This window comes from Lynx rufus, unplaced genomic scaffold, assembly GCF_022079265.1.
Source record: "Lynx rufus isolate CCGP_SWC_20201006 ecotype Redwood Valley unplaced genomic scaffold, mLynRuf1.p SCAF_9, whole genome shotgun sequence".
Classification (NCBI taxonomy): domain Eukaryota; kingdom Metazoa; phylum Chordata; class Mammalia; order Carnivora; family Felidae; genus Lynx; species Lynx rufus.
Window position 1 is genome coordinate 63,430,025 of NW_025814897.1, and position 69,876 is coordinate 63,499,900.

A 69,876-nucleotide genomic window follows, 5' to 3' on the forward strand; every position below is an offset into this window, starting at 1 on the left:
CTAAACCTAGCTGAAGGGTGGCCAGGACAGAAGATTCGTAGAAAGTCTCACTGTGGCCTCAGGCCCTAGCATCCCTCTCCAGTACAGTACCAGGTTAAAGCAGATAGTGTACCTCAATCCTCGTCTGCCCCTGGGCATTTGCCCTCTGTTCAGAATCCAGTGAAAAGCCCATGTGATTCACTGGTTCCCTGGAACTATCCAGAAGTTAGCTCTCTGCCAGTTGATATGAAAAGATACTTTGCTAAGCAGAAGAAACAATGTACTGTTGTCTCCTTTGTGTATTTTGCATTACAAGCCTATAAACACAGACGCAATGGATTTACTGAATGAACTGAATTCAGTGGAGCACAAACATGCCTCAGCTTTCCTTCTGAACACAGCCTTCACACACGCCCCACTGAATGCCCTTTTCACAAGCCCCCTCCCATGATGTCTCAAACTAATCCCATAGATTTACAGTCACTTTCAGATAGAAAAATAGTTTCAAGTTGATAATTAACATTAAGCCTACTTCTGTGTATTGAAATGATTCCAACTCAAAATTTCCCCCACCAGCCTTGCACTTCCATCTCAGGCCAGTCTTGTGGTTTGGGAACTGGTAATAATAAAAGAGGTGTGGACAGTGCTTTCATTTTCCATCCACCTCCTTCACCTTCTGCAACTGGCTCCTCCAGAGTCCACATGGGGTGTGTGGGTGTGAGCTTATACTGTGGCATTGGCCTGCTGTAACTGAGCTCTGCATAACCCTCTGTATAGAGGTGTCTGAATATGGCTCTCTCTTGGGGACATGTATGGATTTCAGAGGCCCTGTTAGGGATATGGACAGTGTCCAGTTCTCTGACCTGGGGGATGGGGAAGAAGTGAGGAGGAAGGGGTATGCACCCTCCAGTGAATGTCCTGAGTCCCCATGTCCTCAGTTCCTCTCTAGTGAAGCATACTCTGTAGTCTCCTCTTGCAGTACCAAGTGCCCCCTTGCACAAGGTTCCTTCCCATTCAGCTCTTTTCTTTGGTATTCATGTGACTTAGACACATACTGTTAGCACGCACACTACCCCATCACTGCCTTCTCTCCTCACCTTAATGCTGAGGGCTACTCCAGCCAGCCTCCCCGCCTGAAACATACAGGTGGGAGAAGAGGCAGGAGAGTCTATGTCACATGTGAAGCTCTTCCAAGAACTCTCTCACCATACTTGGCTGTGGTAGCTGTATTGGGATTGCCTCTGCAACTCCCCAAGCCTTTCTCCCCAAGAAAGATACTAGATTACCAATCACTCTTAGTGGTTTCCTTAGCAGCCTCCTCCTGCCATCCACACATGTACACAAACATACACATACTTAGAAGAATCACAGCACTTGCCCCTGTGCTTAACTGCCATAGAATTTTTAGACTTCTTTTATGTAGACCAAAGGTGGATGTTAGGATGAGGGTGAAAGGATCTGTTCAGCCAACTTTTAAGTAATCCTTTGGGTATGTATATTGTCTAACCTTAGAGCTTTGGTCAAAATATTGAGGCATCACTGGTGCGCCTGAATGGCTCAGTCAGTTAAGCATCCAACTTCAGCTCAGGTCATGATCTCACAGTTTGTGAGTTCGACCCCCACATCGGGCTCTGTGCTGACAGCTCGGAGCCTGAAGCCTGCTTGGGATTCTGCATCTCCCTCTCTCTGTTCCTCCCCCACTCGCACTCTGTCTCTCTCTCTCTCTCTCTCTCAAAAATAAAGATTAAAAAAAAAAATTTTTTTTTAATTGAGGCATCAGAAGTCCATTCAACATTCTATTACACACACACACACACACACACACACACACACACACTCTATAGTAGAAACATTCTAAAAACATTCTAAAAACACACACAAAAAAGGAACCATGTTTCTCTCCAAAAGAAAGGCTCAGTGAGTTGGGGTAGGAAGAAGCATTCTCTAGTTAAAGTAAACCGTTTAAGTACCTGAAAAAAAATTTTTTTAACATGTGAATATATTGCATTTCTGGTTTTAAGAAAACTGGTTTTCAAAATGAAACACATAGGGTGTGGTCCTCACACTGATGTAACAAAAAAGTGTGGGTGTTATTACTCACATAAAGCAAAGCAAGGGCTTTGTTAAAGCAACTTACACAAGTTGATTTCAAGCAAAGGTTACAGTTTTATTTCAAACTTCCCCTCAAGGAAGCTAAACTTCCAAGAAACACAGTTGAAAAAATTTCTTTGGGGGGAATGAGGTTTTACTGAGGGAAAGGGGAGTATGTATATAAAATTATTAGATTAGATACTAGAAAACCTCTCCTTTCTCTTTGAACAAATAAACAGTAAGCCTTTACTATACCCGAGGCACCATGCCAGGGAGCGGGGATAAAATGGGAGACACTGAAGGTCTTGCTCCCCTACCCCCCATCACTTGTGATCTCCTGGGGAAACCACTGAGTAATTGTGTAGTGCTGGGTGCTAGATGAGTGTGATGCGGGTGAAGCATAGGGAGGGTGCCCTGTGTGTGCTAGAGTGACTAAGGTAAAACTTGATGGACAAGGAACTAGGCAGATGGGGGAGGAAGCAGGTTATTATGGCTTACGTGACCTCAATTCCTAAAAGATCACCTGGACTTTGCAATCCTTCTGTTTTCTGTCCTCCTCCTACACCTACCTTTAACCTCAGAGGAAGCTGCATCCCTTTTCTTGTGCCAGCCCAACTCTTACATGTGTGGTCCATCTGCCTATCAGCTATAACAAAAACCTTGGTGTCTTTAATTCAAGTGCTCCCTGTGTTCATTTGTTTACGTACAGATCTGAGGTGGCCACTTGGAAGGCATCAAGAGCCCTGTTCCCACAGCATCCAGGAGGTTCTGTGGATGCTGCTTTCCAGGTATCTCTTCTATCTATTTCCCTGCCAAACACCCCTCTTAAATCCCACTTCAGAATTCATCATCTTTAACCTCACCTATCACCCTCTTTACCAGCTGATCTCTCTGGCTCTCCTCACTGAAGCTCCATAGCCTTCGGGACAAACTCCAATAAAATCCTTTAATACTCACTTGTCCAAATTTGCAACCAACTCTTCAACACATGGGCTGTGCCTATCTCCCTGCATCTCCTTGCACAACTAGCCTTCATTTAAACTTTTGGAAATTTCCTCTTTTGCATAGTGTTTCATGCTTTTGGCCCTTTGCTTATCCTCTCACTTCCAATTTATTCAAGCAACCAATCTTATGGAGGCACTGGCAGACATTGTGGTGAATACTAGGGATACAATGGGAGCAAGACTAGACATGGTCCCGACTCTCATGAAGCTTACAATGTACTGGAGAAGGCAGGCAGTAATTAAATAAGCACATAAACAAATGCAATGTTATAACTGCAATGAGAACTATGGTGGGGGATTAAGAAGGAGGAGGAGGAGGAGGAAGAGAAGGAGGGGTAGGATAGAAAGAGGACAAGGAGGAGGGGGAAGGGAGAAGGAGGAGGAGAAAAGAGGGAAAGGGGAAAGAGGAAGAAAAAGAAAAAAATAGATCAGGGAAAGCATCCTCAAGGAAGTCACAGTTGAACTAAGGAATGAGTAGCAGGGGTGCCTGGGTGGCTCAGCCATTAAGCGTCTGACTCTTGATTTCAGCTCAGTTCATGATCTCATGATTCATGAGTTCAAGCCTCACATCCGGGTCTGTGCTGGCAGTGTGGAGCCTGCATGAGATTCTCTGTCTCCCTCTCTCTCTGCCTCTCCCCTGCTTGCTCTCTATCTCTCTCTCAAAATAAATAAACATTTTTTAAAAGAATGAGTTGCAGTTAATTAAGTGAAAGGAGAGGGAAGATCTTTAAAAAAAATTTTTTTTTTCAACGTTTATTTATTTTTGGGACAGAGAGAGACAGAGCATGAACGGGGAAGGGGCAGAGAGAGAGGGAGACACAGAGTCGGAAACAGGCTCCAGGCTCTGAGCCATCAGCCCAGAGCCCGACGCGGGGCTCGAACTCACGGACCGCGAGATCGTGACCTGGCTGAAGTCGGACGCTTAACCGACTGCGCCACCCAGGCGCCCCGGGAAGATCTTTTTAGGTAGAAGGAACAGTATAGGTGCAAAGGCCCTGAGAAATCTGGGAGCCTGTTGTTTAGGCTCTGAAAGATGGTTAGTACATCTCAAGCATTGAAAAGGAAGGAGAAACCTCTTCCCAATCTCGTCCTCCAGGCAAATACTAACTCATATTTCAAGACTGGCCTCCTGGAAAAAATGTCCTCATCTCCATGAACCTTTTCTCTGCAGTTAGCGGGAATCAACCACTTCTTCGACTTCTACAGTACCAAGAAAGCTGCCTCCAGAAGCCCTTTCTCGTAGGTCTGTGCTTCATGTCTGTGTCTTCCCACCACCATGAGCTGTCTGTGGGAGGTGCTGGGGCACAGTCATCTTTGTGTTTCAGCGTCCCTGGCCCAATACTTGGCGCAGAATAAACTTCTGCGTATGTGTCACCTGAATAGCTGGCTGGCTGGCTGGATAATTAATTAATTAATTAATTAATAATAAATGCATTCATTCCTTTGGGGATTAAGACTAACCTCTAATGTAATTCTCCTACTCTGGCCAGTGCCAGTCTCCAGCCTCAGCCTCATACACCTTCCAACTCCCTCCCAGGGCTCCTGTGGTCATACTGTCTTCTGCCTCAGTTCCCAAACCTGCCAGCCCTTCCTTGCCACAGGACTGCACTTGCAGTTCCCTCTGCAGGGACATTAGTCTCATTCCATTCTTTGGTCCTAGCATAGACGTAACTCACTTCCTAGGGAACCTGCACTAAGGCCCTCAGATCCAGGTGACATGCCTCCTCTCTGCTCCCACAACTCCCCACATGTCCCCCATGGAAACTCCTATTGGACTGGTTAGAATTGCTCAGTTACTAGTATAACAATATAGGGAAATTTCTAAATTATATTTCTCTTAGATGCAAAATTTCTCTCTCCCCCCTCTGAAGGGAATTGTTGTTACTGAAAGAATCCTTTCATAAGGAATTCGGGTGGGGAGAGAGGTTGCATGAATAACAGTAGATGACTAAAGGGCTTTTCTAGGGAGGCTGAATTCTGTGAGGTTTTTGTTTAGACAAACAGAGTATGAGTGTGTGTGGGGTGTGTGTGTGTGTGTGTGTGTGTGTGTGTGTGTGCGTGTGTTGAGCTAATAAATGTATGACTGCCTGGCAATAAAAGGAGCCAAGTCACCATCTGTTAGGTAAATGCTCCCTACATCTTCCATGGGTAATTAGGTGGAAGTGAGGGCAGTGAGGGAAAGGATTTTTCAAAGTTTCCCACATTCTTTCCTTTAAAACATTTTTTTAATGTTTACTTATTTTTGAGAGACAGAGACAGAGAGAGAGAGAGAGAGAGAGACAGAGAACAAGCAGGGAAGGGGTAGAGAGAGACACACAGAATCTGAAGCAGACTCCAGGCTCCAAGTTGACATCACAGAGCCTGACACGGGGCTCGAACTCCCAAACCACAAGATCATGACCTGAGCTGAAGTCGGATGCTTAACCTACTGAGCCACCTAGATGCCTCTTCCCACATTCTTTCCTTTGGCCTTCACCTCACCACAGTAAGTTCCTCTCCCCTGCAATGGATACTATGAATGGGGCATGGGTAGCCGGGAGCACTGAGCTGGACCTCATTAAAGCAATGATAGTACAGATTGAAGATGTAGCTTAACAGGATGGCATCAGACACTAAACACCTCCTCGACACTACATACTGTTCTAAGTCCGTGGGATCTCACTGAATCTCACAACCACCACGCACCATTATTATCCCCATGTCATCTAGGAAGAAATCAAAGCTCAGAAAGTGATGTGTTTTTTCCAGGTCACACAATGAGTGAGCAACAGAGCCAGGATTCTAACCCAGGAGACTGAATCTAACGCCCATCCCCACAGCCACAGTCCCTACCATGGAGGGTTTGGGACACACTGTTGCAATTGCCTGTCAGAAGATTCCATTTCTTCAGGGTCCATGCCCTCGAATCCATAAATTCCTAGTTCTCTAGTACTCCCTAAAATATCCACAAGAGGGGGACCTCTTCCCATCAGTTCTAGGCTGCTGCCAGGGAGGAGGGGCAATTATGGATTTAATCTGCAGTTCTAAAGGCAGCTGGAGAGTTGGCTGGTTACCTGTACAGAATTTGAACAGGTTTCCTGACACAAAAGAGCACAGGTACCCTAGTGGTACCTGATCCAATTAGTCCAAATTAACTAGGAAGTTCTCTGTCCCAACCAGGCATATTATTCCCATGCCAATCACTCTCCAAGCCTGGCACCCAATTTGCTATGGAAGCAGGGGCTGTGTGAGCCTTAGATCTTTAACACCAGGCTCCTCTCCCCTTCCCTGAGTTTTACCCATTGTCCAGTAGCCTAGGAGCCTCCAAAATAGGTTTCAGAGTTTCTAAAATCCAGAGAAAATAAAGAATAAAGTGGCCCTTACCACTCTCACTCTTAGCCCCACAGAACTCTGCTCATAATGATTCTTAGGCCATAGGATATCCAAGTTGTATTTATGTCCTTTCTTAAGGTGGACCCTGGGAATAGGAGTGTGGTGGACACTGCTATGGGTCACCCAGGTTCCCCTTCAGGAATGAAGGACTTGGCCCCCCCAGATGTTGGGGGTGCTGCTGGAATATGGCCCTCAATGATGAGCCCATACAGGAGCCCTCACCTAGGAAAGCCACCTTGCCCAAGGTCATACCCCCTTTCTGAAGCATCCTATGACCAATTAATTTAGAAGGGAACAAAGGCTCGGTCCCCCTGATTCAGCTTGGAACAATCTGAAAAGTCTTCTCAGCTTCAGAACCCACTGTAGGGTTGGCTGAGGCCTCTGCAGAGACTGACTCAACATTCATCCTCTCCCCCTGCCCAATCCTACTTGCTTCCTTTCCTTCACAGGAGGTGATCCTGAGAGTACTCCCTAAGAAACCTCCAGCAAGTTCATCTCCATCTTAGGGTCTGCTATGGATAACCCAACCTGCAGCAGCTGGTGCCAGGATGCTCTAAGAAAGCAGATGCTAACATGGGATTTTAAAGCAGGATCACTCGCCACCCAGCTGACAGGGACCCAGCATCGGTTAGGTGGAGTTGGAGAGTCCCTGGTGAATTGGGATGGTATCCTGGTGCAAAGAAATGCACTGGCTGGTTCAGTGAATCAGATTTTTGAGAAACATGAGGGAAACTGTAACTATAAGAATAAGGGAATTGAGGGGCACCTGGATGGCTTAGTCAGTTAAGCGTCTGACTTTGGCTCAGGTCACGATCTCACAGTTCATGAGTTTGAGCCCCACATCGGGCTCTGGGATGACAGCCTGGAGCCTGGAGCCTGCTTCCCATTCTGTGTCTCCGTCTCTCTGCCCCTCCCCTGGTCGACTCTGTCTATGTCTCTCTCAAAAATAAATAAACATTTTAAAAATTAAAAAAAAAAGAATAAGGAAGTTGAGTGATTATAGCTAAGCTCATGGATGCTCTAGAAAAGAGTAATGAAAAGTGTAAAATAATTAATCTGCAACTAAAAGCACAGAGAAAGTGACAGCCTGCACCAAGTGAGGCAGAAATGCCGTAACTGACAGGAAGGATAAAAAGGCTCAGAAAGTGGGTGTCAAGAAGGATAGACTTTATAAGGTTGGAAAACTCATGAAATAACTATATTCCACAGGATACATAATTTGCCAAAGTAATAAGGAATGTTTGGTAGGAGGGCTACCAGCATCACCAAGACATTCCATAATGGCTCTACTATATAGGCCAAGGCTGATGGCAGAAAACACTACTGCTGAGTTGGTGGACTCACTGACAGCAATAGAAATGATAGGAGTCTCCTCCCAAAATAGAGGCTAGGCGTCAGCATTAATCATTAGAAACCCATTCCCATACGCCCAATAGGGTGGGCTCCCACTTACCAAACCTGATAAAGGTTTTTGCCAAATGTCAAGTGTCTAACCTGCTAGCAGCAAACTTGCTAGCAGCAAAAACAGAAGCCAAGTCTCCAAGATGGCACCATACCTTGAAGAGACCAACTAGCCCCTTGGTGGCAAGTTGACTACACTGGATTCCTTCTACTCTAAAGGGTGAAGCAGTTTGTTTTGTCAGGAATAAATAACATATTTCAGGCATGGTTTTACCTTTCCTGAGTCAACCATCACCATCATCTAAGAGCTTACAGTGTTTGAACAACAGGCATGGAATCCCATCACATCAGACCAAGGACCCAGTCTTTGGCAAAGGAGGTATAAAGTGAGCCCAGGAGGGGTATAAAGCCCAAGGAGCCCAAAGGAGGTATAAAGTGATTAGGCAACCCACTGGTCACATTACATACCACACAACCCAGAAACTGCCAGTCTGATACAGTGATGGAATGGGCTGGTGAAGGCACAGCTAAAGCATAAACTTGAAAATGATACCTAGAGAAGACAGTGTGCTGTCTTCCAGCATGCAGTGTCCACTTTAAAATAGCAACCTTCATATTATGCAGTGTGCCCAACAGGTAGAACGCATGAGTCCAAAAACAAGGGAGGAAGCAGGAATTGGCTTCTTACCATTACTCCTATGATCTGCCTGGAGAATTTGTGCTCCCTGTCCCTACAATGCTAGGCCCCACAGGTTTAGAGGTCCTGATTCCCAAAGGGAAAATGTGTCCAACAGGGGAGAGAGTATGGCTGCTGCCCAGCAACTTTTGGCTCCTTGTGTGAAGGGCAAGAAGAAGCATCACCATCTTGGCCACAGAGTAGATCCTGATTACAAGAATAGAGGAGGCAGGGCAGCTGCTACACAAAAGAGATGGAGGATAAATAGTCTGGCATCAGCTTGTCCACTCGGGAGCCTCTTGACACTCTCCTCCTCTCTTTTGATGGTAAAATAAAAAAATGCAGAAGCAATGGCTTGAGGAGGGCATGGATACCAGATGCTCACACACCTCAGGAGTAAAAGTCTGGATCACACCATCAGGTAAAGCCACTGAAATCACCAGAGGTGCTAGCTAAGGAGGAAGGAAATCTAGAATGTGCGGTAGAAAAGAAAAATGATGGGTATTCCTTGCTATCCTGATATCAGTTACAGTAACCATAATTCTTCCTACTAGCTTTCCTTTTCTAAGTTTCCACCATGAAGAGAGAGGCTCACCACAATGCTGGGGGAACTGCTCCCAGAACTTATATGAAGAAATGGATCCAAGTGGCACACGAGGTGGATGGACTGTGGTAGACACTGTCATTGCCACCTGGTCTCCCTCCAGGAACGAAGGACTTATTCTCCCATCTGTTAGGCCTGCTCTCAACAGAAAGCCCTCAGCTATCAGCACCCACAGGAACTTCCCCAAATGAAGCAAGCCCCCTCATGCCATTTCAGGACAACTTTGAAGGGTCATCCCAGTTTCAGAACTCCCACTGGGTCTGCTGAGGTCTCTACTGAGGTAGCATCAAAGCTCAACATGTCCCTCTGCCCAATCCCACTATCTTTCCCATCCTTCCACAGCTATAGATTCCAAAAGCACTTCTGAAAAAATCTTTTTTTTATACTTTGTTTAATGTTTATTTATTTTTGAGAGAGAAAAAGAGAGCAAGGAGAGCACACGCATACGCACACATGAGTTGAGGAGGGGCATAGAAAGAGGGAGACACAGAATCCAAAGCAGGCTCCAGGCTCTGAGCTGTCAGCACAGAGCCCAACGTGGGACTCGAACTCACAATCCATGAGATCATGACCTGAGCCAAAATCAGACACTTAACTGACTGAGCCACCCAGGTGTCCCTGAAGAAATCTCTTGCATGTTCATCTTTGTCTCAGAATCTAATTCAATTCCTGAAGAATAATGTCATCCATGTCAGGGGAAGAGGGGCTTTTGATCACCTACTCAGAAGGATAAGGGTGTGTGATATGCATCGATAATGGTGCCACCAAAACCAACTATATGAACTGTAAGAAAGAGAACACTGTAAGAAAGAGAATTGGGCAAATGAGCAAGAAGGGAGTGAGCAAGAAAGAGACTGTTAAGGAAATAAGATGTGAGCAAAGGAAAGGACTTCATGGGATAAGATCTTGGAAAACAGGTAGAATTTGGGCTCTGAGGGTCATCAATGTCCTCTTACATAGCAAGGACAGAGACTGAGAGCAACAATAGTTAACAAATGGGACAAATGGGACAAATGGGGCTACTTGAAACCTTCTTCTTAATAACCATCTAGATATGTCCATCCTGCTGTCCATCAAGATGAACTTTGACTCTCCCCTTTTTGTCTCCCCATTCTCTTGTTAATCTAATGTTTTTATTAACATCAGTAACACCCATGAAGGGAAGCTTAGACACCAAATTTGATAAGGCTTCTTGGACTGATTTTGCAGCAGGAAAGTTACTTGTGGGGGGTGGGGGGTGGGGGATGGGAGTGGTTTTATCCAATCTAGCAGGCTGGTCATTTCCTCAGGAATAACCCTCTGTGTCTCTGTATGGCCATCTGCGATTTTTCCATAGTGAGCTATGGGTCCAGTAACAACCCAAACATGCTCTTCCATGCTGAAGCATGTAAAAACAAAGATACTGCCCCTAAATTAGTCACACTCACAATCCATTTCAGTAAAGGTTCTTCAGGAAGTTGATGATACTAATCTACAAAATAAAACAACTCCCTCACATGATACCTCATGGTTTCAGTAGTTTCTTGGTTTTGTCCTCTCCCTTGTGGCCCATCTTCTTATGACAGAGTTTTAGAGGTACTCTCAATAGTCCCGACATAAGCCAAAACCCAGACTAACCAAAATCTGAGCTTGGTCCAGCATCAAGGTCTCACCCAGCCCTCTACCTTTCTTTCATTTTAGCGATTACAGATAACAACAACCAAGAGATTATATAGTTTGGGGGCACCTGCGTGGCTCAGTCAGTTAAGCATCAAACTTCGGCTCAGGTCATGATCTCGCAGTTGGTGAGTTCAAGCCTTACATTGGGCCCTCTGCTGTCAGTGCCAAGACCACTTTGGTTCCTCTGTTCCCCTCTCTCTCTGCCCCTACTCCGCTTGTGAGTGCTCTCTCTCTCTCTCTCTCAAAAATAAATAAAGAGAGAAAGAGAGATTATATAGTTTGCTTTTTTATTAGTTTCCATTTCCTTAAGCATCCAGTGAATCAATTTCCCAGGAGTTAGATCCATCTCTAAACTCCATTGGTAAATTTTACCTTTAGTAATTGATTATAGCACAATTGCTGTTTGATACTATGGGTGACTATGTGAACATTGCCACCCAGGAATCAAAGGTTCCTTCTCTTCTCCTCCACCCTTTCATTCTCTCTTTTCCCAAAACACATGTTTTCATAAGCTAGGGCCAGGCCAGTAAATCCTACTTCTTTCTTTATTTTATTTTATTTATTATTATTATTATTTTAGCAAATCCTTTTTTAAGTGTTTATTTATGTATTTTTGAGAGAGGGAGAGAGAGAGAGAGCACAAGCAGGGAAGGGGCAAAGAGAGAAAGGGAGACACAGAATCTGAAGTAGCCTCCAGGCTTGGAGCTGTCAGCACAGGGCTCAAACCCATGAACCGTGAGATCATGACCTGAGCCGAAGTCTGATGCTTAACCGACTGAGCCATCGAGGCACCCCAGCATATCCTACTTCTGACACCACTTCTGGTGATACCTAACAACTCTCAAATTCTCCAAAACCAACTGGCTATACAGCAATTCAATTCAATTCTGACACTACCTAGAGGCAGCATCAGATCCCACAAATTAAAGAACTCAGTCCCACAGAATTGCCCAGCTTCTGGGGTTCCAGGACACTCTCCTCAGGTTTGATATTTTGCTGGAACAGCTTACAGAACTCAGAAAACACCTTATTTACATTTACCAGTTTATTATAAAGGGTATAGGCAGAAATAGCCAAATGGAAGAAATCCACAGGATAAGGCACGGGGGGGGGGGGGGGGGGGGGGGGGATGTCATGAAGCTGCCATGTGCTCTCCAGGTGTGCCACCCTACTAGCAACTCCTTAAATTCACCAACAGGAAACTATCAAAGAGATAAAGAGCTCAATCTCCACTCCTCCCTTCCCTGTAGGTTGAGGGTGGAGCTGAAATTTCTCACCCTCTAATCACTTTGTCTTTAAGTCACCAGCCCCATCTTCAGGCTCATTAGCATAAATTTAGGTGTGATTGAAAAGGGGTAGTATAAATAACAAAAGCACTCAATCACCCAGGAAATTCAAAGGGTTTTAGGAGCTCAGTGCCCTGAACAGGAATTCGAGACAAAGACCAAATATACTTATTATACTACAATTACTCTGAGAAGATGCCCTGATGAACTCAGGAAAAGTCACTTGAAATTCTCAAAGGAAAGAACTGACAGGACTTTGGTAGCTCTGTGGATCTTGGAGAAGCACTCGAGGAGGTAAACAGCTCAGGTTTTAACTGCTGTCCTGCCACTTAACTTCCCCATGCTTCATTTTCCCCATCTGCAAAATGGAAGTAATAATAGTATTATACTTACTTCTTAGGGTTGTTCCAATTGAAGATAGTAACTATAAAGTGTCTGGATCCATGCCGGAACATGCATAGAGCTCAGTAAATGTTACTTTCACCATCATAGATGCAAGGGACACCCAAGTTCTAGTTCATGTTCCTGGTCCTCCTCGCTGTATGATCTGTACTCCTTTTTAGTCACTTCACCATCTCTGAGCCACAGTTTCCTCATCTGTAAGGTAAATGTATGGGTGTCCCCACGAGTTCAGAGCCCTTTCCATCAGGAACTCTGCATCAAATGTGACTCAAAGATTCTCAGGGTGACTCAAGGGTCCTGGTGCCTGTGGCAGAACAGGGGAGATGGAGGGGAGGCGCTCTCAGGGCAGAGGCAACACACTCAGTGTGAGAATCCCTGCCCTATTAGGGCGTGCTGTTCCCCAGATTTCCTTTCCTGTGGTGGGCCAGTAGTGTGCCAGGTGGGCCTGGCAATCAGCTATTCCAGGAATTTAGTCCAGGTTTGAAGAGAGCAGGCGCCTAGGAGCCTCCGCGAGCCTTTCACCAGCCACATTTGATTGCCTCCACAGCATGTACAAGGACTACGACAGCGACCTCCCGCGGTTAGGGCGCACACAGCTTCCCTCCGCTCAGCTGCGCGCGCAGTCCGGTCAGAGCCGGGGCGGGGCATGGGCGGGGTCCTGGTACGCTCCGCCCCCTCAGCCTCCCTCGCAGACCCGGATCCCGGCTGCCGGGGAGATCTCCTGCTGGGGAACCCAGGAAGAGGAAGGGGCGGAGCTGCCTTGCGGCTGGACGCGGAGCAGTCAGCCGACTGCCCCGGGGGCTCGTCGGCCGTCCCTGGTTTTGCCCCGCGCTTTGAGAGCTAGCCAGGGCCGAGACCCGGGGGACTCGGAGGTGTGAACCAGCCCTGTCTAGGAAGCCGGGCAATGCCCCGCCATGGAGTATCTCCCGGCCAGGGCCACCGCAGGTCCGGCCCGGAGCAGGAATCGGACCGGACCCGAGGGTCCCCCAGACTGAGGCTTCTGTGGATGGGCCTGCCTCTGATTCTGGCGTTGGTTCTCTGGGCCCCGGCCGGGGCCCACCCTCTTCCCGTCCAAAGCCAACACGTCGGTCGCTTAGTGCCCCAGCTCCGTGACGCCTTTGGGTGGTGGAACCTCACCTGCCCAGTTTGCAAAAGCTTGTTCACCGCTATCGACTTTGGGCTGAAGGTGAGCGCTTAAAGGGCCTGCAGCGGAGCAGCCAAGGGAGCGCTGGCGGGGGCGGGAGCGGGGAGTGGATGGGCTGGGGCTGGGGTCATGAAGAGCATCCCTGATGAAGAGGCTGGAGGATACTAGCCTTTACCGGATTTGCTCTCCTTTAGGGACACCCATGTCTACACGCCACCACTACCTCCATTGTGACCTTGTGAAGTAAGGAAAGAGCTCAAATTATATGCCGGGCACTGTGCTAGCCATTTTATACAGGTCAAGTCAAGTCTGTGAGGTGTTTTCATTACAGTATCTCCATTTGCCAAATGAAGAGCATCTGGGAGAGGTGAAGTAACTTCACCGAGGGCACATAGCTGGCAACAAGGCTGGGACTCCTTTCCTGGTATATCTGACTCTGAATCCCCCTGTGCCTTACATTTGGCATCGCTAATCCGGAGCACCATGCCTGTACTAGCTGCTCAGAAGGGACTTGAATTCAGAAAGATCCAAGGGTGTGGGAGTAGATGGGGCTGCCCTGACCCTGATGGGATGATGAATGCTGGTTGGTAGGTGAGTTTTGCAGGTCTCCCCAGGGAACCTGCCTTTGTATGTGTCCCCAAACTCTGGACAGCTATATTGCCCAGCCCGAATTTCAAGGCACTCTGCAGACAGTGACTGAGGAAGCCAGCCAGGCAAGCAAAAGGCCTGAAATGCCACTGCCTACTGAGCTGAAGAGGAAGTACTGGCCTAGTGCTGCCTGAGTCACAGGGCAATATCTGTGGGAGTCAGGGGGTGCTCTGAGGTCTCTTCACCACAGTGGCATTGAGTCTGGCTTGGCCCCAGTTTGGATATGAAGGCACAGATGGTGGTAGCCAGGGGTTGGCCTGGTCCCTGTGCTGTCTCTGACCTCTCATCACTGGTTCTTCCCACCACAGAAGGAGTCCGGTGTGGAGTGGGTGGGCTCCATAGCCACCAAGCTGTGCAAACTGCTGAAGATAGCACCGCCCACTGTGTGCCAGTCAACTGTCCAGCTCTTTGAAGATGATGTGGTGGAGGTGTGGACACGCTCAGTGCTGAGCCCATCTGAGGCCTGTGGTCTGCTCCTGGGCTCCACTTGTGGGCACTGGGACGTCTTCTCATCTTGGAACATCTCTTTGCCAGCTGTACCAAAGCCGGCCCCACAACCACCCAAGCCCCCGGCCCCAGGCGCCCCTGTCAGCCGCATCCTCTTTCTCACTGACCTGCACTGGGATCATGACTACCTGGAGGGCACAGATCCTGACTGTGAGAACCCACTGTGTTGCCGCCAGGATTCTGGCCTGCCACCTGCCTCCCGCCCAGGTGCTGGATACTGGGGCGAGTACAGCAAGTGTGACCTGCCCCTGCGGACCCTGGAGAGCCTGTTGAGCGGGCTGGGCCCTGCCGGCCCCTTTGATATGGTGTACTGGACAGGAGACATCCCCGCCCACAATATCTGGCACCAATCACGTCAGGACCAGCTTCGGGCCCTGACCACTGTCACAGCCCTTGTGAAGAAGTTCTTGGGGCCAGTGCCTGTGTACCCTGCTGTGGGCAACCATGAGAGCACACCTGTCAATGGCTTCCCTCCCCCCTTCATAGAGGGCAATCACTCTTCCAGCTGGCTCTATGAGGCAATGGCCAAGGCATGGGAGTCCTGGCTCCCTCCTGAAGCCCTTCACACCCTCAGGTAGTTGAGGTCCATGGAAACCCAGGAAGGGAAAAGAAAGTGGATAATAGTGAAGGGAGCAGGGGACCTGGGCATACCTGTGACTCTTCTAGCATGAGTCCTCAGCTCTCTTCACTGGCTCTGACCCCATACTCCACCTCTGCCCTTATGTCTGTCCAGCCACTCTCCCTCAGGATTGACAGCATACTATCTCCATGCTAGTCTGTGTCTGTTCATGTTGGCCCTCTAAAACACCTCCCCTCCCCCTGCAACTTTAACATCCCAACTTTCCAGGTCCAGATCATACTCCTTCTGAATGGCTCTTGCTTCCCATTATAGTTCTCTTTTATCTCTGAGGCCTAGAGCCCTTAGCTTTCTGAGCAATTTGCCCAGTCATATGGACCCTATAATCGGTGCTGTTTGGTTTTCTGCTGGAATGTGAGCCCCTTGGTAGGGATGATGTCCCGTATGCCTCTGCCCTCCACCCAAATGCTTAGTATAGGACTGTGAGCACAGGACCAGGATTATGAATGAGTGCTGTTTGTGTTCACTTTGTTTCAGAATTGGGGGGTTCTATGCCCTTTCCCCACGCCCTGGCCTCCGCCTCATCTCTCTCAATATGAATTTTTGTTCCCGTGAGAACTTCTGGCTCTTGATCAACTCCACAGATCCTGCTGGACAGCTCCAGTGGCTGGTAGGAGAGCTTCAGGCAGCTGAGGATCGAGGAGACAAGGTGAGGGAAAGTGGTGAGAACATGGTGGATAGGTGCTCCATGGGGGTGGCGGGGAGAAGCAGGCCCTTTATGACCATACTCCTATCTGGAGCCAGAGCATCTGTGAGCAGAGAAGCCTGGTTTTCTGGAGTTCCAACAATAGGATTCCCTAGGAGTTCAGCTCCTGGTCCCCCTTAGGAGCTCTCATTCACTCCCGTGTCTGGCCAGCTGTAACAGCTGTTGTAAGAGTGATGAGTACCAACTCTCCTGGCCAGGGCTGCCTGGACTCCTCCTTGTCCTCATAACCTTCCTTCCCCTCCCCTACCCCCCCCCCCCCCAAATTTCAAGTTCTAATTGGCCTTATTGAACAATTGATGAATCAAGCAGCATTCCATCTAGCAAATAGAGGGGCATTCTCCCTGATAACCTCCCTTAACTCTCCCTGCAGGTACATATAATTGGCCACATCCCCCCAGGGCACTGCTTGAAAAGCTGGAGCTGGAATTATTATCGAATTGTAGCCAGGTAGGAGGGAAGTGGGAAGAAGAGGGGTAGATGAAGAGTCTGAAGTTCATTTGAAAACTCCTTTGGGTATTTTATCATTCCTGGTGCCCCTTTGGGGTAGAGAGGCTACTTACTTCAATGTGTGGAAAAAGAAAGCATCCCATCTCCCCAGATTTCTTCCCTGTCCCTAAAACCTTCTGAATCTAATTAGTGTCTTCTGGCCAGATATGAGAACACCTTGGCTGGTCAGTTCTTTGGCCACACCCACGTGGATGAGTTTGAGGTATTCTATGATGAGGAGACCCTGAGCCGGCCACTGTCTGTAGCCTTCCTGGCACCCAGTGCCACCACCTACATCGGCCTTAATCCTGGTGAGTGATGTGGGAGTTGTTGAGATAGAGGAAGCAGAAACCGAGTTGGGGCCATGGCTGGCAAGGGGCAGGCGGGACATATGACCTCTCCCTGGAGTTGCCTTGGTTCCTTCCCTTTCCAGTCAGCCCTCCCTCCTTGCAGGTTACCGGGTCTACCAAATAGATGGCAACTATCCGGGGAGCTCTCATGTGGTCCTAGATCATGAGACCTACATCCTGAACCTGACACAGGCTAATGAGCCAGGAGCCATACCACACTGGCAGCGTCTCTATAGAGCTCGAGAAACCTACGGGTTGCCCAATGCACTGCCTGCCGCCTGGCATGATCTGGTGTACCGCATGCGGGGTGACACACAACTTTTCCAGACCTTCTGGTTTCTCTACCATAAGGGCCACCCCCCCTCAGAGCCCTGTGGCATGCCCTGCCGCCTGACTACACTGTGCGCCCAGCTCTCAGCTCGCTCGGATAGCCCTGCTCTATGTCGCCATCTGGTGCCAGATGGAAGCCTCCCTGATGTCCAGAGCCTGCAGCCAAGGCCATCTTTCTGCTAGTACCCCCATGGCCCGGATTTGTGAAAGTGCAAATGTGAGGAAAGCTGCAAAAACTCCAGAGGACAGCTGTGGTAAGAAGAGCATCTGGTGGAAAACCCTATCCCTGAGCCCCAAGCACACCGGGGAAACAGGACCATCTTTCATGGAGCTGGTTTGGCAAGATACAGGAGAGAGGGTGGCTGCTCTGTGCCCAGCATCTCAGCTGCCCTGGGACTGCTGCCTTTCATAACTATGGAGCAAAGGTCTAAGTTGGTCCTGCCGCAGCAGACCACACAGGAGCTCTCACCCCAGGCCTGTGCTGGCTAGCCAGGAACCCTGGACTGCTGCTGCCTGGTTGTCAGGCCGTTAAAATAAAGATAAGAGACTTGGACTCCAGACCCCTCTGCAAGTGTCCCACTTTCTTTTTTTCAAGGAGGCAGGGGAAGGGGGCTTTGGGAATATAATCCTAACTGAGGGATCAGGGTACGGGGGGTGATGGTATGGTGCAGGCACAGGAAGGCACACAGCTTAGCAGGGCAGACAGACTTTATTAGTGATATCAGTACAGCAGAGGTGCCCATGGAACAGTGGGGAGGGGACCCATGCCTGGACCAGTCCCCCTTCTGCCCCTGCCAGACCCTACCAAGATAGGGCCTGGCCTAGACCAGTTCCTCCTGCTCCACCTGAAACATGGGGGTGGAGAGCCTGGGGCTGGCCTTGCTTCTTGCTCCTCTTATCGATCCGATATTGTCATTTCCCCGAAGGGATTAGGTCTCTCTCTCCCCAGCCCCTAGGCAGGGAATCCCAGCTACTAGGGAGGGGCAGCTTTGAGGGGGCCTGAGGCCTAACAATAGCCTCTAGGGCCCCTCCCTGCCCCATACCCTTGAGTTCCCTGGGGCCCAATGCAAGCAGGTAGAGGGAGGACTGAGGACTTCAGGGGGTATGGGCCCCCAGGCGTTTGGGCTTGAGGGAACCCCACAGCGACTGAACGCCCCTGCGGACAGTCCACCCTACACGGCGGGCAACGGACTCTGCAGGGGGTGCCGGGAGGCAGGAGGTGGAGGCCTGGGAGCGTGCATCCAGACACTTCTGGTAGCGGAGCTGCAAAGAGGCAGGTGCGGCAGTCACTCTCCAGCCTGCCCCATGTGGGGTGGGCATCACCACTCCATCACCCTACCCACTTACCATGCAGGCAGCCTGCACAGCCTCTGAGAGGCTGGCAGCATTAGGCTCGCACCAGAACATGTGGCAACAGAAGGAGGCTGGGCCGGCAGCCATGATGAATGCAAATGTGTGGACATCTCTGCCCACAGCCAGGAAGGAGAGGAAACGCACCCGACATTCCCCCAGCACTGCTTCCGTCTGGAGGGAGGGAGCCCAGTTAGAAAGGAACAGCCCAACCCTTTCTTCCACTGAGCACATCCACCTTACTGGCAGCTCTTCCCCCACCACCCCAAGCTCCCCTCCATGGCGAGGCACAGCCATGCCTTCTCCCATCCCAGTCTTTACCTGCTGATGCAAGATGGTAAGGGTAGCAGGGGCCACGCTGACGTGACTTGGGGTCCACTGCTCACGGCTACTAGAGGACAGGACTGACTCCAGGGCCCCATTTATCACATCTACCCCTGGAAGATATGGACACAAACATGATACCACTAGGGGTGGGGAGAGTTTACCCCAGGGCCTTTGCTCCATCCCCATTTCACCAGTTTACAGCCCTGTACAATGCTGCACAGGTATCCTTTCCTTGGTACCCTCTTCCTTGGCTTCAGTAATTTAGCACTTTTCTGGTTTCTTCAATATTGAATCCTAGGCTTAGTTTTCTTCACCTGATTCTGACTCTTCCTTCAGCCTCCTAAATGAGCTGATCCCCCAAAGCTCTGACCTCCCCACATCTTGGCTCTCAGTGTTCACCCACATTCAGACATTCAATTACGTCACACTACAACTCTCAAACCAGCCCCTAAAGAACACTCCTCTCCCAAGACCCAAACTTTGGTTTGTTTTGTATCCACTTGAGGTAAGTTGACTTTTGTGTCCCACCATGCTACATCATTATAGTGCACAATTGCATTTACACCTATGACAATCTCCCAATTGGTTCTTTTATTACCATTTTACAGATAAGGAAACTGATGCTTAAAGTTCCCTTCTTTATATTCCTAGTTTTCAGAACTAGAAGGAATGTCAAATCTTAGTTGGATTCAGTAATTTCTATAATGTGCTCAAAGGAAGTAATGCAAGATTCCTGGTTTTTTAGATCAATCAACTTCCTCTGTAACACAGTGGTTTCCTCCATCTCAAACTGTTATTCAACACTTCACTCCTGCATCCCACTTTTGCCTGCACTCAGCAGAAAACCATGGCAGGAGAAGCGCATAGCATGGTGCTGCATGGGTGCTGGTCCCTGCACTACTCATGAACAGGCAGTGTGATCTACTGGTCTTTACCTTCGCAGCTAAAAGGTTAGAATAAGCAGTGCCTACGTGGAGGCATGCAGCCCTGTGGGCCACTCCTGGGCCCTCTTGCCCCTCTCAGTGCCTCCGGGCTCCCAAAGGAGCAGACTACATGGACCCTCTTTGGGCAGAGGACAAGGAAGAGGACAAATGTCTTCCTCGAAAGTCCTCCCTCATCTTGGCCTTGCTCATCTTACCTCTGACTGGATCAAGGCCAAACTCCTCTCCCAAGCATGCAGGTCCTCCAAAAACTGGCCTCATCTGAGCTGTCAAGCCTCATATTTTACTGCTCCCGGAGCTTCAAATGATTTATGTAGCATTTATTAACATCTAGTCCTGGCAAATGCCCTACTAGGCAGATGGGGAATGCAGAGTAAGAGAAGAGGATGCCCTCGAGGGACACAGGCTGCAACTGTGGAAAAGCTTCGGTTTGGAGTACCCTTTCCCTCTTGACTGAGAAACTCCCGATACTCATCCTTTGGGGTTCATCCAAGTCCCGCCCGGAAGCCTTCCCTGCTGCAAGGAAGAGAGAGGATGTTGCAGGAACAACTCTTAGCACATCCGGTAACTGCTAGAAAACCTTTCTCCACACTGGGCTGTGACCATCTCAAGAACAGAAGCCAAGTTTAATTCATCCCCATGTCCCCAACCCTAGCACAGGGCTTATATACTGAAGAAATTCCAGATGTACAAGCAAGTCACCCTGAAGGCAACATGGGCAAATGCATCCAAACTGGCATAACCGAGGAACCTAGAAGCCCACAGAACGGTGACAACACAGGCAGTCCTGAGTGGGTCAGATCCGACTGCCAAGGGCTGTGGTGTTTTCGACATTTATACCACTCAATGGAAACTCCTGAAGACCATGAGTGTGGACAAGATATCGAAGTCAAACAGCTTAACAAGCTCATGGGGCTGTGGGGATGGGGCCTGGCCTCAGAGGAGGGGGAGGATCAGCGTGGAGGGGGGGAAAGTAGTGGAGCAAGTGGCCTAGAAAGTCTGCCATATTTGGTAACAACTCAGGAGTGAAACCTACACCCTGAACCCCAGCCCTGCATTCCCAATACCCCTTATCCTACTGTGCATTTTTTTTTCCAGATCAATTGTTGCCTTCCAACATACTATGTAATTTTGTTATTGCCTCTCTCTCCTGGCTAGAATGTCAGCTACCTGAAGGCAGTAGTCTGTCAGTTTTGTTCATTCATGTATACCAAGAACCTAGAATAGTGTCTGGCACAAATCAGGCATTCAATACTTATTCATTGAATAAATGAATGATTGAGTGAATATTGCAGCTTTAGGAGGGGCCAATGCTAAACTCCTAGAGGTTACAAAGGGAGCATAAGACAAAGCAAGAAGTGAGGTTAGGGACTCAACAGAGCAGACCCATCACGGTGACAGGCAGCAGAGGAGCGTCAAGGATTGCAGATGCTTGCTTCATCATTATGAGAACCTATGTAAGGTGGCAGAAAGACAAGAGAGTAGGGGTAGTAACTGGAAGAGGCAATGAGGGTTTGAAAGTTGAGGGTGAAAGGCAAAAAGAAACGAAAGCAAAGGTGAAGAGGTCAGCCAAGCTTCCTTCCTGCTCCCTGAACATGATTTTCTCACCTCCAGCTCCATGTCTGTGGCAGTACCATTCAACCTAACTGGAATACCAATTCCCCGCTGCAAATCCAGGCCTTCTTTCAAACCCCACCTCAATCCCCATCCTTTCCAAGAAGGGTTTCTTCATTGGATATAAGATGCTGGTCATTAAAGTCAGCATTGTTTGAGGGGAAGAGCAGAGAACTGAAGATGACCAGGTTTGGGTCCTAGGTCTACCATCTCCTGGCCATGTCATTTGAGGCAAATCTCATTCATTCTTTGATTTGTTTACCCATTCACCAAACACTTTTGAGTTCTTCCTAAGTATCTTTTGATGTGACACCTGACCACATCTTGAAGCAGTCTCTTTTTTTCCTCTGGCCTCTCTCCTGCTGCTCTCACTATCCTTGTCAACTTCATCCTCCTGCACTGTCCATTAAATGCTGGAGGACTTAAAGCTAAGCCTAGCCTCATTTCTCTTTTCACTGTGGGTTGCCTACTTTCGGGGGTCAGTCTTCTCTACACTCATGGCTTTGATTACCTCCATAACCCAATAATGCCACATTTGAATCTGCAACCCAGACCTCTCCTCTGTGAATTCAGCTGCCAACCTGAGTTTGCCACTCAGCTTCCCCAAGGCACATCAAAATTGGCATGTCCAAAACTGAACTCCAATCTCTATACCAAAACTGGCCTCTTCCAAAGTCTGCTACCTTTAGAGAATGACATCACCATCCAGTTAGTTCCCAAAGCCAGGAAGTCAGGAATCAGCCTGAATGCCTCTGTCCCTCGTCCCACCTTCAGTCAATCACCAAGATATTTGATTTTAATTGTCTAAACATCTCTTGAATCTGCACACTCTTCTTCAGCTCCACCACAGTCCACAATACTCTTCTTACCAGCCATGACTACTCCCAAGACTCTCCCAACTGAATTCTTCATGCCCACTTCCACCTGCTAAACATCTTTCTCCATGGCATAGCCAAAGCAAGCTTTTACAACATTCTAATCTGATTATGCCAAGTGCCTCCTGAAAACTCTTCTATAGCTCCTTGCTGTTCTTAGGATGAAGACAAATCATTAACATGGCCTATGGGGTCCCACAGTGTCTGACTGCTACCCAGCTCCCAGCGTCATCTGGCACCAATCATCTTCTCTCAATGCCTTTGAAGTACCAAAATGCCTTCCACTATGGGTCCTCCCCTATACTGTTCATTCTGCCTGGAATGATCTTCCCCTGCTTTATTCTTATCTCTATCCCATTTTGCCACATTAGCTCCTATTCATTTTTTGGTCTTAGTTCAAATGTCACTTTCTCAAGAAAGTCTTTTTTGACATTCTAAACAAAATGAAGTTCCTCTGTTACAAGTTTTATAGCACCTTGCTACTTTCTTTCAATGAATGTTCATTTGTAATTACACATTTATTATTAATATGGTTATTTGATTAATTCCTTTTTTTTTTCTGCTGTAACCTCCATGAAAGCTGTGGCCATTGTTCTCCCAGGACCTAGCACATGGTAGGCTTTATATGTATTTGTTAGCCAAATGAATAAATAACAGGTACTGTGAAAGCACTGGAAATATAAGTGAGAACCAGATTTCTACTCTCAGTCCCCTTATCTACAAAATGGGTATTACCAAAATCCCAACTTCATAGGATCATCAAAATTTAAACGACAAAGGGGCACCTGGGTGGCTCAGTCGGTTAAGCATCCAACTTAGGCTCAGGTCATGATCTCATAGGTCACGAGTTCAAGCCCCGCAGCGGGCTCTGTGCTGACAGCTCAGAGCCGGAGCTTACTGCAGATTCTGTGTCTCCCTTGCTCTCTGCTTCTCCCCCACTCGCACTCTGTGTGTCTCTCTCTCAAAAAAATAAACATAAAATTTAAATGACATATATAGAAGTACTTCACAAACAATAAAGCATCTCACAATTATGTTCACTACTTCCTCTCTAGGTGCTCACAGCTCATAGTGCTGTAATACCAAACCCAGCTCCCAGCTGCTACTTGGTGTTTCCAGTCATCTAAGACCTACCTCCCAACCCAATCAAAGTTTTTCCACAGGATGCAAGAGTTGGTCTCCCTTGCCTAGTTCATTGGTTCACACTCCATAAAGGCATGCCAATTGCTGCTATAGGCAGGACACAGAGTGCAGATGGGACAGAGGTACAGGAGGTGTACCTTTAAAGGGCAAGGTGACATCAAGCATGAGGAAGGTCTGATAAAAGAGGTATTGGGAGGCAGAAGGTGGGAGCATTGCTTTGGGATCAGTGTTGGTGGTCCCTAGGTAAAGAACACACATACCAACAGGTTTAGCAACAGGCACGTTCCCCAGGTAATAGACTTGGAACTTTTGTACCAACTCATTCTTGGGTGCTGGGAATTCCACTGTGGAAAAGAAAAGGAGGATCAACTGTGGTGGCAGGTCTTGCTCACCCCCCAGTCCCCATCATGAGGGCATAAGCTGGACATGCACCCAGCCAAGTCCTCACCTCCACCCCTTCCCCATCTGCCTTTAACCAGAGTCCCTTCACTTATTTGCTCCAAAGAATTCAGTGTCCATGTGCCCATTTTTTATCATGTCCATGTAGTAGCACATGCCTTTTCTTGAGTCACCGCACCTTTGCTAACACAGTTGAGCTGGATCTGGAAGAGTTGTGTCACTGACCTTGGAAAGGGACGTCCACAAGTTTAGAGTGGTCCAGGGAGAGTCCATTTACCAAGCAGCGGGCATTACGCCGTTCGGCCATGATCTGAGGAAGGGAGAAGCGGAGGGGAGGAGCGAGGGAGAATCCATTAGGGCTTCGTTGCCCTGGAGCCCCCCCACCCCAACTCACTGACCCCACCCACATCCTTGTAGAGCAAAGGTGGCAGCTAGTCCAAGGAGTGGAGGGGGCCGTGCCTTAGAGCAGATCTCATGCAGGCTGGTGGCGATGTTCTTGGCAGGTGCCTCACAGCGAAACACGTGGCACTTGAGCATCTGGGTCAGTTTATCACGAGCTACGTAGGCAAAGTCCCTGTTGGGGGAGGGGCACCTCAGTGTCTCCCAGTGCCATCCAGTGCGAGGCATCATCCCTACAAACCCACACCCTCCCTGTCCATCGCAGCTCCTCAGGGCTTCCAGCCTCAGGATGGTGTCCTGTGGGTGCTGCCTTCTGGCTGATGGGTAGACAGGCAAGCATGCTGAGGAGGGGAAAATGGGCGAGCACAGCGGGCAGGAAGGGGCAGGGCAGAATAGGGGACCTCAGGTGCTTTGAGGCATCTGGTCCAGGTGTGGGAGGAGGAACGGGAAGGTAAATTAGGCATAAGTACCTCTCTCTGGGTCCGGCAGCACAAGAGAGGCAAAGAATAAAGTTAGGGAGGAGAGCCCCCACTCTGACTGATGGATGAGTCCCCGCCCTAGGATCCCAGGCCCAGCTCCCACCTTCCACTGTCCCGCCCGACGCCCCACACGCGAATGCTGACAATGGGCTGGGCATGCAGCAGGGCCTGAGTCTGTGGCTCCACCAGCTTTAGTGTCTCGTCCTCCAGCTGTAGCAGTAGGTCCTTTCCCTGTGGGCCCAGAGAGCAAGCACTCAGTGAAGCCCCAGCTGGGGAGGTGCTGATCTCTGCCACCTCCAGCTCAGGGCACCCCCAACCTTGGCGTTGGACCACCCACCGTGCAAGCCTCACTCTAGTAGAGGTCACATCTGTCATCTCTTATGTGACTCCTTTTAACATCCAGTCACTGTTAGAAACCATCTCCCAAGGCCCCAACCTGGGATCACACACCCATGTCACAGGGCTGTCACTTGGGGGGCTGACACCTCCATCACCCCGCCGTTGCTCAGGCAGCCCAGCTCTCCTCTCCCTCACAGCTCCCTTCCCTTCTCCGCTGTACCACACCTGCCAGTTCAGCCCTCACCTCCCCCCAGCCCCCAGACATGGGGTCATGCAGATTGTTTTTGTGGTAGGAAAGCTGACGGATGCAGTTGTTGACTGCCACACTGCTGCGTCCAGGGGCCAGCTCCTCCTCGGTCATCTCCACCCAGCCTAGGGAGCGCACGGCGAAACACTGCCAGACACAGAAGAGGGGGTGGGAGGTAGAGGGTCTGAGCTAGAACTGGAGGACCCCCAACATGGGACACTCTCCTGCTGAGAGCAGAGGAGTTCCTGACTCAGAACATGGCATCTGGGAGGGTATGTTGAGCTCCCCAAACAGGATATGGTTGGTGGGAGGGGTGCTGGTCTCAGAGGAGACCGCTGCTAGTACAAGGAAGCATCTGAGCCAAGCCTGGATGGACCCCCCACCCCACCCCCGCCAAGCCACTGGGCTGGTTGAGTTAAACACTGACATGCCTCTGGTCCAGACACAGGGGTCTGTGCTAAGACTAGAGGAGCTCCTAACTCAGGACCTGGAGAGCTTACTGAGACCAGAGATACTCCCAGAACATGACATGAGGGGGTCTCCCACACACACAGGAGCTCCAGCCTGAGGAATGGGCATTGGTCTTGAACGAACCTTGATCCCTGGGTTGGCATTCCGTGGAGGCAGCTTCTCCTCCTCCTGGGGTAATGGCTCTGGGCTGGAGGAAGATGGTAACACTTAGTATGGATCACCAAACAGGGAACTGTCCCAAGGCCTCTCCCAGAGAGATCCATCCCCCGGCTAGCCCACTGTGTTATGCCTTCCCACTCACCTGAGGCTCTGAGCTGGGAAGGACAATGTCCCCTCCTCAGGGTCCTTCAGCCCCAAATCCATAGGGGCCTCCTCACTGGGTTCATCCTTGGGAAGGGGTGAGAGGAGTCAGGACCAAAATTATGCCCCCTCTCCAGTTCCCCCATTATAAAGCAGGTCCCCTCACCTTCCAAAATTCTCCATCCTCAAAGCCTTCTCCATGGGCAAAGCCTGTCCAAGTGAGCTAGGAAGAGGGATGGGAGCAATGAATGGGTGGCTCATCTTGCCCCAGCAGCACCACCACTCCATCCCTGGACAAAAAACCTGTGAGCTCACCTGAGACTCCTCTTGGGGGCTGTTCCCCTGTGAAGGAGAGGCCCGGCCCGGGGGCTCCCACTGGGTGGTCCCTGTTGGGATGTGCCAGTAGTAGGTCCCTGAGGTATCCTGGACCCTCATCCATCCAGCCGGCAGGTCGGAATCCGTCTCGAAGGCGTTGGGGTTCCAGAAGGAATCTGCCGGGTGGGGGGGTGCTGATGAGGGTGTGCCCACCCAACAAGCAGTGGGTACTTATGCCCAGTCCCCTCACTGACACTCCACTGTACAGAGGGAGGGATGGGGGGAGGGCTCCAGCACAAGGTTCCTGCTTCCTCCTAGAGCCTGCAGTCTGGAATCACAACATGGGGGACCACCCGCAGGGGACATGACTCAGGTCTCCCCCTGGACCCTGCGCCTAGCTAATGTGGCTACATAGAGGGAAGGAGGAAGGCAGAGAGAAGGAGGGAGGTTGGGTGACCCCAACTGACCTCCTATCATACATACCCATATCTCAGGTGCACACACATATCAGCTCCTGCACACACATGTGCACTCAGGCACACAACACATACAAGCCCTACTACACACCTGTGCAGCCACAGAAACACAGAAACACAAGGGTGTGCACACATAGAAAATGCCAATATAGACGGCAGGTATCAAAGTCAGGGGCACCCACATGTGCAAGGGCAAAAACATACATACACACACCAACTCCAGCCATACACTAATGCCGACACCATACACAGAGGTGTGCACACACACAGTTATATATATCAGCTCCCACCACATGTGCGCAGAGACCACACCCACAACAACCCCCAACATGTGTGGGTACCACACAAATAGTGAGTGCACACTCAACCTCTGCCACATGTGTGCAGATACCACAGACACTCACACCCAGACCCTTTACCACACACAGACGCAGGCAAATATTTCATGCACATGCACACATACCTGTGACATACACTCTTCGTCCCCTAGCAGAGCCACACCACTCCAGCTCTGTGGCCCAGCTTATGCCTCCTCTGCCTCTCCTCCCCCCCAGCCCCACCCCACATCATGCCCAGACCCATGCCACCCCTCACCTGGACTACTGTCCTGCAGGATGATGGCCAGGAAAAAGTCCTGGGAGAACATGGCGCTGGTTCCCAGCCCCTCCTGCCTCCACCCTCCCTCCTCACAGCCCCTCCAGCCCAGCCAGCTGGGCTCACAGCCTGGTGCTGGGCTGCAGAGAAAAGCTCATCCCACCCCCTTCTCACCAGGGCAGAGCGCCTGCCAGGCAAGATCCTCCCCCGCCTGGCGCTCGCCAAGGAGGGGCCAGGACCACCACGGGAGGGGACCTCCTTGGGGTGGGGATGGAGGGTCCTCATAAGACCCCAGCCCATCCTGCTTACATCTCTTCTTTCTAATCCTGGCTCCCCTCCCCCAATCCTGAATCTCCATCCCACCCCGCAGCAGCAGCAGCAGTCGCCACAGCACCACAGTTAAACCTAGTCTTGGGGACACCAGGAAGCTCAACCCCTCGGGAATACCCCAGCCACCTGGGGCCCTGCAAGCCTGTAGCTCTCAGAACAAAAAGGGTGTGGCTTCAGGGCTCCCAGAGCTCCCTCCCAGGGCCCAGAACCTGCCCGGCAGTTTGAGGCCAAAAGTGGGCCTTAAGGGCTGGGCCCTAGCAAGCTTGAGGTTGGGCTTGGGGCTTCCCATCACAGCCCCCCTCACCTGCCAGGGCCCAGCTAGGCTGCAGCGTCTCCTCGGCAACCGCAGCACCAGGATGGCTGGGAGCGCCCAGACTGCTGACGTGCTTCCCGTTACCAAGGAAACCAGGAATCCTGACTGGTCCAAGAGGCAGCAATGAGGATACAGGCAGTCCCCAGACCCAGGCTGCTGGGCAACCGGGCACAGAGAGACTGGGAGCAGGCGCGGATACCCAAGGTGGATGCACACCTAATGTGAGAGTCATTTATTTGAGCAAGATATCTCACCACCCTCAGCTTCCAAGTGAGGTGGGTTCACAGAGGAGGGGCTCTTCTTGCCTGTCCAGCCTTCTAGGTAGCCATTACCACCTCTTCTCCCTCCACCCTCCCTTCTCCTGAGGCCCCAGGGAATTAGAATGCCTGCTCTTCCCCAGGAGCCCTCCATCATCTTCAGGGTTCTCCTATCAAACCTTTCAGGAACACCAACAACCAGGGCAACCATACCTTACACAGCCACACCCTTCTTCATGAAGGATCATACACCTTTTGAATCTGGAGACCAATTCACCATCTTCTGACTGAGTCACACATACCAATCCATCTGCCATCCCTGGTAGCCTGTACCTTCCTGCTTCAAAGAGCTTCATCCTTCCGATCTGTCCTGGAGGGGCCGCTCTCCCCCCTTTGACCATCTGGGAGGCCCTTCTGGAGCCTGGCACTTCTCCCTCCAAGCACAGCCCCACTCAGGCCTTTGCTGCCACATGCACACATTTTTTTCAGGAATCTTCACTCCTGCATCGACTCATTCAGGCACTCACGCACGAATTCAAAGGTTTGTGTTCGTTCATTCATTCATCCATGTACACCTTCATGGTGAAACCAGGAGTGGCCATTTACTCAGGAGTCAATGAATCGCATAATGTTCTCTCCTCTTCTCCACTCCCATGTCACTACAGTAGTCCAAGCTACTACCTGGAATTCTTACCCAGATCACTGCAACAGCCTCACAGGTGGGCTCCCTCCTCCAACCTCATCTCCACCAATCTGGGCTGCACACTACAACCCAAAATTGATTGTTCCAAAATGCTAAACTACTCTCCACTTTAATATTCCTAATTGTTTTCTCTTGCCCTCAGGATAGAACTTAAACTCCTAGGGTTTGGGTGCTGTTATGAGCCCCTAGCCTCTGCCCCTCAGCCTTATCTCTGATCACCCCCGCTCCCTCCTTGTCTCTCTCTCTCCCTGCTTGGCAAGCCCCTCATCCTTTCCAAGTCCAGCCTCCCTCCCTCAATCTTCACCTGGCTATGACCCACTCCTCCTTCAGGCATCCATGTAAAGGTCACTTCTCAAACTGACCCACCCCTTTCCCCCCACCATGCACATAGGCAGGGCTGAGTGCCCCTCCTGCATCTCTCCCATCCCAGTGCTCACCATGCTGATCAGAACTGCCTGTTTATCTTTGTCTCCCCCACTAGACTGTGAGTACCATAAGGGCAGGTCCCTTGTAGAATGCATTCACAGCATCTAGGACAAGGCCTGGTGCCGAGTATGAACCCAACACAGGCAATAAAGTTCTTTTGCTCATTCGTTTACCATTCATTCATTCATTTATTCATGCACTTATGCATTCAATCAACAACTTTGTGGAGATCCTAAGATGGGAAGGAGAAAATAGTTTTGTTCAATTCTACTCCATTCCTTCAGGAGTCCAGACTTCCTCTGTGGCCTTCATGGTCATAGTACCACAATTACAAAAGAGTAAGCAGTGACTCAGCCCCTTCCTTAGGCTGGCCCCACACCACTCACTACTTTGAACTTCCACAGTCTCCACCAGAGCTTGATCCTTGACCATTCTCTCTCACTAAGGTTGATGCCCATGTCCAGCATACCCTTCCCACTCCTTCAGCAGTTCTATCCTCCTTCTCCCAGAAGACTCACAAGGGCAGCTACTGCAGTGACCATCCTAGCAGCCCCTGAGCAATCAGGCCTCTGACTCATACCCACCGCTAGGGCAGGGGCTGCAAACCAGCAGCCTATAGACCGATACAAGACTCAGATTTGGTGGGGCCTGCATGGTGCTTTTAAAAAAAAAGAATTGGGGGGGCCACCTGGGTGGCTCAGCTGGTTAAGTATCTGACTTCAGCTCAGGTCATGATCTCACAGCTCAGGAGTTTGAGCCCCACGTCGGGATCTGTGCTGACAGCTCAGAGCCTGGAGCCTGCTTCAGATTCTGTGTCTCCCTCTCTCTCTCTGCCTCTTCCCTGCTCACACTCTCTCTCTCTCAAAAATAAATAAACATTAAAATAAAAATTAAAAAAAAAAAAAGAAACTGGAATATTTCACATCAATGTCCAGTTTTCCATTTACCTAGAAAAGTTGCATGAACTGGCTCCACTGCAACTACATTTCCCCCCACCAACCCTATAAATAACAAGCTAGAGTGGAGTAGCAGCTGCTCCCTTTAAAGGGGGTCCAAGCAATGACCATCGAAGGCCACTAACATCACAAAAAGAGAGGCAATCAGACTTTGTCTTTGATAGAAGTACTCAATACCACTTATGAAGTGTTCTTGCAAAAGCAAAACACAAAAAACCTCTCAAATCTGAGTCTGATCAAGGCTCTGGAACTCACTCCCAAATCTACAGGAAATCTAGGGGAAGAGAAACCTGTTCAACATTGCCACAGCGAGAGCGTCTGCAAATCCAGACCATGGAAAATCCAGGACAAAAAACACAGTGTCTCCAATTTAAAATGACAGCAACAACAACAACAACAACAACCTGCAAGCAAAAATAGAGGACAGACAGAGGAATGAAACAACAATATACAGATCCAAAAGAAAATTTAAGATACACATCCACCGCTGAAAGGTCTGGGACTCTTTGGTTATTGATTCAAACAATCAAAACTTTTTTAAATAGCTGAGTTGGGGGTCATTATTAAACAACTGGGAAATTATAAACATTAACTGGATATTTGATAATATTAAGGAATTATTGTTAAAATTTTGTGTTCATGACAATAATGTTGTAGATCTTTTTAAGAGTTTTGTTTTTTGGAAATGCATGGGTAAACACTTTTGGGCTTGAGTGTTTGCTTCAAAATAACCTAGGCTAGGGCCCAGGAGTAGGTGGGGGTATAGATGCACCAAGATTAGTCATGTGTTGATAATTGTTGAAACTGGGTCATGGGTAAATTGGGCTCATTATTCTATTCTCTCGACTTCTGTAGATGTTTGAAAACGTCTGTAACAAGTTTTTTGAAAGGGGATGGTGTACTGCCCTTTGCTCACCTCCATGAACTGCATGTCCCCCTGCAAAGGCTCTACCATTTGGGGCCTGGTATGGTGCCTGCTGCCAGGCACACACAAGAGTCTTTCCTGATCTTTACTTACACCCCAGCCCACAGAAGTCCAGGATAGTAGCTAGAGCCCGTTATCTCTGTCCTTTGTTCCTCAGCCCTGTCTGCATCTCTATGTGACATGAGCAAATATGGAGACTCAATTTATTTAAATAGAACACATGTAATGATCAATCTTTGGAGTCCTAATATCTATTTTCTCCCCCCACCCACCCTACAAAGAAGAATATGTTTATTCTTCCTTTACTTCCTAACTTTTAGTCAATATTCCATTCCTGATACAAAGGATACAAAATGGTACCCTTGCAATGCCCAGAGGGGTCTCTGCACATAATCCCCGACCTCAGTCTTTCCAAATAGACCTCTGTGGGGAGGTGCTGCTGCTGCCTCCAGACCCGGCCTGTTAAAACCTGTTTCAAGCGCACCTGGTTCATCGTGCTGTGTGCATCAGTGGCAGGGTATGCAGGGCCAAGAGCTCAGGTCTAGACTCGGTTCTACAGTGATCCCAGACTGTCTGTGACTTTACGAAAGCTACTTAACCTCTCCAGGCCTCCTTTTTTTGTCATCTGTAGTACAGGCATCATAACAGTCTCTACCTCACAACATTACTGTGAGGATTAAATATGATAATGCTGAGCACAGGGCAGTACCTGGTAAGTACTCCATAAACACACCTAGTTTACCATCCATCAGGGTGTGCATGACAGGAGGATCTATCAACTTGTGCAAGCACTCTGAATGCAGGAATGGTTTCATTCAGGAAAACCTGGCTGGATATGGTCTGCTGAGGACTGAGGACATGTGCTCTGTGATTCATGCCCAGGCTGGCCCTGGCCTCTATTGCCCTCCCATATTCCCCAAGTTAAGCTCCATTAAGGTACCTGTGTCCTCCGGGGAGCCATAGGAGGGGCTGCCCTGGGATAAGGTAGCCCAGCTTGAGTCCTCATCACTGGCTGCACTGTTCCGCATGCCAAACAGGAGGCTGGCACTCTTGCTGTGCTCTCGGGGACCGTCGGCAAGGGCCTGGGGTCTGGGGGGCATCTCCGCACTCTCCGGGGGCTCGGGCAGCCCTTGGGGAGAAGACAAGTCCTCCTCCTCCTCCTCCTCATCCTCTTCCTCATCATCCTCCTCGGCCTCCCCTGCTGCCTTCTCCTCTCCTTCATCTGGCCCCTGCTCTTGGGTGCTGATGATCAGACCAGATCCTCGGAGCCCTCTGTTGGCTGCATTGTGGGCGGAGAGCTCCAGCTCTGAGTACAGGTGCATCAGGCCTTTGGGGCCCAAGGGTGCCATCTCAGGCTCCTGACTGGCCTCCTCTGCCAGGGTCAAGGTCACGTTGCGGTTCTGGTCACGATGGGCCGTGGCAGCCCGCCGGAGCTGGTTCTGGCCCTCTTTTAGCCACTTGGCATTGGCAGGGCCTGGCTCAGGCCCACCACCCTCCCCCATGGCACTGCGCAGGTCCTTGGGTCCCACAGCCGTGGCCTGCAACTTGGAGTTGAGCAGCTGGTTGTGGGCAGCGTGCAGGGGCAGGGGTAGGCTCAGGGCGGGGCCTCCGTGGCTGTTGGCATTAATGGCCGACTGGCTCAGTGACGATGGAACAGACATGGCCTTGGCAGATCCTGCGGGGTGGGGAGAGGAGACCACGTTCAGCCTCCAGGTCTGGATAGCAGCACCCTTGCTTCTGCCCGGGGCTGTGCTCTGCATCTCCTCATCTCCCTTACACACAGCAGGCCAGCACCCACCACTCCATGTCCTGTGAGCTATTTTCCCATTACAACAACTAGGCCCAACTGCTGTCCCCCTTCACCATCACCTGCTTAACCCTATCTATCTCCACCAAAGGCTGGGGCCAGGCCCCACAGTCCACTCCGGCCCCAAATGCCCAGCCCTGAGCTTTCTGGGACAGTACAGCCAGACCCTGCTCTGCCCTCGCTCCCAACACCAGAGCCTCCACACAATGGCTCTCTGTGCATCCCCACCCCCAGCTTATCCGACCGGTGCTTACTGTGCCAGGGACCCAGCTGGCGTGGGACTGGCTCATGTGTTCTGGACACTGGACACTAACTGCTCCCTTCCTCCTGCCACGTTGCTATCCACAGCCCCCTACTGTGAGCTCCCCAGGCTGTGTTCCCATTGTTGTTAAATCACTGGGCTCAACCAGCCCTGAAGCCCACCCCTACTAGGGGCTGTAAGAATAGGAGAGAATGAGCTGCAGAGCCATCCCTCAAGGGCATGGACCTAGGAAGGAAGGTCACAGAGGAAGGACCTTCAGTTCCAATCCATGGCTCCTTTGGCCAGTTGAAGCTACATTTTGATGACTGTTTCTATAAAGTGTCTCACCATGGGCATTACTCCATCTGCCAGCTCCTATAATGCCCCATGCCTGGATCATTGCAGGGGCTTTTGACCTATACTCTTCAGCCCTTCAGGTCTTGATCCAACTGTCACCTTCTCAGTAGCACTTTCCCTGATACCCTTTTAAAACTGAATCCCGCCACCAATCCCTCTCTCAGCTACACCCAAGCCTTCCCTGGTGCCTAGACTGTCAAGCTATTAATCAACATTATTATTATTATCTGTTTTATGATTGTCTCCTCATGACTATAATTTCAGTTCCATGGTGCAGGATTTTGTCTTTTTTTTTCAATGCAATATGTTCAGAGCTTAACACACTCTTGGCACAGAATAAGAATTCAATAAATATTTGTTGAATGAATGTATAACTCCACCCTCCCATCTCCTAAAGGCCCCATTTTATCATCTCCTCTCCCAGTTTCAGAAAGCACACTTTGGCCATGTTACGTGTCTCAACAGTGCCCCAACTAAACCCCATCTGCCCTTCAGGTGAGGGGATCTCCTGTTCCAGAGTGACAGCACCCACTTCCTTTCCCCTTGGACCCCATCTCCTTACAAGCCCTTTGTGGACCACCTTCTCTGCCTACCTATCCTTCCAGCCACATAGCCCAACAATCCCACCATCAAGGCCTCACCCTCCCCTCCGCATCTCCCTGACCTTCCATTGCTCTGCTGCTCTCCTTCACTGACCCCCCCCCACTATAAAGCACTTACTCCCTGGAGCCTCCCTGCCACCACCTCACAGGTCATTCTCCCTGACCAACTACTACCCAATTCTCTCTCATCCTGGCCCTCTTAGCTCCTACTGTGTCACCCTTCCCCCTCCCTGATACCCTCTCTTGGAGTCCTCTCTTCCTACTTGACCCTTCCCCCCAGCACAGCTCTCCCTCACTTACTGCCCCTCAACACACACCTCTCTCTCTGACTCCTACCGTATGGCTCTTTCTCCCTGATTTCTCACCTGAGAGTTCTCTCTCCCCCTGGCCCCACTGGGGAGTTCTTTCCCCCAGAACCTCTGGCCCCGGGTCTCTCTGCACCTCAGTGCAGCTCTGAGCCCTGAGCCAAGGCTGCTGGTGAGGTGCTTTTGGCTGCCTGAGCAACATTCTGCTGTCTCTCAGGCACAGTGCGCGGTCCTGAGGCAGGAGCCATAGTCCACCCTTCCATCCTGCCCAGCTCCTCCGCCCCTAGGACAATGCTGTGTATACATCTGTGGCATAGATGAAAACATGGTGTCTGTGTATCTGCCTCACATGTAACTGCTGGCTGCTTGGTGTGGCTCCACTTGGGCAATAAGCAAACTCACGGTCACTGGTATAAATGAGAAAAATAAATGGCTCTGCCGCTACCTAGAACCACAGTAATCTTCCAAAAATGGAAACCAGATTGTGTCACTCCTCAGTTGGAAAACTTAGATGGCTCACTGCTGCCTTCAGGATAAAGTCTGTGCTCATTAGCAGGACACCAAGAGCCTACCTGAGCCAATCCCTATGACCTCTCAGACCTCCTCCCCCTTCCCTCCTTCTTTCACACCTTACACTCCACCCTCACGAAGTATGGCAGATTCCGGAATTGGTCGTACCCTCACAACCCTGGCTCTTTGTTTATAGTGCTCCCCCAGCTTGGAATCCTACGTCCCCATGTGAGAATCTCTGCTCATGTTTCAAAAGTTGGCTCAGCAGTCAAGGCCCCTAAGCAGTGAGCCTTTCTGGTTCAGTCCTCTCTCCTCATGCTCAGAAGACTGTTCCCTCCTCTGTCTCACGACACCCAGTGCCCCAGTGAAGTCTTATTCAACTTCACATTCCCATTACCAAAGAGTGTGTGCTGTGCGTCTATGACAGAGTGGGCCCTTGGTGTGGATGGAAGGGAAAGATGGAGGAGACAGATACGGGAAGAAAGGAATTAGGAGGCCCAGAACTAGTGGCAACAGACATTGAGACAGGCTTGTGTGGTCCTGTGGGCTGGGGATGGGCAATAGGAGTGTTAGGTAAGGTGCTGGAGAATGATGAAGGCAGGAATCCCAGAGCAGCAAGGACCGAGATCTAGGGAAAAAGGGAGGGATGGAGTTAGCATAAACCAACATCCTGGCTTGAGTCTGTTCAATAGTCGGATCTCCATGAGTTCCAGGATGTAGAAGACCCCATGACTCTGGCAAACTCAGAGGATGATGGAGATGATGAGCCCTTCTCTGAAGCAGCAGTATATGGTTCCAGGTTTCTAAGAGGTCAGGATGGGACCAATCTCCTTAGCACTTGGAGGTGTGATCTGGGATGGGCACATATACTGTGAGGCTGAGACGGTGAAGAGCCAGCTCGACTCCAGGGCATCCCTGTCCCTCCGGTCACCAGGGCAGAAAGTACTGGGGGAGAAATGAGGCAGCTCTGTTGCCAACAAATACTGAAGCCTGAGCACCTGGTTCAAGACACTGTGTGGTACCATCACCTAACTTTTTGAGGTCAAAGGATGAATAGTATCTTTAAGAAGGGGCACATGCCAGCTTCTCCCTTCTCCTTGGGAGTCCCTGATCCCTCTCAAAGGATGGAAAGATCCACATGGATTCTGGCTCAAGGCAAGGAGCTAAAAGAGTGGCCACTAAGCCTGAAGGAGCTGATATCAGACCACAGGGGTAGGGGTGAGTCCTATTCAAGGTCAAGAGTCCTCTAGCCTGCCAGCTTACTATTTGTGAGGCACTGTAGTAGGCATGGGGAAGAGTGATGAATTATAAAGAAATGGTTTCTCCCCAGTGATGTACACAATCTAGCAGTGTAGTGCCAGTGTCTAGAACAGTCCCTGGCACCAATAAGCACTCCCTATTTGTTGAATAAATGATGGTGTATTGTGATGGGGGAGGAACAGGGCACTATAGGAGTCTGAGGCTTATTCCAGTCTAGACATCGGCAAAGACCAACTTGGTGAAGGGACTTTTTTTTTTTAAGTAAACTTCACACCCAGCATGGAACCCAATGCAGGGCTTGAACTCGACCCTGAAATCAAGACCTGAGCTGAGATCAAGAGTCAAATGCTTAACTGACTTAGCCACCCAGGCGCCCCAAGGAAGGGACCTTTAAGTTGAGACAAAAACACAACTCTCCTTGGACCACCCCCAGTACCACCCCTCGCTGCCAGCGGAAGACCTCCCACTCCTCCTTCACAGAGGAAATGGAAGCCAGCAGTTGGAGAATGTCCAGAAACACAAATTTGCTGACTTCAGCACCTACCCCTTTCTCCTTCTTCCTAAGACCAACTGCTTCATCTGTTACTTGGCTCCTTCCTTTCATGCCTTTCCAGGAATTTTCTACCACTGTTTATCCATTTTTTCTTCTATATAATCAACCTCTCCTTCTCAATGGGATCCACTATCTCCCAACTTAAAAACAGAATGTTTCTTGACAGATGCTCCTCCAGCACCACTAGCTGCTCTCTCTCCCCAGCTTAAGCAAACTTCTTGAAAGAGCTGTCTTTACTCACTGTTGCCATTTCCTCACCTTACACTCACTGCTCAGCCGTCTCCAACCCTGCCTGCATTCCCAGCACACCTCGGCAACACCTGCCAAGGTCAACAGGACCCTGTGTCATCTAATTCAACCCACACAGCCTCTTGGTTGTACTCTCAACACCACTCAACACCCTGCCCCTCATCCAACTTTCATCCATGGCTCTCCTCCATGGCTTCCCCACACTACATCTCCTGGTTTTCTTCCTACACTCTAGTTCCTGTCCTGTGGTTCCTTAGCCCCCTATGCTGGCTCATCTTCCTTTACCAACTGTCACACACTAGGGTTTCTCATGGCTTGTTCTTATGCCCTTTACTCTTTCTCACCAAATATTCAATGTATTTATTCATGCCCATAGCTTCAGATGCCACCTATACACTGCTCATTTCCAAATTTACATCTCCATTTCAGACCCTTCATCTCAGCTCCACAACATGTACATTCAACTTCCTACTCAACATCTCCATCTGATGTCTCAAAGGCCTCTCAGACAAACATGCCTGCTTAAGCTTCTCTCTCCCACACCTTAACTAGTCTTCCTTTAGGATCCTGGCTCATGGAGTGATATAACCACCCTTCCGGTTGTGCAGCAGGGGTACCATCCTTGACACTAACTTCTCCCTCACTCCCCACATTCCGTCCATCCCCAGATACTGATAATTTTCTCTCTGAGGAAAATTTCTGGATTTCACCTACTCTCCACATCCACTACCATCACAATCTGTACCAAGGACAAAGACCTTAAGATCATAATTATTAACAAGGCCTAAATTGTCCTGCTCAGTGTGGCCTCTGCCTTCCTCTCCAGTATCAGCACTCTGCTCTCCAGCCTCACTGGCCTTCTTTTGATTCCTCGAAGACATGATGCTCTCTCCTTTCACAAGGTGTTTGCATGTGATTTTTCCTTGCTGCCTGGAACCTCCTTCTGCTAACCCTCACTCAGCCTAACTAACTGATACTCATCCTTTACATCTTAGTTCAAATATCATGTTCTCAGAGAAGCCTTCCTTGGCCCTCTCTCTATCTCCCAGACCAGTTTAGCTTGTGCTTTTATGTATTCTCAAGGCACCATCCACCTTTCCTTCACAGTATTTATTACACTTGTGATTTTACTCTTCTCTGATTCCCTCCTGGATTATCAGCTCTGTGGGGACAAGATCCCAGTCTATTTTGCTCATAATTATATCTTCAGTGCCTAACACAGTACCAGATATATAAAAAGTGCTCAAAGTATATTTGTTGAATGAATAACTGACAGATAGATGCCATTTTAAAGGATCACACTGTGTTCAGAGTATTTAAGGGGATGTAGGCAAGAGGGTATGCTATTAGAGCAATGAAGGGAAAAAAAGAGTTTTGGCCTAGATTAAATTCAGTATCAGTGAGAACAGAGTGAAATGAATGGAAAATATCTGAAAATTAGGTAGTGGATGTGACAGAATTTGGTGACATTAGATACAGAGGGTGAGGGATACAGAGGGTGAGAGAGGTTAATCTAGAATGTTGCCCAGTATTCCAGCTTGGATAACTGACTGGAAAGTAGCCATTTCTGAAAGCTGAAGGGAGAACAGGTTTGGAAGAAGGGTAGAGAGGGAACACAGGGAAGATATCATCAGAATCATCAGAATCATCAGAATATATATATGAAATTTGAAGGCTTGGTAGTGAATAAAATACCCAAGGAGAAAGTACATAATGAGAGAAGATAGCTCAGGACAGAACTAAAAGCTTTACCAACATCTAAAGCGGGGGGGGGGGGGGGGGGGGGGGGGGGAGGGGGGGGAAGGAGGTAACAAATGAGACCACGAAGGAGCAGACAATGCTGGACAAGAGAAACCAGGAAAATGCTTCCAGGACAGTTACCACACACCACTGAATACTACTGAAAGGTAAAGGGGGATAACAGAAAAGTGTCCTTCGGAGTTGGCCACCTGGAGGTCTCCGGTGACCTTGGCTCCAGCAGTTTCAGTGGGTGTCCGCGACAGAGACCAAATGAAGAGGTTTTAAGAATGAATGGAAGTGAGGAAATGAAGACAGCAAGTGTAGGCAAGGTTTCGGCTTTGAAAGAGTAGAGAGAGCTGGGACTAGTCTCGAGGGGCTGGGAATGCAAGAAATGCACAGGCAGTTGCAAAATACGTTCCGAATAACCTCCGAATTGGCGGTGGGAAAGCTGCCCTGGACGAGAGCTTCAGCGAGTGCTAGGCCTCCTCGCCGAGCTGGGGACACAGCCGGCCGGCCCCAAGGCACACCCCTTAGTCGCCGAGGGCAACAGAATGCGGCTTGACAGATTCCAGGCCTGGGACCCTGGAGAAATCCGCCAGGGTTCTGTCCACCTCACCCCACGTCCCATTCCCAGCCCTTGACCTCCCCTCCCCCAACCCCCATCCCCCACCTGCTCTCGTTTCGGGTCCCCCATACTCGCCCCTCTCCAGCCCGGAGGGGCACCAGGTAAAGGTCGGGGAGGGGGCATTGTGAGGACCGAGGTGGAGCCTACAAGGGGGAGAAAGGGGGATGGTCGGAATGTGCGCGGCGGGAGGACCGCCCGCAAGGATGGGGCCTGGCCGGGGGACACCCAGGCCGCGTGGGGAAGGGGCTGCGGGGTCCGCCGGCCGCTGGGGAGGTCGGGATCCGGCCTCCGGGGCTGGGACCGGGCAGGGGCAGCTCCTACCTGCGCGGGGAGGCCCCAGGCCCAGGTGGCGGAGGTGGCTCAGGCTGCGGGGCTCCGGCTCCGCGGCGGCTTCTCCATCACAACATCCCCCGCCCTGGAGCGCGCGGGCCGCGGGGCCGCGCCCCGAGCGGCGGAGGCGCGCGCGGGGCGGGGGGTGGGGGGGGGGTGGACGGAGGGGCGCCATCTTGGGCCGCGCGCGGGAACGGGCGCGCGAGCCCGTCGCGGGCGACACTTGCCGCAGCTTAGCCGAGGGCCGCACCCTGCGGGACGCTCGGATCTCAGGGCGCCCCGCGGCCCAGCCGCCCTGGTCAGCCGCCAGCCCTGCGCCCGGGTCCCCGGGTCCCAGAGCTCTGCCCCTGCCTCCACAGACCCCTGTCTAGCCCGGCACCGCCCTCTGTGGCGAGGCGCCGGACTCACCGAGCGCGCCCCGCAGGGCCCAGGGCCCGCACTCCCGCGCGCGCCGCACCGACGAGGCTGGAGCGGGAGCGGCTGTGGCCGTGGCCGGGCCGCGGCGGCGCGGGGAGGGGCCCCGAGGAGACAGCCTGCTCCACTCTTGCGGCAACAGTCCCTGACGTCCTGGTGGAGAGGCAATGAGGACACAGGGTTGGTAACAATAATAATAATAATAGATCGTATTTATTGATCGCTTACACTGTGCCAGGCTCTGTGTTTAAACCTTTTACAGGCATGCATCCTCACACCAGCCCTGTGAGGTCGCCACTATTATCCTTATTTTTCAGAGACAGATGCTGAGATTAAGAAAGGTAAAGCGACTTGCCTGCAGTCACAAGTAAGTGGTGAAATCAGACTGAAACCCAGATGTCTGTTAACACTCTACCCCTGCTGCTGAAGGTAAAGCTGCGACACCCAAGGGCTTTAGAATGTCTGGAATAAATCACTCCCTGGTAGAAATTCATGAGAGGGAAGGAAAAAGGGAGAATGTGGGTGAAAAGAGGGAAGGAAGGTACGGAGGGGCTCCATGCTGCACAGACTACTCCTTGGATGGTGGGATAGTTCTCAGCGGCCAGGAGGCCATCAAGGATATGAGGGGGAATGTTACCATCCAGAAATCTTCGCCTGGTTCATTCTTCTAAGGCAGAGGTTTCAATTTATTGGAAATGCTAGCCATTGAACAACTGACTGGAGAAGCCCTCAAGGTACTTCAAACTAAAGATGTCCAAATCTAAATTCATTACCTCATCCTTTTATTGGCCTTCTAAGAAGTTTCACTGTGGTGAAAAAGAACTCTCCCCAACACACGCATACACAGACACACACATACACAGTAGCCTGGATACAGTTCTACTTCGCCCTTCCCAGTGAATGGCACCACCATCTACTTGATTGTCCAAGCCAGAAGCCTCAAGATCATCCTTGACTACACTTTCACTTGACTTGAGGTGAATATGAATGTTTTAAATTTGTTTACTATGGAAAATTTCAAATATATACAAAAGGAGACTTAACAGTATAAAGAACCCTCATATACCCATCATTCAGTTTCAATAATTATTAATTCCTGGCCAAGAGTTTATTGTGATTTGACAAACATTTATGATATATGAACCATGTACCAGGTCCCAACCTACAACCTAAGGATCCAAAGATGAATCAGATTTTACTGTAACCCAATCTGAAGATATAATATCTGACCTTGGTTCTTGAAAGATGAGTAAGAATTATCCAAGAGAGGAAGGGTGTCCTCCTCATTCATTCATTCTTTCTTTCAACAAATAATTGTGAGGCACTGTCCTTGGTGCTAGGAACATGTAAAGAAACAAGAATACATGGCATTGTCCCCACATTCATAAAACTTGAATAACAGGGGAAAGAGACATTAACATGTGGTTAGAAATGTCATGACTATCTTGAATGAGATGGACAGGATGCTAGGAGCAGACTAAATTTGGCCTGGGAGGTTTGGGAAGGCTTTTATAAGGCAGTGGCACTTATGAGAGGGGAAGGGGTAAAGGAGATGGAGGTCATCCAGAAGAAGAGGAAATCACTCCAAGGCCAAGGAGAAGTACAAGAAGGCCAATATGGATGTGAGAATGGAGAAGTATTCTCATCTTATTAGATGAGCTAGAAAGGTGGATAGGTACCAAATCAAAAAGGGCCTTGTATATTAGGCTAAGCATTCTGGACATTATTTTAAGGGGAATAAATAATCATCAGAGGGTTTGAGGCAGGGGAGTAGAATGTTCCCCCTTGTATTTTACAAGATCACTTCAGCTGCTAAGTGGAGAATAGATAGGAGGAGGGCAAAATTGGCAGTGTGGGGACCAGTTAGGAGGCAATTGATGTAGTCTAGGTAGCAAATAATTATAGTGGTGGGAGTAGGGATGGAGAAAGTTGCATAGGTTTAACAAAAATTCAGTAGGTAGAATTCACAAAAATAGTGATCATTTGACTGATTGGCTATGGAAGTATGAATAAAGAGATGACTTCTGGATTTCTGCTGGAGCAAATGAAAAAATCCAGAAATATCACCCATTTACAAATCAGAATACTTGTCTTCCCAATCCCATTGAGTAGGATGGCTGCAGTATTCAGGGAAATCTCTTCAGATAACCAGAGGCACACAGTACAGGGTGGGGAAGGTGGGGAAAGGAGTCTAATTACCTAAGATGTAAAAAAGGAAATTGTACAGTTCACACATAGTGCAGTTTGACCTACACACAGTCTTCTTGAATCCCTGATCCCTTCATGAGTCTGCAAAGCTTCCTGAATGATGGGGAGTCAAACTGTGTCCTTCACCCATCCTTTCTCTACTGTATCTCTTCTCAATTTCTAATGCTCTCCATGGCCTCAGAGCAATCAATAGCCTATGAACTGCCTCAGATGCTCAGTGTGTGGTTCTGACCAATGTAGGTCCCTCTGAGGCAGCAATCTTTTAAAGTTATTACTTTGAAACTATTAGGAAAAAACTTTATTTAGAAGCAAGTCTATCCAGGGGCACCTGGATGGCTCAGTTGGTTAAGCACTCAACTCTTGGTTTCAGCTTAGGTCACGATCTCACAGTTTGTGAGTTTGAATCCTGCATCGGGCTCCACACTAACAGCGCAGAGCCTGCTTGGGATTTTCTCTCCCTCTCTCTCTGCCCCTTCCCTGCTTACACACACACCTCTCTCCCTCCCTCTCTCTCTCTCTCAAAATTAATAAATAAATAAACTTAAAAAAAAAAAAAGCAAATCTATCCAAAGTCACATACCAAGAATACTGGCTTTACGCTTTTTTGATTAATAAACCAGCCATTTAACATTACCAGGCAGTTGGCACCTGTGTCACCTATATGGAAGAATAGATCCTTCATCTCTATTAGCAGCAAAGACACTTAAAGATGCAAAGGCAGCCGTTTATACCACTGTATATAAGTATTGCTTTGATATTGCAATTTTTCTTGTAGTTTATTCAATAAACCCTCTTCTGGGTGGTTTTTATGATTTGAAAAATCTATAAGGAGTAAAATATTTCCAAATATTATATGGAGTGGCATTCATAAGTCAGATGCTAGGCCTAGCAAGGACTTGCTTAATGCCCTTCTTGAACAGAACTATTTTAGTATATTCCTGGGAAGAGGATATAGGGTGAGAAGAGAAAAGGACTGAGGTGAAGTCTAGGAGTACCACCAGCATTTGGGGAGCCAGCAGAGGAAAAGAAGGCTAAGAAGAAAACTGAGAAGACACAGTAAGAGAACAATCAGCAAAGAGTAATGTCATGGAAGAAATCCAAGGGAGGAAAGACTTTCAAGGAGGAAGAAGTGGTCAACAGCATTGAATGCAGCAAAGATTTCCAATAAAAAAGTATCCTTTGAATTTGGCAACATTGAAGGCCTGGATCCTCATGATATGATCTGTGTCAGCAGAAAATGAGGGCAGAAGCCACAATGCAAGAACATTGAACAAATGAAAATAAGGAAGTAGAATAAATAAGTGCAGACCCCCCCCCTTTCGAGAAATTTGGAAGAAGGAATAGACAGGTGAAAAGTGATATGTGAAGTTAAAGATTCTGGTTTTGTCTTTTTAAGATGGTAGAGACTTGAACATGGGTATAAATTACAAAAAGATACCAGTGGAGAAGATGAATTTGAAAATAAAAAAGATGATGAGGGGCACCTGGGTGGCTCAGTCATTTAAGCATCCTACTTTTGCTCAGGTCATGATCTCACAGTTGGTGAGTTTGAGCCCCTGATCAGGCTCTGCGCTGACAGAGCCTGTTTGGGATTCTCTCTCTCTCCCTCTCTCTCCCTCCCCAACTTTCTCTCTCTCTCTCTCTCTCTCTCTCTCTCTCTCTCTCTCTCTCTCAAAGTAAACTTTAAAAAAAAAGGAAAGAAAAAAGATGATGAGAGATGGAGGGAGATCCTGGAGGCAATAAGAGGAGGTAAGATCAAGAGTTCATGGAGAAGAATTAGACACCTTAACTTTATGGGCTGAATGGATAGAAATGAAGACAAGGGTATAGGTAGGGTAATTAATAAAGTGGAGCAGGCAAGAGGTTGAGGGATTTTGCACCTGGTGATATCAATATTGTCAAAATCTTTATCTGAGGAAGCAATACGTTTGGATGAAGAACAAGAAAAACCTTATAAGGTGAGTATTACCCTGTCATGAACATGTTGTTGCCATTGTTGTTATCTGCACGGCACCCACCCCCTTCTTATTGGTAACAGCACATCAGTTTTCTCTGAAGATCCATCCCCACCCCACTCTATGTGGTTCAGACGGGAATCATCTCAGTCCCATATCCATGTCAGTGCTGGATCCCTAACCTAGAGTCAGGTCAAAGTGATCAATTCAGAAATGGGTACATGATAGAATATGAGCAGTTTCCTGCAACTGTTGGGCAAGAGGTGTTCATAGAAGGCAAACCTGGTAGACATCTTGCCACAGGGAGGGATGAGCCTGCCTGAGAACAAAGCCAACTCAAGGCAGAGCTAAGGGGTGGAGTGAGACAGATGCCTGACAACATCAATTTAATACCTATATTTACCTCTGCCTAAAGTCCCGTAAGTCAGTAAATTTCCTTTGTGCTTAATTAATACTAATTTGAGTTAGGTTTTATCACCCAACTCATATATGATGAATATATGTGGCAGATGTTGCCTATTGGTACTCATCCCCACACCCACTCTTCTGTAGCCTCCCCTGTACTAACCGGGCTGGAAATCTGAAAGCCACATTTCTCAGATGCCTTTGTAGCATGAGGAGAGTAGGGGGAAGGGAGAGGTGCCTCTGGCAACATCAGCAGCAGTGGTTCCTGCCCAGCAAAAGCAGAGGTGATTCCAGTAGCATCAGCAGTGCAAACTCCAGGTGCATCAGCAGCTAGTGCAGATTTGTAGGCTCCAGCTCCTTGATCCACTCATGTAGATGTGTACATTCCAGCTCCTTGGTTCTTGGGCAATAACTTTTCTCCCTTTTCCCCCTCTAAACCAAGGTGAATGGTAGTTTCCTGGTCTCTGAATAACTCTGTTTTCCTTTTTATGCTTCTGCAGATCTCCATTACGTTGTTGTTGTTGTTGTTGTTGTTGTTGTTGTTGTTGTTGTTGTTAAGTAAGCTCAGCACCCGATGTGGGGCTTCAACTCATGACCCTAAGGTCAAGAGTCACATGTTCTACTGACCAAGCCAGCCAGCTGCCCCCCTCCCTTACAACTTTGTAACAAATTCTTTGCTTTAAATCCTCCTCTACTTGTTATATCTGGAGTGATTTCTGTATTTTTATTGAACAGCCATCAATACAATATGCATTCCTTTTTTGCATACACACATGCATGTACACACACATACACCACTCACAAAACTCAGAGAGGCTAAATTTCTCAAATATACAGAGTTAGTAAGTGGCCTAGCTAGGATTGGAATTCAGACATGACTGATTCTAAAGTTCTCACTCTTTTTCTGACCTAACATTGGTTTTTGTATTTCTTTTCTTTTTATTTTCTTTTTTTATAGCTAGATTAAGTAGAAATTAGAGGGGACAGAGAAATAAAAGTATTGTTAAGTAAGTTGTTCAGGTGATCAATCTTGATGTTCACCTAGGGTAAGGAAAGAATGGCTTTGAGGGGATGGAGGACTGGGAGATAATTAAGGGATCAAACATCTCTATAAAATCAAGGAGGTGGAGAAGGAGAATGTAGTTGTGCAGGAGGCAGAAACAAGGATAAGAGGTTGTGGTCACAAGTGCGATGGTGGAACTTAAGGCATTTTTTCACAGGAAGAGCAATTGTGAATAATGAGTAGGGTCAGAGTTTGGTCATACTAATTGGATGGCTTCACCAACTGAGAGGACATAGCAGAAGGTTGGTAGATGATGGCCATAAGAATGGTATGGGGGCACAAGGGTGGTGCAGTTGGTTAGTCGTCCGACTTCGGCTAGGTCATGATCTTACAGTTCGTGGGTTAGAGCCCCACATCAGGCTCTGTGCTGACAGCTCAGAGCCTGGAGTCTGCTTGAGATTCTGTCTCCCTCGCTCTCTGCCCCTCCCCCACTCACTCTCTCTCTCTCTCTCTCTCTCTCTCTCTCTCTCTCTCTCTCAAAAATAAATAAACATTAAAAAAAAAAAAAGAACGGCATGGCTTGGGGAAGCTGGGTGGTTCAGTCAGTTGAGCGTCGGATTCTTGGTTTTGGCTCAGGGCATGATCTTGTGGTTTGAGGGATCAAGCCCCATGTCAGGCTCCAAGCTGATGGTGCAGAGCCTGCTTAGGATTCTCCCTCTCTCTCTGCCCCTCCCCTGCTCACTCTCTATCTTTCTTTCTCAATATAAATAAACATAAAAAGAAAAAAAAGAGAGAGGTATGGCTCACTTGCATGATGTCAAAGAAGGAATTTAGGAATTTAACCTGCATAGAAAGAGGAAGAGGGATACCTGGGTGGCTCAGTCGGTTAAGTATCTGACTTTGGCTCAGGTCATGATCTTACAGTTCGTGAGTTCGAGCCCCACGTTGGGCTCTGTGCTAACAGCTCAGAGCCTGGAGCCTGCTTTGGATTCTATGTCTCCCTCTGTCTGCCCCTCCCCCTCCTCTCTCGGTCTCTCTCCCTCTCTCTCTCTCAAAATAAATAAATATTAAACAAGAAAGAAAGAAAGAAAGAAAAGGAAGGGAGGGAGGAAGGAAGGAAGGAAGGAAGGAAGGAAGGAAGGAAGGAAGGAAGGAAGGAAGGAAGAAAGAAAGAAAGAGGGGCATCTCGGTGGTTCAGTCAGTTAAGCATCCAAGTCTTGATTTCGGCTCAGGCCATGATCTCATGGTTCATGAGATCCAGCCCCACATCAGGCTCTGCACTGACAGCATGGAGCCTGCTTAGGATTCCCTCTGTCTCTCTCCTTTCCCCTTCCCAACTCTCGTGCATGCATGCACATACCCTCTTTCTTTCTCTCTCAAAATAAACTTTTTTTTTAAAGAGGAAGAGAAATGGTACACATGTGTATGGGAGTCATACTAATACTGATATTGTTGCCCATCTATTGGGACAGCTATAGGGAAAGGAGGGGGGACCCTGGAGCAGAGCCTGATCTCAGTTAAAGCTGGAGGTAAAGAGATAGAGAAGTGTATTAACTATGGAGTGTATAGAGAATATAGAGAAGCTTATTAACCATTGGGTGAATTCAAGAGGGTGCCATGAGAAGTTTGGGAAGGAGAGGTGCAATTATGAGTGGGGAAAAAGGGCCACAGAGCAGTTTGGAGGTGAGATTTCTCACTTCCCCCTCAGCCTTCTATCCAGTATTTTAGCAAGCCCTATAGACTGTCTTCTAAATACTTCTTGATCAACCTACTTCTCTTCATCTCCATTACCACCCAGTGTCCAGGTCTATGTGATTTACCATCTAGTAACAGCACCAGTCTCCTCAGTGATCTCACATCCATTGTGGCCTCCTTTCACCCAGTCACAGTGATCTCTCTAAAATGTAAACCTCAACACTCCATACCCATGTCTAAAATCCCTCAGTAGGTCTTCATTGCCCCCAAAGACAGACAAAATCTTAGCTTCTTAGCCTGGCATGAACTCATAAGCCCCTGCCTCCTTCTCCAACCTCATCTCCCACCAGCCCTTCATCTAGCTCCCCTGAATTACTGTGGTTCCCAATCCTGGCTATTTCTTCTGCTCTGGCTTTTCTTTGCTTGTGTTCCCTCCTGCCTATAATGCTCCTGGAATGGTACTGCATAGTAGGCAGTGAATATATATTTGCTAAAGGGATTCCATACGTTCTACTCCTCTTTTGAAACTCAGATTAAGTGTTATGTGTAAAGGCTTTCCTAACCCCTTCATCCCAGGCATTGCTGGCTCCACTCTCCTTTGTATATACAGTCTTCCACCTTAATCTCTATCTCACTTTATTGCATTTGTCTAATGCCTTCTCTGCGGCCCCCTCTTGACCGTGATATAGAGTTGGAGATTATTGAGGGCAGGGACTGTGTAATTCATTGACTGACACACTGCTCTGCACATAGGAGGTAAGTGGATGAAAGAAGCATGAGTAGGATCTTTTCTGTGAGTTCCTTGGAAACAAGCTAGAGGCTTCCAAGTGACAGAGCAGGTGGGAGAAGAGAATAAAGAGACTTAGATTTCCTCCTCAGAGAGGAGAAAGTTAACCTTGAGTACCAGAATTGCTGGATAACTGTTTAGACACCTCCAAGCTCTCTAGTATGATACAGTGATGGCCCTAGATGTAGTACATCAACTGAATGAGGCCCAGACTTGAGACTCTGGCCTTATCCTTACCCCTCAGATGGAAGGAAGGGCAGCCAGCCCTATAAGGATAATCATCCAGACATCATCAGGGATGAAGGAGAAAGCTCAAGATTCTTCTTGGGAGTGGACCCCACAGCTCTGGTGCCTCACCCCTAACCTCTGTTCCCAGCCCCAGCCAACCTCAAGTCCTGGGTCCATCCTGATCTAAGAGGCCCAGATTCATCTCCTTCCCTCCCTCCCAGCCACTGAAGCTGGTGAAGGAACCTTAGGCAGTCTCCTGGTCCAGTAGGACTGACTGGTGCATATCAAGAACCACTCTATGACCTGGCCTCCCAGTGCAAAGCCCTGTATGGCAGTTGGAGCTTGTCAGTCTGCTGTTCTAGCCACCAAATTCCCACAAAACAAGGGGCCCCCAGGTCAGGAGGGGTTGGCCTTAAACCAGAAAAGGCCGTGGTCTGGAGTGTGGATCTACTTCCAGGGATTTGTCCCTCAGCCCTCCCCTCCCTTGCTTCCCACAGCCTCATTTGAACTTGAGAGCCTTCAAAGAGATGTCATTAGCTTCTTAATTCAAAGGAAGAAATGAGATTGTTCCACAACCAGGGCCCCTTGAGTCCAGCAAAGAAGCACTCTGGCTTTATTGTAAAGAAAATAGGCAGAAGGGGCTATGCCAGACTCATGTCAAGAGCCCTCCTCTCAATGACTGCAGCCCAGGAGGCTGTCCACTCTCAGGGGCTGGGGTAGGGTCTTGGCTGTGTTCAGTTTCTCCACATCACTGTAGCAGTACAAATCGGGGCCATGGATGAGGTACAAGCCAGGGCCGTTGGCAGAACATGAGTTGGGGCCAAGGGACTTTTCCACACACAGGGCCCCATCAACCTTCTCATGGGGCCAAGGAAGCTCCGTCCATGTGGCTTGGGCTCCTAACTCCAGGTCCAGCCACCACAGCTTCCGTCCTGGGAAGAAGGCATCAGACATAATATGGCTTACACATCATGGGGATCCTGATCTTGCCCTTCTTATGCCCTGATGGGGATCTATGCCATGGAGATATAGCAGAATAAGTCACCCTTTAGTAGCCAGATGCCCCTCACCTGCCATAATGTGGAGCCGAGAAGACCCAGGACAAGTAAAGGCTGCATCTACAGCCTCAAGGTTGATCCCATGAGGGCTCCCAAATTCCTTCTCCAGCCTCTTTGGATAACCATCTACTAGAGTATAGCCTCCTTTAGTCAAGAAGATATATATCTGAGTGCCCTGGAGGAAAAAGGACATTAATCAGCATAGAGCTGGATATTCTCCCAGTCACCATTTCAAGCTTCTCTCCCAACACATACCTGGATCAGGTAAAGTTTATCATCCCAGGAAAAGGCAGCATCCACTGTTGAAGGACCCTGGGGCCACTGATGGACAATGGGCCAGCTGTGCCACCCATCCCGGCTGGTGTCCAGACGCCAGTAGTGGGACCCTGTGGGGTATCAGAGGTACCTTTAGTGCTGGTAGTAAAAGGCCAGGCAGTGAACAGGCAAGTAACAGGTACAGGAATAGGTCCTGAGAAGGAGGAGAGAACATCCAGAGGCCAAGAGTGAAGAGGCCAGGTGAGAGGAGCTAGAGCAGGACTTCAGCAAAGTTGGGCATGGTGACCTGATTGGAGCTGGAGTCACTGGGGACCTGACAGAAGGGCAAGCATGGAGAACAGTGGCCAAAGTCCCAAGAAGGTTGGTGGATGCTCCCTACACATCTCAGACATCCATGTACAAAAGTACTACAGATGAGACACAGTGACCAGAAGTTGAAAGGGAAGCACCACAGCACACTCCCACTGAGTGTTCTCATTCTGGTGGTGTTCTCTAATCCCTTGAGGTGACAGGAGAATGAGGGAGTAGCCAGACCAGCATCCTCATTTTCTTCTCCCCATTTCATAACAACTTATTAAAGGAATTGTCTAAGTTCCCATTTATCTTTCCTTCCTTACCCCACTTCACTTACACTTATGTCCTCCTCCATTGAAACTGTACTTTTCAAGGTCGTCAGTGTCCTCCAACTTGCCAAATCTAATCGTCGATTCTGTCTCCATCCTGCTCCGCCTCTCAGCAGCATTTGACTGCTCACGACTCCCTTCTTGAAAGATCTTTTTTTGGATCTTGGCTCCTGTGATACCAGCCTCTTCCAGTGTTCTTCTAAATTTTTTTTGACTATTCTTCTCTTTAGCCTGGTATCTTATATTGGAATCCTCTAGTTTGGGCCTTGTCACTACCTACACTCACTGCCTTGGTGATTTCACCCAGTCCAGGGCTTTAAATACCATCTTTATGCTGATGACTTTTGATCTGTCTTCTTCAGCTTTCATGGACCTCTCCTTTGAGCATGAGGCTTAAACTAAACTGCCTACCCAACATGTCCATGTGGGTCCATTAGGCACCAAAAGCCTACCCTATGCAAACTGATTTCTGCCCCCTGCCAAATACATACACGTATGTGCGCATGCACGCACACACACACACACATGCACATACACACACACACGCACACACACCCCTACTCTTTCCCTAGTCTTTCCCAATTTTAGGAAAAGGAACTACCGGTCACCTAGTTGCCCAGGCCCCAAAAGCTAAGTCATTTCTTGAAACCTCTCTTTTCCCTTCCCCACTCCAACCAATATTCAATCCATTGGTTAATGCTGTCAGCTCGAGGGGTGCCTAGGTGGCTCAGTCAGTTAAGTATCTGACTCTTGATTCTGGCTCACATCATGATCTCACGGTTTGTGACTTTGAGCCCCTCACTGGGCTCTGTGTTGACAGCACAGGGCCTGCATGGGATCCTTTCTCTTCCTCTCTCTCTGCCCCTCCCTTTCTCTCATGAGCACTCTCTGTCTCTCAAAAATAAATAAACTTTTTTTTAAAATGCTGTTGGCTCAACCTCCAAAATATATTACGATGACTCCTCACCACTTCTGCTATTATCCTAGTCCAAGCTGTTGTTGTGTCTAATCCAGACAACTGCAAGAAGTACTAGCTGGATTCCCTGCTTATACAATTATATCTTTAATGACTTGGGTACTCCAGGATGATCTTCAAAAAATAAGTGAGAACATATCACAGTCATGCTCAAGGCCCCCTCCTGGCTTTCTTTCACAGTTGAAAATCCTTACCAGGCCTATTTAATCTGGCCCCTGCTTCCCTCTTTTCAAACCACTCACCTCCTCCTTCACTGTTCCTTAGCCTCACTGGCCTTTTTTCCTGATTCATCAATGTATCTGCTGTCTACCTTCCCTAAAATGCTTTTCCTCCAGTGCTTTATGTACCTAATGCCTTTGTATCACTGAAATCCCAGCTCAAAAGCATTTCTTCAAAGAAGGGGACCCTCATTTTCCTCACCTCTATCTCATTATCCTGTCCTAATTTCTTCGCAGCTTTTTTTGACACCTAACATTTTCAATTTCATATTTAAAAACATCAACAATTTTTAAATCCATACCAAATGGTATTTGAGAATAAGAAACATTCTGATGTTCCCAGAACACTTCACAACTACCTAAATTATTCTTTTCTTTTTCTTTCTTATTGCCCTGTTTTCCTTAGTCAAGCTCTATGAAGGCATGTGTCTCATCTGCTATGTTGGCTACTGTATCCCAGTGCCTAGAAAAATGCCCAGTGCCTCTCAGGTGCTCAATCATTATTTGTTGAATAAATAGCTGATGTTCTCACTCTACCCACTCTACCACAAGTTCTCTTTATAGTTGTTTACTGGGTATGTCATGGAGACTCCGTATCCACCTTCACCTCCTTATGAAACTACCCTGCTCGTGGCCCCTATTTTGAGAATGGGCTGTGGTGCTCTTTGTACAGAGGAAATAAGTGATGACCCCTTTTCCATCACTAGCCAATGCACAGACTGACCAGCAATCACTTCAATGTGGTCTGGAATAAAAATATGGGCTGGGTCAGGTTTGCTCTCTGGCGACCCAAGTAGGAAAAAGAGTAAGTGAGGCAGTTTCCAGTTGGATCTGAGGCTAAAAGATCATGAATAGAGAGAAGGAAGAGGGCATGATGGTCCTCGTTCAAGCCAACATTGTGAAAAGGCGGGAAGAATAGGTAAGAAGCTATGACGCAGAGAAAGAAAGATATATCGGAGAGAAGAGAGGACCAGCCCTATGCTAAGTAGCTGAGTCACATGAGTGTTTTCACCAAGATAGTGAATTCTCACTTCAGCTGGGGATTTTTAACATAATGGTATTCTCTCCATAGCTGGTACTCTGTCATCAACTAGGGAACATATCTAATACTTTTGATTTGGGAGTACAGCTAAATTCTATTTAGGGCCACATGGCCTGGAGGTTCTATAATCTCTCCATGGCTGGGTATTCTCTCTACATCCCCATGTGGTCCCTATGGCCCTGATTTCTCAATGATCTCTACCTCCTTTCCTTTATCTCTGTCTCACTTTTTCTGTGTGTTCTCCTGGTGATCCTATGCTTTCACCATAGCTTCATGGTCTGATAGTTATGTGCTCTTACCATGGGCATGTATTTACAGTATAAGTCTCTATTTTCACTACAGGTGTGTGTTTCATCATGGATGAATGTTCTCATTATAGCATGCGTTTCTGTTGTGGAGATATACTCTCCTCATGACTGTGTCTTTTTCAGTATAGCTTGGTAGTCATGTCTGATCAGATTTGTCCAGGGTTTAAGAGCAAAACAGGATTTTCATCATTCTGTGTTCTCACCACTATTTTACATTTGTACCTGATCATACATTTATCTTGGGCTGAATGTAACGTGGTTGCTTTACTCCTTCTCTTGGAGCTATCCTCAAGTGTGGATCAGGACTCATCACTTTGTGCCTCACTAAACCCAGAACATCCCTAGGTATCATTACATGGCCTTTACCAATTAATGCCACAGGTCTGGAGAGAGGTGTCTCCCCAGTCACTAAAAGAAGAAACCTCCTCGGGCTAGTGAAGGTCTAAGGGACCCAAAACATGTTGCAGGTCCTCAGCAACAGGAACACCTCATCCCCAGGTAATGCTGTGCCCAGAGGCCTGAACTAAGAACAAGAACTTGGAAAAAGATGGAACTCCTAAGGATATACTTAGGGGGAGCTAGAGGACCTGGCAAGATGTGCAAGAGCAAAGGGAATATAATATAAGGAGTTATATGGACCCACAGAGGGCACAGACCTGAGAGTAGAGGGTACTGGGAAGCAGACAGGTAGATGAAGTTAGAGGCCTGGGCAATGAGAGACAAGGTTGAACAATATGCATCAGAAGAGATGAGGGATAAAAAATTGCATGCTGAGGATGCTAAGGATGGGGTCCAAGGGGACAAATAAGGGATGCAGTGATGAAATTGGAGGAAGTACATCAGAGATGGGAGATACATGCGAAAGAGATGGGAGGAATGGAGGGCAGAGATGGGGGAATTAGGGGTATCTCTCACCACTAAAGGCATACGTGGCACCATGGTTGTCAGTCAGCAGTGCAGATAAGACTAGATCTGGGCCACAGCGCACATCCCTATGGCCAGGGTGGGTACCATTCCCATGGCCTGTCCCATTCCTGTGTCCATGGCCTGGGAAGAGAAATAGGTGAGGGGGAACACAGAGGGAGGTCAGAGATCAGAATGCAGTCTGAGGTGGAAGAGATGGCAAGGATTAGTGGGAATGTAGGCTTCTCCCACAGGAGGACAACTGGGAAGATCCAGCATGGAGATGGGGCTAGGGCAAGGGCCAAAGTACTATACCAGAGAGTTTAGGTAGGAGCTGGGGTATGAAAACTCAGGGGAGGTAGATGAATTCCAGTAGGTTTCAGGGGCTAGGGCTTTCTCACCTCTGCCAGGGCAGGGTATGAAGTAGTCTCGAACATCCAGAGGGTACTTTGGAAGCACCTCTCCCGTGACGGGGTTGAAGCGCAGGAATTGGTTACCCCGGAAGCAGTAGTAGCGGCTGAGCCATCGCAGGGCAGAGGAGCAGTTCCCAACAGCCGGCCAGGAACGCTCCTTTGTCACTCCCGTAGTCAAGTCCCAGAACCATGTGTGGTTACCTTTGTCCGATCAATCAACAAGCATTCAGTGGGCCAGGCTACACCCTCCCTTACACTTGCACTGGGCCCAAGCTGGGCCAGATATGATCCTGGCCATGTGAAGCTCACAGCCCGCAGGGAAACAGTTGAGAATGATCATACAATAAAATTCAGCAGGAAAATGCACATGATTGGCTCAGCAAGTATGGTGAGGAGAGACAGGGAAAACTTTCCAGAGAAGGTGATATTTAAATTAATACCTGAAGCAGGAGTTACAAGGTAGAGAATAGGAGGAAAAGGAACTCCAGAGAAAGGAAAGTCTGAAGCATGAAGCAGATTGAGTGTATAGGGAACAGCATAGTGTCTCTGGAGTTTCATATTCAAGGTAAGGGCATGATGAGTGTCGAGGCTGGAGGGTCAGTAGGAACTTGCTCATGGAGAACCTTATATGTAAGACTAAGGAATACAGATTTATCCTAAGGGTCATGGGGAACAGTGAAGAACTTTTAGCAAAATTGCACCATTACCTCACCCAGGATGACTTCCTCTCCTTTCCCTATTTGACCTCTAGATCATAACTGGCATCTCTATTTCTTCCCTTCCTTGGGAAGCCATATGGTGGCTCTACCATCCCTGTGTTACCTCAATCACCACCAACCGTTACTCCAGTCTCTCTTATTCCTGCCTCGACTGACCTTGGAAGAAGAGGACACCCTCATCTTGGCATTCCCCACGGTGACATTCCACAGCTGCATCCACTGGGGATGGAATTCCAGGAAACTCTTCTTGGAGCAACTTAGGATATCCTTTCTCTTTCTTCTCCGGAGGGTACACCCAGACTTTGTCCCCCTGCATATAAATCACTCTATTTTTAACTGTGCACCTCCACATGCTGCCATTCTGCATTTACACACAACATCTTTGATATATTGCATCTATACAATGTCCTCCTGTAGGCCTACACACTTTTTTTTTTTAATTTTTTTTTTCAACGTTTATTTATTTTTGGGACAGAGAGAGACAGAGCATGAATGGGGGAGGGGCAGAGAGAGAGGGAGACACAGAATCGGAAACAGGCTCCAGGCTCCGAGCCATCAGCCCAGAGCCTGACGCGGGGCTCGAACTCACGGACCGCGAGATCGTGACCTGGCTGAAGTCGGACGCTTAACCGACTGCGCCACCCAGGCGCCCCCAGGCCTACACACTTTTGATCCACCTGTGGATAACAATGTGCTGACCCCTTGCACAAATACTAGTTTGTGCAAATCCCACCACTGTTGCTATAACACATGCACACATCTGGCTGTGTACAACCAGAGACTCCCATGGCACACTTATCTGTAACACCATTAGTCTTGGCAAACACATCCACACATAGTCATCCTGCAGTCATCCATCCATTCATACATTCATTTGTTTATCTATGTATTCATCCATTCACTCAAGAAACAGTTGCTAAATGACTACCATACGCCAGATATTGTGAAAGGCACTGAGGATAAAAGGATAACAAGATTGTCTCTGCCTTCAAAGAGTTCACTGTAGAAAAGCAGAAAGGTTCCTACAATCCTAGCTATGCAGCCACCAAAGTGGAAACATGTGAAATGCATTGGGAATATAGGCACAGTGTTTAAGCTTACTTAGAGAATTCCTGGAAGCCTTCACAGAGGAGGAAGCATTTAGGCCTGAGTAGGAATTTTTCAGGTGGACAAGTGTGGAAAGGGTGTTACCAGCAGAGGGAGCAGAGGGAGCAGAGGGAGCAGCCGGCACAAAGCCTGCACAAACAACTCATGTGGTCTCATGTAGCTGGCACACAGTGAATGTGGTGGGGGAGGAGAAAAGCTTGGAAAGATAACCAAAGGCCAGAACTCGAGCCCCATGTGTACCTGACTTGTAGGAATTGGCACAGTGTGGTACCACTTAGTGAAACAGGGGACACAGCCAGAAGGGTAGGTTTGTGAGAAAGATACTAAGTTCAGTTTGGGAGATATTGAATTTGAGGTGCTACAGAACATCTAAGTTGAAGATGTCTGCAGGAAATAGGAACGAGATGTCTGGAGCTCTGGGAGATATCCAGATCTGGTGTCCACAACACAGAGAGTCCTCAGAGCTGTAGCAATGGTTGAGATCACCCAGGGAGGGTATATCTGGGACAGATCTCCAAGGAACATACAGGGACTGGCTGAGGATAAGAAGCTTCAAAAGAGCAAGAAAGAGGCAGGAGGGGAAATCAAGCTGGCAGCGAGGGCTGCCCCAAGCACACAGCACCTTATGCAAATTAGGAGAAGGCGCCCCTTCCTCTGAGCAGACATAGCCTGGGCCAGGGCATGGGACTTGGTGAGCACAGAAGACTTGATTTCATCTTCCACTCACACCCTAGTCAGATGCCATCGTTGTGAACAGCCTGGCCACCATACAAAGAGTGCTTGATGCAGAGTCATGGAAATCAAGGGAAGATATTACCAGGAAGGAAAGGATGGACAAAAGCATCAGGAGTAGCAGAGAAGTCTGTATAAAGATTGGGCCTGAAGAATAGCCCCTGGATGCTGTGCCTGCCAGGCCCACATGCACATACACTCCCTTGGCTTGAGCTTCTTCAAGAAAATGAGGCACAGGGGGAGGAAATCTGGAACCTACAGGTAAGGAGTCCATGCTAGGGCCACCTGTGGGAGGCTCTATAATGTCCATTCCAGCCCTTCCCGGCCCAGCCCTGACCTTGGCCCAGAAGTACCTTGATGAGGAAGACACTGTTGTGACCACGGCGGAATGCAGCATCCACAGGGCTGGTGAAATTCTTCCACCTCTCTGAGATTAACTCCCGGACCCATTTGTGACTCTTCCACACGAACTCCCCTGAAAAACACACACTCTGAGGGACCCAGAACAAACATTTGGCCTACTGAGATAGTTACAGAGAAGCTGTGTGTGATACCCTCAGATAATTTCTGAGATCTTCCACAGACAGATACACCCTCAGTGAATGGGACCAAGTCTGAAGTCCCAAATGCCCCAAACCCAGCCCCTCCTACCTTTAAAAAAGAGCATGGCCCCATGTTCATCCAGGGTGGTAGCATCAAAGCTCCAGCCATCCGAACAGGGTTCTGGGATGGAGGTGGGGAGATACAAGTAAAAGACCAGTCAGGTAATACAATGCAGAGACACAGACAGACAGACAGATTCAGGGAGTTGGGGCCTCACCTGTCACATCTGGGTTCACTCTGGCCCCACTCCCACCTTCAGCTCCGTTCCCAGGGGTACCATCCCTAGAGACAAGACAGATAGTTGTCTGGATCCACTGGGCCAAATCCCTCTCCTTTAGCTCCTGTCTTCAAACTTGCAGGGCCCTAAAAACGCCCTATCCCACTTTAGCCCAGTCCCCAGTCCTTCCCCAACCCAGCTTTACTCACGGAGGAAGAGGGTGGGCAAAGGTCAGAGACCAGCACAGGCCCAACAACCCCAGTGCAACTGGTACTCCCAGTGCACGAGCCATGCTGAGATGCCACAGGATAGCTCTGGGCACCTGGATGAGCCCCCTATATAGAGATGGCAGCAGCACCACCCCCACCACGAGCCTGCTGAAACTCCAAGTCCTGTCTGTCAGAACTATGCCAATATTGGCTGATTACATCAGCGCAAATAAGGTCAGGGTCTGGACAGAAATCTGAGTCCAAGACTAACTCTTCCCGGCAAGAGGCCCCATCCCCCTTCAATGACTTTTGAGCAGTAACTAGCCCCTGCCATTGATGCCCAGTTGTGACTCTCATCACCTTGGTGATGGGTCCAGGTGCCCATAAGGTCAAGGAAGGGCATAGATGGATTGAGAAGCACCTTTCTGTGGTTGGATTTACCTCTATAATGGGGGAGGAGAGAAGAGGAAATTACCACTTTTGTGTACTAAGTGTCAAGCCCTGCTCTAAGATAGCTAAAGACACTGATACTTACACATATTTAGCAACCAGACATTCATACAAACATACTTAGACATACTCAGAGAACAGCTTTTTTCCAAGCTTTATCAAGGATCTTTCTGGGGGCATTCCCAAATCTCTTCAGCTTTGCCCTTAATGGGTCAATAATATTTCGCTGTCGCCAATAATATTTCGCTGTTGCCAAATGTCCAAGTCCTGCCCCCAGCCCCACTCCTACTGGTAAAGAGCTTTGAAGAATCACCTGGGAGGGAAGGGCTAAATGGGGCAGAAAGAGGTGTCTCTCTCCCAGATTGCATTTCTAGTAATTAGTCTTTCTTGGTAGTTTCCACCTTAAGGGAAAAGTACTTTATTTACCCATCACAGAATAAATAGAACTGTAACTGGGGTTTCACAATATTTACTGCTGAGTCTTGCTTAAATGCTATCTTCTGAATGAAGTCTTTCTCGACCACCTTATCTAGCCATTTCAGACACTTGCATATTTCCTTTATGTCACTTATTAAATCTTGAAATTATTTCATCTATTTGTTTGTTGCTTTGTTTGTTTGTTTTGCCCATCCTGTTTACCATTACATTCTATCCACCTAAAATAGTACCTGGTGCATAATGGATACCCAATAACTATTTGTTGAATGGGGGAAAAAACCAGATTTCAAGTACTGACTACTGTTGCTATTATTGCAGTCAAATTTCTGACAATTTGTTTTCCTTCTGGGGAAAGGGGTATATCAGGAATTGGGGGTGTGTTAATGATGGGAAGCATATTGTGATCAAGGAGTCATATGTCCCCTTGTCACTGCCCTTCATCTGATGGTCTTGTTTCTCTCTCCAGTGTCCCATCCCTATATCCTTCTCTCTCTCCAGCCCTGGTATCTCACCTGCTATCTCTAGTATCAGCTATCTTCAGTACTCCTTGGGGCCACTCCCAAAGCCTGCCCCATTTCCATCTGAGAGTTGGCTGCTGAGTCAGGAGACAAATATAGGCAGTCTGGTATGGGCCAGGCTGAGGTTCCAGGACCCCTATTCCCTAGCCCCCCTGAAAGGGGCCTGATTCCTCTCAGATGGCCCTATGCCCCTGACATTCCCCTATATAACCCTAGCAAAAGTCTCAGATCCCTTTCCTACTCTGCAAAGTTTCCTCCCAACAGAAAAACAAAGATTTCTGGGACCTCTGGAACAATGTATCACTAGGCCTCTGCCCTCAGGCTCAGTCTTCTCACCCTGACTTACAGATGAAAATGTGCCTTTATAATATCATTCCTCCTTAGTGGGAAAATCGGGACTTCCCAAGCCCTTGGCAGTATAGGCAAATGTCAGGGCTCCTTTGGGAATGCAAGCTGGTGCAGCCACTCTGGAAAACAGTATGGAGGTTCCTCAAAAAACTAAAAATAGAACTACCCTACGACCCAGCAATTGCACTACTAGGCATTTATCCACGGGATATAGGTGTGCTGTTTTGAAGGGACACATGCACCCCCAGGTTTATAGCAGCACTATCAACAATAACCAAAGTATGGAAAGAGCCCAAATGTCCATTGATGGATGAATGGATAAAGAAAATGTGGTATACGTATACAATGGAGTATTACTCGGCAATCAAAAAGAATGAAATCTTACCATTTGCAACTACGTGGATGGAACTAGAGGGTATTATACTAAGCGAAATTAGTCAGAGAAAGACAAGTATCATATGACTTCACTCAAATGAGGACTTTAAGAGACAAAACAGATGAACATAAGGGAAGGGAAACAAAAATAATATAAAAACAGGGAGGGGGACAAAACAGAAGACACCATAAATATGGAGAACAAACTGAGGGTTACTTGAGGGGTTGTGGAAGGGGGTATGGGCTAAATGGGTAAGGGGCACTAAGGAATCTACTCCTGAAATCATTGTTGCACTATACGCTAACGAATTTGGATGTAAATTTTAAAAAATAAAAAATAAAATTAAAAAAAAAAAAGAAAACTACTTGGCAATGTCTACCAAAAGTAATTATATGCGTACTCTAGGATGCATACTCTGCAATGCCACTTCAAGGTATATAACCAATACAAATTTATATATATACTTTAAAAAAAGGTCACAGCTCCTATAGCAGATGCCTGACACCCACCTTGTCCCCACTGCAGGGCATCCCTGGCTGGACCTGCTCTGCCCCAGCTTCTAGGCACTGGACACAGGGAGCACTACCCGCAGACTTGCTTTCACCTATTTTGTTTTGTTTTTTTGTTTTTTGTTTTTTGTTTTTGCCTCTCAGTCTCTAAAACCTCATATAACCTTCCTGGAATTCTCCCTCCTGAGCACCCAGTGACTCTTCCTCAGAAACCCCCTCAAACCACTGTCTGTAGCTCCAGACCTGTGCCTACATGCCCTACAAGATTTTGCTGAGCCTACCAGGGGAATGGAGGTTTTCACATTGAGTCACAAACACCCCTCAGAAAATCCACAGTGAGGGTCTTCAATAGCTGTACTATCAGGGCCCTGCATGGCCCTGCTGCCCCAGGGGAGCAGCCTCCCCTCTGGCCTAGCAGGACTTTTTGAGGAGAGACAGCATACATACTGGATGGTGGTTTTTCAGCTTGGGCTCTTTTTCTCCACACAGTTCTGGTCCCCTTCACAGCATCCCTGGGTCTATCTATCCTAGAAGAGTGATTTGTGGCACTTTCTCACTGTTGTTTCCTAATTCTCTCGTCGACCCTAAGGGGGCTTAGATACCATTATAGGAGTCTTTCTCTTCCTTCCCTGCCCCCCACAACCCACCCCCCCCCGTCATCCCCCTACCCCATTTCCCCTGCCCCACCGTCCCAGGGACTAGACCAGCAGAGTCTTCTGCATGGCAGGCAGTTCTGTTCAAGCTCAAGTTCTGAGCAGGAGCTAAGAGGCAGAGGACTGTGTCCATTTGGGAACCCAGGCTGTGGATATGTATGTTGATCATTCCGGTGCTGGTCACAGGGCACAAGACAACTCTTCTCAGGGGACTCAAATAGGACTGGCCTTGCTTCTTTGCTCACTTGAGGTGGCCATTTCTGCTTATCCTGAGTCCTTCCCAGCCCTCTGGGCTGGGCTGAGAAAGGGCTCCTCCATACTTGGGCCAGAGCGCCCCCTGGAGGCCACAGGATTTAGTGTGCACCCACCCTTCAACCGGAGGCCAGTTTTCCTCTCCACAGCCTTCTTTCCCCCCTCCTCTCAGTCTGGCTGTGGGGCCTTAATGGTACATCCCTTCCTCTGCAAACCTCTGCTGCCCTGAGCAGGTTTGGGAACCTCAGTCTCTTGCTTGATTTCCTGGGGAATTCAAGCCCAGAAAGAGCCAACTATCCCTTCCTTGTGGTCTTCTGAATCCTCTTATCCAGCAACTTTCAGACTTCCCACAAAGGGGGTCTGAATGTGGGTCTGCAAACGTCTTCATGGACAGAATTTCCTCTTGCATTGCACGGGCTACATTTAAGCTGGATACTCACCCACCATCCCCTGGAATGGCTTGTCTAGCCGGTCCCACCCCTGGTCTGAGTTCTCTGATCTCAGTCATTTCTCCTGGGGCCCACTAAATGCTGGGTGTGCTGGGCCTGCAGCCCAGCTGTGTACTCCTGGGAGCAGAGCCTGAATTCCTTTCCCTTGACTTAGAAGGCTTGGGATAAAGCTCCAGGCACCAAAAAGAGCTAGCTGCTCCAAGGGTACCTAGGTGGCTCAGTCGGTTGAGCCTCTGACTTTGGCTCAGGTCATGATCTCATGTTCAAGTCCCACGTTGGGCTCTCTGCTGGCAGCTCAGAGCCTGGAGCCTGCTTTGGATTCTGTGTCTCCCTCTCTCTGCCCCTTCCCCACTCTCTGTCTCTCTCTCTCTCTCTCTCAAAAAAAAAAAAATAAACATTAAAAAAAAAAAAGAGCTAGCTGCTCCCAATTGACTCCTCCAACATGCACATTTTCTCTTGTTCTGTCATAATGGGCCTTCCTGCATAGTCTATTCCTGCTTCTCTGTGAATAAATATAGTAATAATTTGCTCATATCTATTGGACACATGTATGCGCTTGGCAGTGTTCTTGACATGGATTATTTCATTAAATCATATATATGACATATATACATACAGGATACTATTAGTCCTATTTTATAAATGAGGTAACTAATATTAGGTATTGTAGCTAAATCCCATTGTTAGCAAATGGTAGAGCCCTGATTAAGTTTTGGCTGCCTGACCTTTTGGGGTATGCTCATTACCCTTTCAAAGGGTATACTAGTACATAAGAGCCAGCTTTCCAGAATGGGAAAAGCCCTGATTGTAGCATTTGCTAATTTCTGTGGTATAAATCTCCTATTGTGGCCACCGTCAAGCTACAAATGACACCATCAAAGTGGAATTATGAAAAAATGCACAGTAACGTACTACTTACTATAGGGCATTTCCACCACACAGATACAATAGATGTAAATAACCTCAAGAGCACAGGTAATAATAAAATGCAGTAAAAATATTAGGAAGTGATGAGTTTTAAGTACTACATTTGATTTTCATAAGATGTACTTAACCTCAAATTTACATAATTTAATTTTTAATAATGGCTGGGTTGTAACAACCAGCTGTCACAATTCCTGAAAATTCAACAACAAGCCCTCGTGAGCCATATGAGCCAGCTCCAGCACGCCACTGCCCACCAGACTTCCTTAATGAATGGGACAAGGGATGTCATCTGCTTTATTCACCATTGTATCTGCAGTACTTAGAGCAGTGCCTGAAACACAGTATATGTTTAATAAATATTGAATCCTGTTCCTACTTTCTGAGTACTTATGTACTTATGTATTTATGTACTTTCTCTGCCTCCTTTGAAGTGCAAACATTATCATTTCTTGTTTGATCACTGATATCACTTCTGCCCCTCTACAATAGTCTTCATAGCAAGAACAGTAATTTTCAAAAACATACCTGAAACAACCTTATGCTTCTGCTTAAAAGTTTTTTTTCCATGAAGACAAAAATCAATTTTAATTCTACTAACCAGGAACACTACTATTAATATTTTATCTATTCCAGTCTTTTTCTATTCCCTCAACATCCCTTCAGAAACAAAGATATAATTTTATAAAGCTTTTTTCTTCCTTAGTGTATCTTGGACACTAGCATTTTTAAAGGATGCATATATTCCATTATATATTTAAGCAAAACTTGATATAGCCATTCCCTGCTAGTGGACATTTAGGTTTCTCTGGGATTATTATTTTCTATTATAAATAAAGCTGTGACACACATTGGTACACACACCTCTTTGTGCTTTTGCCCAATTATTTCCTTTGAAAACATCCTAGAACTGGAAGACTCTAGATGATTTTAGAGTATCTCTGGTCTACGAGGGGAATAGTTTAGAGATGTTGGATTTTCTTCTGTTCTTTCTTCTCACTTTTCTTTCCACCCCACAGAGTCATTGTCCAGCTGCCAGTCCATCCCAAAAGACACCCTTTCACCTCTTTCTGTGGTTTACTATTAAACTCCAGATCAAATTCAAACCCTTTATCTGAGTTAAATGATCCAACACAGGCCTGACTCTCCAAACTTGTTCCTTTCCTCTCTCCCTCCACCTTCCTTCTTCCCCAACACGGAGGCCTCCTTTCAGGTCCTCCCAAACACTGAGATCTTGATTCCCCAGGACCTTTGTACCTGTTCTTTATCTGGAAATCTCTACCTCTTCTTCTTCTTCTTCTTCTTTTTTAAGTTTATTTATTTTGAGAGAGAGAGAGAGACAGAGCACATGAGAGGGGAAGGGCAGAGAAAGAGGAAGAGAGCGAATCCCAAGCAGGTTCTACACTGCCAGTACAGAGCCTGATGTGGGACTTGAATCCACAAACTGTGAGATCATAACCTGAGCTGAAGTCAAAAGCCAGATGCTTAATCGACTGAGCCAACCAGATGCCCCTCTACCTCCTCTTCTTAACACAGGTGGTTCCCTACCCACCACCCACCCCAGGCTGCAGGTCACTGCTCAAAGAGGAGTTATTTGGGGGCACCTGGGTGGCTCAGTGGGTTGAATGACCAACTCTTTGTTCAACACAGGGCTCGAACCCACAAACCGTGAGATCATGACCTGAGCCGAAGTTGGACACTTAACTGACTGAGCCACCCAGGTGCTCCTTGAGTGACCAACTCTTAATTTTGGCTCAGGTCATGATTCCAGGGTTGTGGGATTATGCCCTGCATTGGGCTTCCCACTGAGTGTCAAGCCTGCTTAAGACTCTCCCTTTCTGCCCCTCTTCCCTGCTTGTGCTCTCTTTAAAAAAAAAAAAAAACGAAAATTGTTATATATATATATGGCCTTCCTTGCCTACCCCATTTAACATCACATTCTTTTATTTATTGCATTCTATTCATTTCCATCACAGCTTTAACACAAACTGCCACTATACATTTACTTCCTGTGTTTACTTTTTTGCCTGCCTTCCCCACTATACTATCAACTTCATAAGGGCAAAGAACAGTTCTGTCTGTACTCTCAGGGCCCACCACTCTGACTGATATTAAGTGCATACAAGCACTTACTGAATGAATACATGAGCCCACGGGCCACATATGTCCAGAAGGCTGTTCTGCAATCACCTGATTGACCTACATAAGCAGGTGTGAGTCCTTGCAGGACCACAGAATAACTTTCTGACCTGTCCCAGCAAGGGTTCTGCTGCAATATCCAAGTCTGTAAAGATTATTTAAGACATGCCAACCAAGTGAAGGCATAGCCTCCACTTCCAGACACCACTTCTGCCTACTTCTGGACCCATGGCCTGAACTGGGAGAAAAAATGCCCACTGTAACCCTACTCTGAGACATCTTCTGCATGGCTTAGGCAGACAACCTAATCTGGTATCTATGGAAATCAGCCCCAGCAGCCTATTCTTGTGCTGGTAGGAAAGCCATCTGGGGCTTCCCACCCAAAGGACTTCATTTTTATTGCCATTTTATTCCCCTGCTACTTTTAGGTGTCAAGATGTAAGCGTGTGAGAGTTGAGGGCTGGGAACTTTGAGCTTCCATCCTCAATGCCACTGCTGGTGCTTTGTCAAGAAGGGAGTACATACACCTGAAACTAAGATAACATTATGTGTCAACCATACTTCAATAAAAAAATAAATATAAAGAAGGGAATGCAGGAGGAATAAACTATCACCTGAGAGCTCCCAGGGGAAGACTGCACTGGTGCCGAGTGACTGATAATTGAGCACACTATCCATGCTGGTCAGGGCATGGGTCTAGGCAGTCCTACTCATAATTGGAGCCAGAAGTGCAGGCCCCGTAAGAACACTTGCCCTAGAACTTCAGAGAGTTCATCTGTCCCTACACCTGCCTAGCAGGTCCCAACTGGTGGGGACAAAGAGGCTCAGGGAGGTGAAAATAACCAAGACTTCCATGTGGTCTGCGTGGTGCTCCCTTGATCTCTATAAAGCCCCCATGGTCTCCGTGGACAGGTCCTCCCATCCTAGTCCCAGGAATCATACACCAGGACAATGTCGAGCTTTCCCATGGCTTCTCATAACCAACCTTCCCTGATCTGTCCTTCCCCAAACCTTGTGGAGTGCCTTCTCTGCTGGTTACTACACCAGGTGCAAGGAATGTAAGGATGAGTTAAGTGCTACAGCTTTCAGATTAGGAGTATGACAGCTACAGATTCCAGTCCGGGCTCTGCCCTTCATCAGCCATATGCCCTATTCCTCTGAGCCTCAGCCTTTTGTAGAGGGAGAAGTCAGAGCCCCTGACTCCCAAATCACTGAGTGCTGGTTATAATTATCTCTGGAACTGGTAGTCAACTCCAGGGGACTAGAACTCAGGAGGGGTATGAGGATTCTCATTCCACTGTGGAGAAGGGGCGATGATCATGGAATGGGGAACAGGAGGATGAAGCAGGGCTCCACAGCTTCAGCAGTGAGCTTGAAAATTGGCCATGGAGTCTCCCACACCTGGCTTCCACCTGGGATAGCCCCAAGGTCCCCAACCCAGGCCTGAGCTTCAGGAATTACTGTCATACCCTCAAACTGTTCTCCCTGCAGCTGCTGGCTGGGTTCTGGGCAAGGGTCATTTTTTCCCAAGCTCCTTCTCAGCTGTAGGGCACACAGCCAAAGGACTTACTATTTCTGCAGGAGACATGGGCCCAGGGACAGGGACTTGGCAGGTGGCTAAGAGTCCCAGGGGTTCACCCTCTCTTGTGTTCTACTCCTGAAACTTTAAAACATCAGGGCTCTTAGGATTCTGGATCACCTGCCTGCCTGCTTGCCCACCTTTTAGTTCAGAGTGAGTCCCACCCTCCCATACCCTTGCAGCCCCACCCCACAAGAAAGCAACAAAACCATCTTGGTGAACACATTTACTTAATATGGGGGGTGGGGTATTGCTGTCTCTGTCAGTGTGTATGGTGTGGTAGGGAGACAACCAGAGGGACTTTTGCCCTGGAGTGAGAGGCTGTTCTGGCCCCAGGCTGGGGGGTGGGGGGCAGACTGAGGGGACAGGGCAGGCGTGTAAGGTGGGGAGAGGGGGAAGGGTGAAGCTCTGCACACATCCTTGGGACCACAGTCCAGGCCCACCCAGTCACCAAAGCAAGAACCGAATAAATAAAGTGCAACCGTGGGGTTGGGAGACGGGGAGAGGGAGGGCACTGGGCGCACCCACGCCCACAGCCCACATTCAGTGCTGCCAGGTCCGGCCCAACTCCCGGCCAGACCCTCTTGTCCAATCCCCCCATGTCTGTCCCTCCATGAGCCAGGCAGGGCCCCTGTGCAGCTACTGGAGGTAGCGATAAGCTTTAAAGCAGTGGTTGCCAGCATCGGCCACCACCACGTGTCCATCTGAGGTCAGTGCCAGGCCCTGGGGGCCATACAGTGGCTCTGCAGACGTGTTGATGTAGGACAGGAAGGAGCCAGAGCTGTCGAATACCTGGGGAATGAGTGGACAATGGAGGGAGAGGTGAGATCAGGTGGATGAGAGGCATTTGCAGGGGTGTGGCAGGGGAGTTGCGGGAGGGGGGGCTGGTGCACGCAGCACAGCAGGAAGCCTCAGCCCCATGCCATCCCTGGGCCTTACCTGGATGCGGCTGTTGCCCCAGTCGGCCACAATGATGTTCCCGTTGGAGTCGACTGCTACTCCTGTGGGGGCGTTGAACTGCCCATTGCCCTCTCCATGGGAGCCAAACTTGAAGAGGAACTCTCCGTCGGCAGTGTACACCTGGCAGGGGAAAGGGCTGGGGACTGGGGACCTGGCCTCGGACAGAGCCTTCAAGGAGGAGAGGGCGAAGCCCCAGGGCTGGGGACCCCCACGTCTACAGCTCCAGCCCAGTTCTTCATCCCAGGCTTCACATCCATGTTTCCCACTGCCTACTGAATAGGTCCAGCTAATGTACCTTGGGCTTATCAAATCTAACAGCTCAACTTCCCCGCGTTTTTTTTTTTCTTTTTTTTTTTAATGGCAATGCCCATCTGGCCATGAGTCGTTCTCAACTCCACCTTCTCCTCTGCTTGACGGCCAGTGAATTAACACAAATTGCTGATTCTCTCAAAACTGCACCCTACTGTATATATTGCCCCTGCAGCGGTCCTCAACATTTCTCATCTAGATTACTACAAAAGACGGATCATCCCAACACCAGTCTCACCCCAGCCAGAGTGATCTAAGACATAGCACTGCATTACCCTGCTGCCTGCAACCCTTCAGTGACTCCCCATAACTCTTAGGAAGAGAGAAAGCCCCTTAACAGGGTTCACAAGATTCATCCACACTTGATCCATACTCCCCTCTTCAAACCCAGTCTGAACTACTGGTGGTTTCTCGAACACACTGTTAAGGGACCATCTCCAAATCTTGGTCCTCTTGTCCTCCTTGCCTCAAATCCTTTCCTCCTTCTCTCCCTTCCGGTTAGTTCCCCTGCTGCTTTAGGTGGTTCTCAGTCTCACCTGAATCAATTTCTTCTACCATGCCCTCACACAGTGCCCTGCACTGCCCTACCACAGAATCTATCACATCATACTGTAATATAATAATACACAGCAATATGCTGCTTTACCTCTCCCCTACTAAACCATAACAAAGAACACAGCGTATTTGCTTTATTCATCGCTGTATCCCCAGCTTCTAGCATAGCACCTGGGACAAAGTAGCCATGCCATAAATGTTTATTGTTCAAATGAATGATCTCAAGGGGGGAAAATGGTGAGGGAGAGAGCAGTCTTGTGAAAGAGGAAAAGATGTCAGGACAGCGGTCATAGAGGGAAGAAAGACACTGACCTTCACTGAATGGTTATGGAAATCCGTCACTACAATCTCATTCTTGTTGTTTACAGCCACAAAATGGGGCCCTGAAAATACAAAGCAGTCTCTAGGGCAGTAAAATGGGATACTGCATGGGATGGAGAAGAATATCTGGGATGATAAAGCTGGGGCATTGGAAAAGGGGTGGGGTCTCAGAGGCTGACAGGTATGGTACCAAGGTATAGTGAAGGGAGGGGGTCCTCTGGAGCCAAGATATAGGGGGGGTAGTTGAAGCTGGGGTATCCGGGGTAGTTCTCTGGGACTGGGGTATCAGAATAGATCTCTGAATTATTCCCCAATACCTGCAAAGTGGCGGTCAGTGGCACCACGGCCCCCAAAACGGCCAACCAGCTTGCCATTGGGCTGGAAAGTAAAGACGCAGCAAGACTTGTTGTCGACCACAATGATATGTCCATTCCGGTCTACGGCCACTCCTTTGGGGCCCATGAGACGGCCAGCTCCAATCTTGGTCTGGAAGAAGGGGATACCCATTAGGGCCTTTATCCTGCCTTGTCGGGAGAGTAGTCCCAGCCTGACACTAAAGGAGAACCTTGGGCTGGGGATGGACACTAAAGGAGAACCTTGGGCTGGGGATGGTCAGACCCTGACCAGCAGGAGGCACTAGAATGGTCACCTGAGCTGGCCATTAGGAATGCAGAGCACAGTGACAGTAGGCCTCTCACCTTGAATTTGCCCTCAGGGGAGAAGATGCTGACCCAACGGTTGTCATAGTCTGCCACAATAATGTCTCCATTGGTGTCCACTGCCACACCTGTAGGGCGCTGCAGCTGCCCAGGTGAGCGCCCTCGGACCCCAAAGCGGAACTTGAACTGGCCTTCATTGGAGAAAACCTGGAGCAGAGGAGCAAGGGAGGGAACGGGGAGGAGGGGAGAGACTGTGGGCACAGAGGGAAGGGAGCAAGATCCTGAGGGAGGAGACCCC

General features: G+C 48.6%; 4 protein-coding genes across 4 annotated transcripts in view; 1 reads left to right on the forward strand and 3 right to left on the reverse strand.

Moving 5' to 3' along the window:
* The first annotated feature begins 13,183 nt into the window (after positions 1-13,183).
* Positions 13,184-17,840, forward strand: SMPD1 (sphingomyelin phosphodiesterase 1). The gene is made up of 6 exons (XM_047071652.1): positions 13,184-13,660; positions 14,575-15,347; positions 15,888-16,059; positions 16,487-16,563; positions 16,768-16,913; positions 17,056-17,840. Exons 1-6 carry the CDS (start codon positions 13,379-13,381, stop codon positions 17,463-17,465), a joined length of 1,860 nt encoding a protein of 619 aa, XP_046927608.1. The 5' UTR covers positions 13,184-13,378; the 3' UTR covers positions 17,466-17,840.
* A 144-nt stretch (positions 17,841-17,984) lies between these two features.
* On the reverse strand, positions 17,985-40,110 carry APBB1 (amyloid beta precursor protein binding family B member 1). Its single transcript, XM_047072416.1, has 14 exons — positions 40,032-40,110; positions 32,402-33,136; positions 26,482-26,657; positions 26,333-26,389; positions 26,168-26,253; positions 25,990-26,053; positions 25,393-25,542; positions 24,913-25,040; positions 24,391-24,505; positions 24,157-24,241; positions 23,793-23,876; positions 18,954-19,069; positions 18,630-18,806; positions 17,985-18,545 (listed from the first exon to the last, which is right to left on the reverse strand). Exons 2-14 carry the CDS (start codon positions 33,120-33,122, stop codon positions 18,378-18,380), a joined length of 2,127 nt encoding a protein of 708 aa, XP_046928372.1. The 5' UTR covers positions 33,123-33,136; positions 40,032-40,110; the 3' UTR covers positions 17,985-18,377.
* Positions 40,111-49,407: 9,297 nt separating this feature from the next.
* HPX (hemopexin) lies at positions 49,408-58,222 on the reverse strand. The gene is made up of 10 exons (XM_047070223.1): positions 58,140-58,222; positions 57,931-57,995; positions 57,762-57,833; positions 57,464-57,585; positions 55,428-55,581; positions 54,541-54,753; positions 54,152-54,283; positions 50,049-50,179; positions 49,806-49,968; positions 49,408-49,667 (listed from the first exon to the last, which is right to left on the reverse strand). The coding sequence occupies exons 1-10, from the start codon at positions 58,220-58,222 to the stop codon at positions 49,408-49,410; spliced, it is 1,395 nt and encodes a 464-aa protein (XP_046926179.1).
* Positions 58,223-66,985: 8,763 nt separating this feature from the next.
* TRIM3 (tripartite motif containing 3) overlaps positions 66,986-69,876 on the reverse strand; it is a 16,030-nt gene continuing 13,139 nt past the window's right edge. The window contains exons 7-11 of the mRNA XM_047072431.1: positions 69,618-69,785; positions 69,237-69,405; positions 68,911-68,981; positions 67,714-67,854; positions 66,986-67,566 (exon numbers count right to left, since the gene is read on the reverse strand). Of these exons, the coding sequence (XP_046928387.1) occupies positions 67,414-67,566; positions 67,714-67,854; positions 68,911-68,981; positions 69,237-69,405; positions 69,618-69,785 (702 nt within the window). The 3' untranslated portion in view covers positions 66,986-67,413. The remainder of the gene's footprint in view (positions 67,567-67,713; positions 67,855-68,910; positions 68,982-69,236; positions 69,406-69,617; positions 69,786-69,876) is intronic.

What these genes read in the sequence shown, in the direction of transcription:
- SMPD1 (XM_047071652.1), top strand. Translation starts at nt 13,379, where the DNA reads ATGCCCCGCCATGGAGTATCTCCCGGCCAGGGCCACCGCAGGTCCGGC. An exon ending in TATTATCGAATTGTAGCCAG is followed by an intron (nt 16,564 to 16,767) that starts GTAGGAGGGAAG and finishes TCTTCTGGCCAG; the next exon opens with ATATGAGAACACCTTGGCTG. An exon ending in CTACATCGGCCTTAATCCTG is followed by an intron (nt 16,914 to 17,055) that starts GTGAGTGATGTG and finishes CCCTCCTTGCAG; the next exon opens with GTTACCGGGTCTACCAAATA.
- APBB1 (XM_047072416.1), bottom strand. Translation starts at nt 33,122, where the DNA reads ATGTCTGTTCCATCGTCACTGAGCCAGTCGGCCATTAATGCCAACAGC. An exon ending in GTCGGGCGGGACAGTGGAAG is followed by an intron (nt 24,506 to 24,912) that starts GTGGGAGCTGGG and finishes CTCCCCCAACAG; the next exon opens with GGACTTTGCCTACGTAGCTC. An exon ending in TTACCATCTTGCATCAGCAG is followed by an intron (nt 18,807 to 18,953) that starts GTAAAGACTGGG and finishes CCCTCCCTCCAG; the next exon opens with ACGGAAGCAGTGCTGGGGGA.
- HPX (XM_047070223.1), bottom strand. Translation starts at nt 58,222, where the DNA reads ATGGCTCGTGCACTGGGAGTACCAGTTGCACTGGGGTTGTTGGGCCTG. An exon ending in GGCCATGCTCTTTTTTAAAG is followed by an intron (nt 57,586 to 57,761) that starts GTAGGAGGGGCT and finishes TGTGTTTTTCAG; the next exon opens with GGGAGTTCGTGTGGAAGAGT. An exon ending in TGCCACGTATGCCTTTAGTG is followed by an intron (nt 50,180 to 54,151) that starts GTGAGAGATACC and finishes GATACCCCACAG; the next exon opens with GGTCCCACTACTGGCGTCTG.